Genomic DNA, 62,500 nt, shown 5'->3' with positions numbered 1-62,500 from the left:
ACAAATCAGTCTGGCATAATTATATTTTTCGGCTGCGAAGGTATTGACCCGGCTGGTTAGAGGTTTACAGTGCTTTTAAGGTAGGAAACATCCAAGATTTCGACAACGAAAAGTGTTTGAGAAGCCGGAGAAAGGCGATTGTGTCGTTTTCTACCGCTTGAGTTCGGAAACTTCACTGATTTTCCAGTTGGCGCCAAGGTCAAAATACGGCTTTCAAATCTATCGCTATTGCAATTTTCTCCTCAGACTTCGCTAATGTAAGAGCAAGTAAAATTCCTCAAGATCAATTGAAATTACTACTGAGTTTATTGGTGGCAAAACGAGGGGGCCGATGAGGTCGACCGAGAGCTGAAGATTTTTCGGTGATTCGCCGGTTGAATTCAAACTCACATTGATCATTTAACCACAAACTCAAGCTCGTATTATCTGGAAACTTCGCAGAGACGTTTTAGGCATTGTTATGTAATTATTGTTTTGTTAAAATCAGTGTTTTGGGATGTGTAATGCTATTTCCCCGCAAATATTAACTTCGCATAAATTATATTTGAATTTACGTCACAGACACAACTTATCGCTCACGCGTCCAGCCGTCTCTTCTCAGGGAGGATACCCGAACTCGAGTGAGCGGCGGACATCGAGCCTAACTTTATGCGTGCTACTAGCAGACGGGTGGACCAGCAGCTGGCTGCCTGGAGTCCAGACCAAAGGCTGCTGATCCATCATTGGTAGTATTCGAGTACACTAAGCCTGAGTGGCCCATGCTAGCACCACTAGGATGTCCTTGGCCTGGTCGGCCTCTATCTTACCCAAACATTTGGGAATTAGAATTACTGTGGAGCGATTCCTGCTCCCGAGACTGCAAGAAACATTAGTTGCACAGATAATGTCCCAGCCACTAGCACTCGCATCAGTTTGAAAAATATAAGCCACTAGTGGATGATAAATGTAACGAAACGCCTGAAGGACATTCTCAACCCACATTAGCCTGCAGTGCAGGCGGATTTTGGCGGGGGCGAGTGGATATATATTTCCATCGGATGTTCAGGCCGCCATCTTGAAATAGAAAAACAGTGGAGAGTTAGGGCGAGGTAAAAAGTTTACCAAGCGTGGGTCCTTCCCCGCCCCCCACCCCCTCCGACACTTTGTCATTCTCGCCCCAATTCTCCCAGTCTGCAGCGAATCCAAAATGGCGGCAAGACACTCGAAAGATCGAAAGATGAAAACCACCAAAACCGCCTGCACTGCAGGCTAAACCCACATTTGTGCCATAGCTGAGCAAAATAAAGAAACGAGGGCATCATAATTCCCTGTATTATGGGCCACGGCTAGAAATTTATGCCGTTTTAAATAACGGTAATGTAATTTCCCAAACTGGACCCCTGGTAGTGATAGACAATACCTTTCTGATAACCTGAACAAAAAGCGAATAGTAAACTTCTTCTCACTGAGAGCTTCTAAACACAAGAGTTTCAGCTTCCCTTTCTTTTTATCGGATAGTTACACCCTCATCAAGTCAGAATCTAGAGTGAGAACCAAGAAAGTGATTCCCCTTGGAATTGTGAGGGTCAAAACAGTTTTAATGATAATTGAACTGACTCTCACATAGCGTGAAAGCAACCAAGAACATCCTTTCCCTGCAATATAAAACCAACTAGCTATGCCTAAGGACCGCCAGGGGATGTTTCATAACCTTGGTGAAGATTCCCGGGGAACAGAAGTCAAATTCGTGAGTAAGGACTTAAATTCATAGAGCTCCTATTTAAAGGAAAGTGAAGGAATTCCTGTGCTTTAAGGCGACGAGACAAGCATAATAGGCAAGTTTTAAAACTTAAGACAGCCAAATAAGCTCCCCAAGGGGTAAGCAAAATAAGGACTGCGTTGACTGCATCCAACTTAAAATGCCGAAAGCTAACAGCTGCATTGTAGTTCTCAAAATGAAACATCAGTCTGTGCGAACCATCCACCCGATTTGGTAAAATCGGCCAAACATTCCCCGACTTCAAGCAGTGATCTCGGATGACACAAAGTTCCTCCAGCTTGAGAAAACGTCCTGGACATAACAAACTGCTGATGAACATTGAAAATGCGTTTGCTCAGAAGGATTATATGTAAATTCTATGTGACAACGTTCTACATAGTCCAAGATTTCTGGATCTGAGGTGACCTTCAGCCACTCAGAAAAACAATTTTCAGTCTGTCCCACCATTAAGGTACCTGGTTGCTTAACACACTGTGGACTTCTTCATCTGGACATACGTATCAAAATTGTTGGTTGCCTCGGGAAAGGATCTTGGCCTGTCTAGCTGGACCACATTCCGGAAAGGTTGGACAGATGGGGAAGTAACATTACCCCACTGGGTGCCACGACCTCGGAAGCACCTACCCCTCAGAAAACTGCCTCAAGCAGAATAAGGGTTAAACCTTGGTCTGCCTTGAGGATGCATACTTGCAAACCCCCTTATTAATAATGAACATTATTTAAGTGACAAATTCTTAGCACCAGGGAACTAACTGAGGACACTGTGCATAGTAATAAACTCATACTAACTGAAAACAAACGTAGCAGTAGTTCTTGAAATTCTGGTATTACTGTAACTCTCTCAACAGTTTCTCCGCCAAATAGAAACTCATCAGCATGGCTAGAAGAACTGATGAACCCCAGGCAAATTCATTGTAAAATGGACTCTCATGGCATCCCTAAACCTCTGATTCAACTCATAGTTAGCAGTCATAGCCAAAGCCAGGCCACCTTAGCATGAAGTTAAAAATTCCTTCGGGGCTTGAGTCTAAAGCAACGAATCTGCAACTTCCGATTGGCTATAAAGGGAGGCTAACAATGTGACTTGTGTGATTCAAAAATTTAACACAATAAGCTTAACCAGGGATTTTATTCCAGATACTACATTCGCACATTGGTATGAATTCCTTGCCATTCTTTGGTGTGCAGTGGCATTTCATTATTGTCACACTTTGTTCCTGGTGGATTACCTGCAGACATAATTTTATCGCAATCTCTGACATCATTTCCAATGACTTTAGGACCTTTGACAGCAGTGACAAGAAACAACTGGCTGCTGCGGTACCGCACTTCTGTGCCCTGAGAGTCTAATTGCTTGATAAGGGTACCTCCTTCTCTCGATTATCACGATTAACTTCGTAAGCCTAACAGGCATAACTAGTATCAAATTAATAGGCAGCGTCAGTCGACAAAACTGCCGTTAAGATCTTTAACACCGGCCAAAAAGCGGTTGGATTCACTAAAGCCTGGTCAACAATCCTAGAGGATAGCAGACCACTCTGGCTGGTCTTTTGGCTTTTAAGTGCCCACAATGGAGTCACTTGCCTCGAACATGATCTAATAGAAGCTAAAAGCAGGCTACTGCAGGCTCTGCTAACGTAAATGCGCTGTTTGATAGGCTTTGCCAGACATTTTCTCATTAAGCACTGATTTGGATACCACAGCTCTCACTGCTCAGCTACCAAGGTTTGCCTCATGGCGAGCAGATCCCAGGTCTGCTCTTATGGATCCCTCAGGAGGTCACAGCCAAATGAATATTATTATACACTTCCTCCTATTGAGGATTGCAGACCGCTCTTTGGCTGGCCTTCAGGCTGTAAAGCGCTTCGACCAGATAACACCATGAATGGTGAATGCCTTAACAACGTTACTCTAGGTGAACTTGCGATAAATGTGACTATAAAATAGATGACTTCTCCTTTGAAATGTACCGTGCACTGGAATTCGTACGGTTCAAACTGGCAAACAGGCGCCACGTGGTACTAACGCGAATGCTTACACGAGGTCATTCTAGGTGAATTTTCCATAAACGTGACTATTACATAGTCCACTTCACCTTTGAAATTTATCGTACAACGGAATTCGTACGGTTAAAGCTGGCTAACAGACGCCACGTGGTACTAACGCGAATGCCTACACGAGGTCATTCTAGGTGAATTTTCCATAAACGTGACTATTACATAGTTCACTTCACCTTTCATTCGTATTGTACAAACTCAAGTAAAAGAACTTCCGTCCAACGACAAAATGGCGATGTCAGAGGAGGCCTCAAAAGCGAAAATACCACAACTGGAGGCGAAGAGTTTCCAAAATGGCGGACACACGTGTTCACCAATTCGGTGTCAAAGAACGCCATAACAAGGTCATTCTAGACTAAATAGAAACAAGTAACTCGTACAAAAGTCGATTCACCTCCAGCAAAGAAAACTAAAGGGAAAAAGGAAAAAACACTCACCTGAGACAGCGGAAAAAAAGCAAAATTTTTGACAGAACACGAAGCGATTAAAAACACGTCTACTCCCTTCAAGCAGTTACAGTTCAATGATTGTGACGTCACTCCCGGCAGACTGGGTTAGTTCTTCATGCCAGTACCGGAGGTCACGGTTTATGAGATAGAATTCCAGCTCATACTTGTGTATTTTGTTACCATTATTGTGAAGCGCCGCTGGATCTTTGTGAATCGTTACGCTATATAAGCTATGTATTATTATTATATTGCAGTTGGTAAACGTATGGATTCTAAAATAGAACCACATAGGGCGCGCAGTGTAACCTATGCGATCTGAGGGAACTATAAAAAGAAAACTACTGAATTAAAAAAATAATTAAATTAGCGATAAAATATAAAATAATCTTACGAACAATCTAAAGCTCTCTAATATTAATACTATATTAGGTGCGGTTACACCAGACCTCTTGCCCATGGGGAACCTTGGGGTTACAGCTTGGGTTGGGTTTACCCTGGGTTATGATCGACTCCCCATTTGCGGTTACACACTTGTAAATTGCCCAAGGGGAAGGTAAGCGTTGACCTGTTTTGGTGGGAAACTTACCTTTAAGATAAGACAAGATGAGATTTATTAGTTTTTCCACTAAATGGTTTTTGAAAAACTAATTACAATACAAAATACATTAAAATTAAGGATCTACAAAAAAAAAGTAAACATCGAAGATCTGAATGTAAACATCGAAGATCTACATCTGAACGACAAACTTTTCTTTGGCTTTAATTATTTTCGGTAATTGTCACGTCGGCGCTTCTCTTAAACTGTCCACCTCAATTAAGTTCAGCGATTCATCGCTTCATTTTAAGAAGACAACAAAGACGTCGACTTCAGTTACGCTTTCTCTAGTCCTTGCAACTCTCCAATTTATAATTTAGACGTCAACTTGCTGCTGGCCAGAAAAGGCGTGCTTGGGTATTTCCAAGTCCGCAGTTGTTTACACAGTTCATCACAGCATGTATTTTCCTGGCGTTCGGCAATCTTGTGATTGGTTGAGCCGCTTTGGGGTTTTGTTAACCATAAGACTTACATCTGGAACTGTCATGGGCAATTTATTTGTTCTTTTTGACGTATCCATGGAAATTTCCCACAGGAAATTTTCCTTTGGGCAGATCGGTTACACATAAAAAATTGCTTCCCCATGGGAAAAAGCCACTTACCCAAGGGCAAAATGGCTAGTGTAACCGCAGCTATTGAGCTCCTATACTATTCCCACGGGGAAAGTCAATTGGCGGTAGCTTTGAAAGTTCTCACTATGTTGAGAGAACTCGAGATGGTAGCCTTCTGCATCCGTCTCAAAACGTCATAGCCCCTATTGCCAAAGAGCTTCCTCATTGTCAGGTTTACATCCCTTGACCACCCCCCCAGCACGTCAGTGATGATGTTACATTGTTCAACGTCATAGCTAGGGTATTGTTTCTTTAGTTCAAATCGCAGTGGCCCGTACTTGACAGTCTTCTCCTCCGACTTCTTTTCTCGATGCTCCATCCACGGACAGAACATCTCCACAGCCCACACCTTCTTATTCTTGTGGTCCACAAATCGAGCGTCCACTCTGTTAGCTTTGACAATGGTGTGTTCCGCATAAGCTGGAACATTCCAAAATGCTAATTCCTCAGATGACTCATAGACTGGTTTGGGTACTGCACTCGAGTACCAGGGAGGGACTGAATCAATTAGCCTCAGATCCCTAGTCATCTCGAAGAAGAGAACTTTCAGTGCTGTGTTGTGTCTTTCTACATATTTAGACTGGGCCAGAGCAGAGCACCCTGCTAGCACATGCACAATAGTTTCAGGAGCTTTTCCACACAGTCTACACGTGATGTCATCCTGTACTGCACCTGTTTTGTGGACTGTGTACACCTTAGTGGGCGTAAGCTGCTCGTACAATTCCATTACCCCAGCGATGGTATGGGTAGGAGCACAGGTCCAATCACGCAACCACGCAAAGCATCCACTCTGATTTAACTCACTGTCCTGCCACCTAGCCTGTAAGAACCGTCCATGCCACTTCTCCTCTTTGATCTTCTCTTTCAGCTTCTCCATATCTGCCTTATTGAAGTGTTCTTTCACCTTTGGCCCTTTAATCTCCGTCTCAGGATCGCTCACATACCGACACGACGGTTGAGGTTACTCCAGAGACAGGCTCATACCCAGTTCCTCAGCAAAAGTATGCGCTTCCTTCATCGGCGAAGTGTGTCCCTTTTCTACCACCCTCTCTTCGAACTGTTGCACTGTTCTCATGGAGGGGTCCATGTTCTGACATAGCTTCATTGCCGCCTTCACCTTGGTCAACTTGCATTCGCGCTCAACCGAGCGCAAGCCACGCCCTCCTTTCTCTCTTTCCAAATACATTATCGCCGTCGAGCTTAAGGGATGCTTCCCACCGTTTTCACAGATGATCTTTCTAGCTTCTCTGTCGATAACTCGCAATTCTGTGATTGGCCAGTGTTGAGTCCACATCAGATATATTAGGACTGGCATTGCTGGCTCTTACTCGGTTAATATCTGACAGAGGACTAGACCATATCACCGATAACCTTCTCAGATACACCTTGGCTGCGCACTCAAGGGCCAGCTTTTCATCTTGTGTCACTGTTTCTTGAATTCCTAAGAACTTATAACTGGTCCCTGGCTTGAGGCTCTCAACCACTGATGACTGGTCCAGCTTCATCTCCACCGCATCTTGCACTTGGTTGCCCCTCTTGACATGGAGAACATTGCATTTCTTGGGGTTCCAATGTAAGCCCATATCATGCATAGCGCTGCCAGCAGACCTCAAAACTCTGTTCAGCTTCAGACGATGCGAACACCTTAAGATCGTCTATATATAACAGGTGGGTTACCTTTGTTCCTATAGGCTTCGAAAGCCTATATTCCTCGGTGGCACCTTGTAGCCAGGCTACTGGGTTTAGGCACAAGGTAAAGACGCGCAGACAGAGGGCGTCGCCTTGAGGTAACCCCTTGATAAACCGGATAAAACGGGAGGGGAGATCTCAGGTCCCTGCTTCGTGACAGCAACAATCTTGGTATTCCAGTTAGCAGTGAGATGAATAATCGTTCCACATAACCACTTAGGAAAGCGATGAATCCTCATGACTTTAGCCAACCAGGTATAGTCACCGAATCATAGGCCTTCCTAACATCTACCCAGGCCATTCTAAGGTTTCTCTTACCCCTGTGGCAGTCAAGAGTCACCATTCTGTCTATCAATAGATTGTCTGTCGTGCCGCTACAGCCAACTCTGGCGCCTCTCTGTTGTCCCTCCATTAGATTGAATTCTTTCAGGTGACTATCCACAGGGCTTTGCAGGCAGGATGTAAACCACTTGCACGTTATAGGCCGCTGACTTTCACTGAAGAAATCTCCTGGTTTCGGTAGGAGGCTTGTTTTCCCTCGGTGAACCATCCAGGGTACTCCTCTTCACTCTCAGAGATCGCCAAGATAGCCCGCGTGACTCCGTCATGAAGCGCATGCGCACGCTTCCACCAATAGTTTACGAGCTTGTCGGGCCCTGGGGCGCTCCAGTTTCTCTTCTTGAGGAGAATCTTAACACCCTGTGATCTCTCAAACTGCCAGGGCTCCTCAGAGGGAGGTGGCACTCTCCTGGCGATAGCATCCTCCATTTCGTGTAACCATGCCGCATCCTCGTTCCCAGACCCTCGCGTCTCCCATAGCTCTCTCCAAAACGAGCTTGCGTCCTCAATATCTTCAAACATTTCCCCCTCTCTGGAACCAATGCTGGAGATATTCTGGTACCTAGGGCGTGCCTCTTCCACATCACACAACAAATTAAACTCTGCATAAACCCGCCTTGCATCCTGAGTAAATTGGCGATTTAGAGATCTTGCCTCGCCCTGCTTTTTCCCCCTAATGTAACAAGCCTTCAGTTTACGCAACTGTGCCTTCTTCTCCATATAATTCACCAACTCTGAAGACGCGATCTTTTTACACTCTTCCAATAAGAGAGCCCGATTTTTCATTCCCTTCTTGGTGACTTTTTTTATTGCCCCTCAGTCGGTCCCACTCCGGCTTTGCGATGGATATTCTTTTCCGCAACTCAGTAGCTTTCTCTTCAAAATCCCTTCGAGACTTGTCACTGTGACCTTTTCTGCATCTAATAAGTCCCGACTGCTCCTTTTCCCAGCCCTTTATTAACAAAAAACGTGCTCACAGTCGAGTAGAGAACACAATTTGCAATCCACAGGTATCCAAACGGGTTTTCCACCGGCGAGATTATATTTAACCGCATCAACTCTTCCACGGTCTTGTTGATGTTTTCAAGATCATTCCCAGAAGGTTTCTCCTTTGTCCTGGTGTCAATCTGGCGACTTTTGTATTCATCCGGGTCTGAATTAACTGAAGCGAATAACTGCGTCGCCTTATCTAGCAACTTGCACGCCTCTTGTGATAAAGTGCTAACCGGTCCCGTGGGATTCACCTGACCTTGTTGTTGCACGGTATGCAAATATAGATCACCCTTCTCATTTGCATCTCGCTGTAACTGAAAATTATCACCAGTCTCAGCTTGTCCCGTTTCATTACTTTCCATATTTACTGTTCTTCGCCTGCCAACCCTATTGACAATGTTACTTGCAGCATTGCCTAAAGATTTTTCCAGGCGGGCAGCGTGATCGCGCAAGTTTTGGCTTGATAAATCAAGATGCTCGTAACCCATTTTATTCCATTGTTCCTTCATTTACCTGCATATAACCCGTTCTGCGTCCGTTCTCTGCTAGCGGCGGCTCGTTAGACTTCACCCGCAATTGAGCACTCTTCTTACAGCTTAACAACGCAACGTTCATTTCATCCGTCCACTTGATCCTTGGTCTATTCTGTGGCTGACCACCAGCCCCGTTCTGCTCCGTCATTTTGTCCGATACAATAACAACACAATGTTATAACTCAAATCCAAATAACTGAAGTACTCGCGCCCCTTCGCTAGGAGGCACCCAGAGTCTCACCATCCCAGGTTTGACTGTAAAAAAATACAAAGTAAAAATACTTTTCTGGATGTATATTGGCGCTCCAAGCTTGACTTGCTTTCGTGGTATCAGAACCTTTTAAGACAGCGCTAAAACATGTCTACACTACTCGCCACCATTCGAGTTATTATTATTATTATTGTTATTATTATTATTATTATTATTATTATTATTTTAACAATTGACATCATAAAATTCCGGCTCATACTTGTGTATCTTGTGGGTTTTCCCTCTAAGTTTCGGCTCGTGTAAAAATCTCTAACTTTTTTCCATTAATTCCTACGTAAGCATTGTACAAAAGACCTAAAACTTAAGCTACACACGTGAACACAATACACAAAAGATCTTACACTGTGAAATTTCGGCACTGGAACAACTCCGATGACATTACGTTTTAACCACTTTTGGTGAACTTTGATCCTTGAAAGAAAACTTGTGAAAACGTCTGGCGCAAAATGCACCGAGCAAAACTCACCGGGTGTTTTTTTTTTCAGTACTGGCACTCAGATTCTTCCTCGTCAAGTTTACGATGGAGATCCACTTTTGTCTTCTTTTGATAGCTTTTGGCCTGGAATCACCGTAAAACGGTATTTCATGGATCAAAAAATCATTTCCTTGGTCTTTCGTGTTGTTGCAGCCGGATACAACGCATCTACCAACCGTATTAAGCCTTCACATGAAAATATCTCAAAGGAATGACCAAGAGATACAAAGAGGCGTTCCCGAGATGTCGTCACAATCATCTTCAGTCCCCCTTCTGTACTCGCGCGGTTTTGTACCCCATCGGAAGTGAAATGCTGCGTCTCGTTTAATGGCTAAAGCTAAGGGAAGAAAAATCGAAATCGAAAAATTGTGTTTGTAGTTGTTATCAGGACAATGGGTACATTCAATGAAAAAAATAAGAAAAATCTGTCATGTACACGTTAAAAGCCAGCTTATTGTCTAGTGTTACTCCCAAAATCTTCAAGTGTTCTGAAACAGAGACGGGAGCGTCGTCGATTTGGAAGGCAAAGTCGTATTTTGAAGGACTAACGACAAGGGCTTGCGTCTTGTCCGGGTCTATTGTGAGATAGTTTAAATTAAACCAGTCCAATAAGGAACTAAGGCAACAAATTCTAAGATGGCTGCAGAGGTATCGGCAGTACACGTGGTGGTATCATCCGCGTATAATCCTAGCGATGCGTTTGCAGCAAAGTTATTTAAATCGTTCATAAAAAATATTAGACAGGAGAGGGGAAAGAAGAGAGCCCTGAGCAACACCAGTGTTGATGACCCTCCACTCAGAAAATGTTCCTTCGATCTTGACTCTTCGTTGTCGATCCTTGATGAAAGCGGTTGACAGGGCATGCACTGTCCATGAGCCCGTGGCAAACTGAGTCGAACGCTTAATGCAATCTTACTTCGTTGGTCAAGGCTAAGACGCCAATCCTCGGTCATTTTCAAAAGAGAAGAGCAACATGAGTGCCCTTTAAAGGAAGCCCAGCAGATTCAACGAAAGATGTGGTCGAATGTAGTCCTCTAATTGGGCATAAATAACTTTCTCGTATAATATAGCGATAGATGCAAGTACGGAGACAGCTGTGTAGTTTTTCTTACTCCTGGTTTAAACCAATATTTCGAAATGCACTGCCTTTCTTCGTCTTGGCATATCATAGTCATTGCTTGTAAAACCCTGATGGCTTCAAAATATACTCCTTCCCCATTCTGTTTTGTGTTGACCTTTATGGACCTTTGTAATGTAACAGCAGCGCGCGTCAGTAATTTGAACATCCTATCAACATGACCTTTAATTTGAATAATAGCCAAATCATGGGGAAAGAATGTATCGAATTTGAAGGCAAAATTAGGAATGATTTTTCAATAAAATTTTCTCACCTGAACTCTTTTGTAGTCCCCTTAGTCTTGTGTGGTTTCTAGATCGATTTCGATTTTGTGGAATTTCTGTTCCAACTGCTTCTCTCAGTCTGTTATAACGATACTCCGCGTTACGTCACCTATTGTCATTAATATACCAACCAGAGATATATTGGCTGTCGAAACAAAGATTCCTTTTTTTTTTGGTTGGCAAAATTAAAATATCAAAAGAATTGTTTATAAACAGTGAATATCGCTATATCTCAGGTGCCGATGTGGCATCTAGCTATCTCCTGTGCATTGCAAATGAGATGGGAAAGGGGCATGTTCCTCAATCGGAAAAAGTGCATGGAGCTCATTGTGAAGTTCCTGAAGAACCAGCTATATCCCATTAACAACCTCGTGTTAATGGTACGGCAATTAAGTGCGTTTCTAGTTACAAGATGCTGGGTGTGTACGTCAGTCACTACCTAGCTTGGGATACACATATCGACAAAAAAGTAGAAAAGGCCAACAAACGACCCCATGCGATTATGGGTTGTTAAAGAAATATGCAGTCAACTTTAAGATGTACTGTGAGCCCATTCTCGGCGTTCTTCCTACAGAATTTTAGAAACAAATGCACAAAATGCTGACGTGACCACACTGACCATAGCCTGCGAAAGGAGACGTATTTCCGGTGGTCGTTTCTCTCCCCCGAAAAGTAGCGTCTGCGAAACCGAGCTGGGGTCCGAATGTATACATCAACACCGCTTTGTAATTATAAAGGAGAAACTCAAATGCAACACAGGATTGAATTGTCTCTTCCAGAATCAGGAGATAAGGAGACCAAAGTACATCTAACCGTGGAGTATGCTAGTAAAACGATCCGATTATGCGGTACTCGGTAAAGCGCTTGTGCATGGTTCCCCTTAGAGAATTGCCAGGGCAGTGTTAAAGAATGAAAAATTGAAGAAATTTATTATTGAAAAGAATTGAATAATTTACGCTCAAGACCGCACACCCCCTTGGAATCCTTGGGAGAGCTTGAGAGAGTTTTTCTTGAAAAACACTCTTCATGACGGTGGTACATTTCGGGGGAGAGAAACGACCACCGGAAATACGTCTGCGTTCGCAGGCTACACCAACCACAACGAAGGAGGCAAATCGAACTTCAATAAGACTGTTACGGGACAGATTTTGTACACACAGCTTCGGCTTTTCAACTTCTTTATTCTTGCGTAGAAATTCAGCACTCTGCCGTTGCCGGCAGCTTACTCTCTCTTGTTCTCTCAAAAACGGGCGTTTATATATGCTCTTGCTTAGCTATGATTGGTCAGAGAGCTTGCAAGGTTACACAAACGTAATCCTAACATTTTCAACAACAGAGGCGGAAAAGGTTGTGGTAAATACTTGCGGTAGATACTTCAGCTTAGCTAAATTCGAGTTAATTAAATTGTTAGATAAACTGATGGCTACGGAAACCGAAGTTTCCGCGGTCCATTATGCTAACCCGTGCGGGCTAACCTCGGGAAAACTAACACTACAGATAATTACGTTAAGATAACTAACATGGTCGGTATTACAACTTTATACGAAAGAGCCGCTAAGACGGCCCTCGTGTTTCCAACAACATCGGCGGAAATTCGGTTGTCGCCTAAAGCATTTTCTCGTGGGAAAGTTACTTAAATTAACTGAGAGGGACGAGGCTGTTTTCGACACCTAATTTGGTTTGCACGTTTCACTTTCTTATCTAAGTTCTTAGCATCGTGCATAGCATACTTTGCATACAATAAAACGATCATGAAAATATTGCATTAAATGTTATAAAATATGCTTCAACACTATATATTTGCTTTGTTGTATTTGTGCCTTTTTCTAGCTATTTTAGGGGAACCCTTGTTTAACTTTTGTCCAAAATATTGTAAGGTTAATGTTGCATTGCATGTGAATTTGCTGGGTATCATAAGGTCTCTGCAATATATATCTATTATGTATTTCTAGTTTATGCTGTATGTTGGTTTCTCATATTTTCTGAGCCTTCTTCCTTGACTTTTTGCCGATAAAGGAGGACCAGCTTATTAAGAACATAAGCATAATTATAGAAAACATATTTGAGCTTAGATACTGTGTGATGCAATGCTAAATGATCAACAGATTCGAGCTCGTTGACTTGGGAATGAACCAAAATGCTCTTAAAATAAAGCAAGCTGGTATATATGTCGTTTAGAGTTTTTTCTCCAGTCGAACGAAATCCATAATCTACAGCGCGGTACGATTTCAAAAGGTTTGGGAAAAGAGTTTCTTTCTCCATCACGTCCATTTCGTGCAAGAATAGTTTCAAAGCCGCCCGCAGATTGCAAGTTGCGTGGTCATCGTAAAGAAACGCATTCGCTGTTTTATGTTCGGTGAATTCTTGGAAAGAGGCCGGTGAAAGAGATAAAGCTATTTCTTCGGCAGCGTAACCAAGATACTTTGCCTGGTTTATAAGAGGCCGCAATTGCATGCACAGTTCCCGAACGTTTTTCATGCTTTCAATACCTTCATCTAAACCTTCTTCAATATAATTACATCCCTCCGTGAGCTGGGTAACGAAGGATTTGACGATGAGGTAAAATGTTCTCAAATCCGTTTCTCTATTCAAATAAATTTCGTGGTGATCGGAGTCCGGCAATAACAACTTCACAGGTAAATCCATCAATATACTTGGAAATAGAACTGTTTGTTGCATTTGTTTAGCTGACTGGATAAAGTTCTCAAGCACAGTTACAAAGCACAAGTCTTGATAGGCACTGCAAGAGTTCTCTTGGTTTTTTTCATCAGATCTTACGTTCGTATCGCCATCCAGAAATTCGCGTCTACTGAATAAAATTTCCGTTAAATGAAAGTTGAATGCATCCATCTTGTAAGATTGTTAACTCTTTTGAAAGATGCGATCGTGCTCTGCAAGAAGAGCTACACCAAAATGGCACGTCTTTTGGTCAGTGAGCTGATACGGTTACCCGGAAGTTGCTAAAATTTGCATTTACTTGACATATCATCACGCACGACTGTCATCACGCCACATGACAAATGAACGGTCAATGCCATATTGAAGCATGAACGTTGTTCTTAAAAAGGAAACCTGTTACAATATGAACACGTTCGTAACCGGTAAAGTAAAGCTTCGCTTTCAATCTTTCAACAACGGTTGCTGTTGTTAAGCGCCTTTCCCCCACTATTGATTGCGGCCACATGTTAGAAAATGAAAAAAAATAATAATAAAATAAAGTGTTGTATTGTATTGTATTGCGTCATGTTCGACCTTAAAAGAGAACACAACCGAGCCGTAGTTTTTCAGTTAACGTATTTTAAATTTGATTTAATTTTGCTCAAAGAAAAAAAAGGGAAAAAGAATTTAATTGTCTTCGATATACCAAATTTCCTCACGTTTAACGCGTGCCTTGCCCCAGCCGATTTAAGATCGCGATGACTTCCACGAGCTTGCATGAGCATAGCACATGATACAGGAGGATGTGCGTGACCGCAGAAGGTGGTTCAATTGACCTGAATTCATGTCTCGTAGTATAGTTAAATAAATGAAATTATTTTATTTAAGAGTACTTAATAAGAAGCCTGCAAGAAAGGATGATCTGGTGATGTTTAAAAATATGTAATATTGGTCCTTCACCAAAAAGAGTCTTTTTAGCGTTCTGAACTTTCAATCCACTTGAAGTGCAAACCTCGTTCCCAAAAACTTTCCATTCTCTTTGGAGTGGGGCGCCCAGTGACTATAACCTATTCGAAACCTATTTTCTGTTTATCCGCATTCTTGAAGCTCACATAATCTAAGGTTCCTGTGGGAGAAAACGTGCACGAATGGCTAAAGTAGTATGTGACAGATGCGTGGATCAAATTTTTCAAAATGGCGACCTCCAGAAGTTTTCAATAAGGCAGACTGCCGGCAGGGTGATTGAACACTATAAGTGTAGGAGTATGGGGGGGTTTAATGAGGTGCATGCAAGTACTGAGTTTGGATATATAATGAGGTTGTACGAGAGAAAGTAAGAAAAATACACAGTGACAACCTCATTAAACTAAACCATGCCTGTGTAATGAACTCTGATGAATCTTAAGAATTGTCTGTTATTGCTTGAAAAAAGCTGTTGTCGACTCGAGCTTGCTAAACGACACTTTACGAGGGAATCTTTGCTGAGGTCATTGTTTACATTTTGCTTCATTACTGCGATTTTCATAATTCTGCAGGATCTTTCCTTCAAGTTCTAAGCGCCAAACTGCGTTTTGCTTCAATCAATCAAATTTCCGAACATAGCCGGGCAGATCGACTCCAACACCGGAATGTGAATTGGTTTTTTTGTTTAGTTCACAGTTCGAACACCATAATGATATGGTTTTGCAAATTCTTCCGTAAAAAGATTCGTACAGATTCCATCGCTTTCCATCCGCGTTGAGTGTACCGTGAGAACCAAAGATGCTGATTGGTGGGTTATGTCACGCATCAATTGATTTCGTCATCTGTGGTTGAAATCGGTAGTATGATTGATGGAAGCCAAAATGCAGTTTGGCCGTTGGCGCTTGAAGATGAATTCCGCAGAATTACGTTAAATCGCAGTAACACACGAGTTTGCTTTACAAATTGACTAGACTAAAGGTAAAAGAACTTCTAAAAATGAGTTAAATTTCCAATTTTAAAGCCTTTTAGCTTTCATAACGAGCCAGTTATTAGCTATCAAAAACTGATATAAATTTTTAATTGGGAAATCATACATTCTTTGTAAAACTTCGAACTTTTCAAAGGATCATCGCTCCGCACTGCTGCACTGACTTTCATTAACTCTATTTCGACACCAGTCCTACTCACTTGAGAATCAGGTGAGATGTATGTGCGAGTAGCTCCAGAGATCAGTTGCGTGTAATCTTAGAGTGGCCGGTCGCGAATTTGGTATGTCCCTGAATTAGCTAAACAGGTCGGACCGCGAACATCTAGTATCAATCGAGGACGATCTTTTAAAGGGTCACCATGTTGTACATGACATGACTTCTACGTCTACACTACAGGATCCCTTATTCACTATGATCCAGAATGTCAACAAGTCTATTGAGTTATGCCGAATTCTTTAATGGCAATGAATCAGTCAATCAAACGGCTTCATTCCACGGGTGGTCAACCTGAACCTACCCGGAGAAAACATAGTTCGAAAGATGATAAATTGAGTGTGTTGCACACTGTTCGGACGGAAGCATAGATTCGGACTCGCACTAAAAACACACACACACATTCAAAATGGCTGACAACAACAACCTCGTGTCTTTATTCTTCCCATGATTCCTTGCTACAGATTTGTTGCTGGGGGGAGGGGGGGGGGGGGGGGCTGAAAAAAAAGGTCGTCCTCGACATTAGACAGTTATCTAAGACTGGCTTCTGCGGTCATCAATACACAAGTCTTCTCTTTTTCATTCCTGAGGTCAAGTGGGAAGGGGTGAACAGGCCCTAACCACGAGCACAACAAAGCCACGAGTGCAGCCACTTAAGACTTGTATACACATACGGTTTGGGATACTGTTAAAGTTCAACAAGTCCAACTTTGTGTGCTGTCCTTTTTTTTTGTTTTTGTTTTGTTACAGTCCACTTAATAATAGAAAAAATTTCACAAACTTTGTGTTAGGATATTCCTCATCACATTAGCAAGGATACGAGCCAACGTATCCGTATGGCGAAGGATAAGTAACTGACCGAAAAGAGTTCACGCACACATTAGGAATTCCTCCAAGGGGTCCTGGTGCTGCTCCCGCATTGTGGCTAATTAAACACAGTCTGGTTGGTGATAGCTTGGAGTTCCAAAGCTGTCATAAGTTAGTAAGGTAGGTGGTCTGCGCTCCCCTATCAATCTCCCTTCACCTGGTCTGACTTTTGACTGCTCTGCTACAGATGGTTCAAGGACTGGATCTGTCGGTGGTTGTATCTGCAGGTCAGGTGCGTAGATAGTGGAGGCCGCCTCCTCATCAGTGCATGCCTGGTTGGTTGAAGGCTCCTTGGTTGAACAGGTACTGTCTGACAACACGCTTTCTGGCTCTACAGAAGTGAAGGTTAACATTCCTGCGGATTTTTCATCAGAACTGTCTTCTACATTGGAGGCCCCTGGCGACGCCAGATGTGGCTTGGCAGTTGGAAACTTCCGTTTTGATCTTTTGCGGGTGTCACCAGGCCTTGCTTCAAAAGAGTGATCATTGCATGACAGTAGAAGGTTACGATGAATCACGTGGTGTGGTGTCGCCCTCCACCCAATTCAGGCTTAATTTCATAAACTGGACTCTCTTCACCTTTCCGTTTCAGTTTCCCAGTAGGGCCTCAGCTTTCCAGGGCCACCTCTCTCACTTAAGTTCCGTACAAGGACTCGGTCGCCTAGCTGAAGTACTGGACTGTTAACTCTGCGGTCACACTACTCCAGATAGCCAAGAATTCTTAGTGGCTATTCCGTATGCTTTTTTCATTGCCTCTTGCCACTCTTTCACATAAGCTGAGTAACTTGAGAAGGCAGTGGGTATGGTACCAAATATGACATCAATTGGGTGTCTTGGGGATCGGCCAAATAATAGGAAAAATGGCAAATATCCTGTCGCTTCATGGCGAGTGCAATTGTAGGCATGAACCACCGTTTGGAGGTTGACCTTCCACTTGGACTTCTGGTGCTCAGGCAAAGGTCTTAGCATGGATAGCAGTGTTTGGTTCAGGCGTTCTGTCTTTCCGTTTCCTTGGGGATGATAAGGCGTTGTTCGAAATCGGACCATACCACAGCATTCCTCCAGCCGATGGAACAACTGATTTTCAAATTCACCTCCTTGATAATGCAAGGTTCTTGCCGGAAACTCGAAACGCTGTATAAAGTCATTATACAACTTGTTCGCTGCTGTTCGTGCAGACTTGTTGGTGGTCGCATAAGCTTGCGGTAAAATGGCAACTATAAGCAGGATATACTCGCCTCCCCCTTTGCTTTTTCAAGGTGTACAAAGTACAATGACACCAGTTCGAAGGGTGTGCTACTCTGTATAGTCTCCATTGGTGCTTTTGGCAAGATGTTTTGTCTCTTTTGTTTGATGTAACAACAAACATGCGTCACGTAATGTTCAATGTCTCTTTTCATCCGGGGCCAATAAAATCGTTCCCTGGCAAGGTGAAGGACCCTTTCTGTCCCTACGTGTCCCATTTCTTCATGTAACTCTTTGTAGACCATTCGATCAGACTTCTGCGGGAGGACAATCTGAAGATTAGGGCCACTTCTGCGCCGGAGGATTCCATCTTCTCCAACAACGAGTCTACTCCATTCACGTAAGAGGGACTGAACTTCAGGTGATGCCTAGCGCCTGTCTTGTGTTGCGAGTGGTTTGCCGGTTTCCTTATACCGAATCACTGCACTCATCACCTTGTATTTCCTCTGAGCCTCGTACAGTTCCTTAGGTGTGAGAGGTTGCACCCTCGTTTCATAATCCACATTCATAATGTGGCCCCGTTTCACTTGGCTGACGGGATAGCGATAGGAACCAAACTGAATCTCCTTTCTACCGGGCATTCAATGCTTCCACTGTGGCTTTAATCCAATGCGGTTCTACCTCTTCAGTACACATGTCTATGAACTGCTCCATGTGCATCCTAGAGAGAGCATCAGCATCCCGGTTGGCCATCCCTGGTCGGTACTTTATCGTGAAGTGGAAGTCAGCCAGCTCTGCTACCCAACGGTGTCCATTTGCATTTAATCTCGCCGTAGTTAAACATAGGACAACGGATTGTTATCTGTGTAGATCGTGAAGTGCGGGCATAATACAGGTAGTCCCGAAACTGTTCAGTTATGGCCCACTTAAGTGCCGGAAATTCCAGCTTACTGGAGTGAAGATGAAAGTTCCGCTCCGCTGCAGTTAGCGCACGAGATCCGTAAGCAATTACCCTTAGTTGACCGGTCTGCTTCTGGTAAAGTGCTGCCGTAAGGCCCTGTTCCAACGCATCCGTGTGAAGAATAAATGGCTGGGTGTATTGAGGGTAAGCCATCACCGGTGGGTTACTAATAGCACTGATAAGCTGATCGATTGCGGCTTGGTATTCACTGGTCCAGTTGACTCCCGAGATGATGCTTGTCCCTTATTTCTGACTGGTCTTGTATTTCTTCTCTGAGTTCGCCGTGGCGACTGTCCTCTCTTTTCGGGTTCTTTAAGGAGATCGTAAAGGGGCTTTGCAATCTTGGCGAAATCCCTAATGTACCTCCTGTAATAGCTTAATAGTCCTGTTAGTTTACGGACTTCACCCACAGCTTTTGGCATAGATTCTCTAAGATTCGTGACAGCTTTAGTATTCTCGGGATCAATACTGTGTCCAGACTGGTTTACAATTCGGCCTAGATAATGGACCTCTCGCTGGAACAGACTACACTTGCCTTGCTTCAATTTCACGCCATGTTTGCGCAGGCGTCTCAACACCATTCGCAGGTTTTCCACGTGTTCTTCAAACGTTCCACTATAAACTATGACATGGTCCAAGTAAGGAATGCAAATCTCGTCGGGGATACCTTCTAAACAATCTTCCATGAACCGATGAAAGCTTTCCAGCGAATTACTCAGCCCAAATGGGATTCGAGTCCATTCATACAGACCACAAGATGTAAAGAAAGCAGTCAGGTGTCTGCTCTTTCCCCAACAAAACCCTGATGATACGCCTTTTCCTGGTCTAACACTGATATTGGTATTGGGTGCCTATCTGGTACTGTCTTACGGTTCAGCTCCCTGTAATCCACGCACAGGCGTAACCCTCCATCTTTCTTCGTTACACACACCACGGGAGATGAATAATTTGACTGAGACTTAGTTATCCATCTCCGGTTGAGCAGATCTTCAATGTAGTGTTTAACTTCAGCATACAGGGGACAGGGAATTGAGCAATTTTCTGGACTGGCGTGGTGTCTGACAACTCCAAATTTAATTGAAGTCCTTCTATCTGTCCCATGTCATCATCATCTTGGGAGGATGACTCAGTCTCCTCCTCTAGCATGGTCATGCCAACTGGCGTTGACTTTCTGTCAGGTCACCTAACACCACGACCGGTGTTTTGAAGGACTTTCTTTCGTTACTAAATCCCCTGTTTACTTGAAGTTGGGGTACTGATGGGTTTCCAACTCATCTCTTAAATCATTATTCCAGTCCTGAAATCTTCCAATAACTCGGTGTCCGGCTCCGCGCTGCCCTTTAATTTGGCTTCGAGATGTTTGTTCCTCCATCAATCTGACAAGTCCTTTCCTGGTTTTATCTTTAATGTCACTGTCACAGCAGCCTTAAGTCTTAGCAATTACTCCCAGGTCCTCAACCTTTAGCTTGCAGAGATGACTCTGGATCTCCATTTGTATGTCTTCGATCTCCATCGCGTGTGTTGATTGCTTCGCAAGCGTGTCACGATTTCAGCTATTTCAAAAACTTGTTTCCTTGTCTCCCTGCTCCCGTCCTAATCGATTGCTTAAAGCGTTGTCTTATTTTCTTTCACAGGTCGCGGACAGGTCCCCAAATGTTGCACCCTGAGCGGACGGAAGCATGGATTCGGGCTCGCACTGAAAACACACACACGTCCTAAAATGGCGGACAACAACAACCTCGTGTCTTTATTCTTCCCATGATTCCTTAATACAGTTTTGTTCCGGGGATTGGGGGACGGGGGGTGGAGGGGGGTTACACCGTATTCACACCGGATGTTTCAGACCGGCCAAGATGGCAATGACTCGACGTGGAGTTACAGGCCCTTTGTGGCTCGAAAGCAGTCGATGACAATTCGACGGACAAATCCTGTGCACGTTGGAGCAAAGCAAAGACAGCAGTGACCCTTTGTTGTCAGAAATCGCACACGATTTTTGTAAATGAGGACGAATATGGCCCAGCTAAGCAGTTAGCGGATTTTTTAAATAACCTTTGGTCTAAGACGCTGTCTGACTCGTCGGACACTAAAGGACAAGTCTTCGAAATATTTGCGTCCGGTGAACTGTAAGACTCTCACAATACCGCGTGTTAATAGTGACATTGGAGATAAATGTAGCCATTAATATTATGCAGTGAAACAACAGGACCTCACAGATGCACTTGCCCTGGTTGGGCATGCACATATCGACTTGTCCCATCGCCCTAGGGAGTCGATTAAACCACAGTTAAACAAGGATTATGCACGGTTGTGTTCTTCGCACGTTCCTGTAACAACTCTACTATTCGGGAATGACCTGCAGACTCAGTTAAATAACATCAGAGCATCCAATAGAGTGAGATCTAATGCAGTCAGACGTCTTCAGAGAAGCAGCAAGGGACACACTTTACAAGTTACCCGAAAACGGATCGACGTAGCAAGCCTTTTTAAGCGAAAGGCCGCCAGTGAATATCAAAGCTTCCTCAAAAACCATTCACAGTCGACAACTGAAGCAAGGCAAAAAGCAGTGAGTTTTGCTGTCACGCTATCGCTTGATAATTTGGAGGTAAATAACTTTATATTGCTTGAGTCTATTTTAAAAACTACTTTGAGAAGAAGGTGAAAAGCTTCAAGGGTGCCCAACTGCCAGATTTTTACGCTAAATGGAGGCACATAACTTCTGACTCAGAGGTTCTAAATTGTGTTAAGGGCCAGTATATTGAGGTTTCTTCACTACTCATGTATAGTGGGAGTTGTAAGAGCAAAACGTTTTAATATTAGTGACTCGCTGGTAATGGAAGCTGAAATTTAAAAGTTGTTTGCCAGAGGTGTCATTGTGCCTACTCAACATGAACGTGGGGAATACATTTCGCCGATTTTGTGGCAAATAAGAAAGATGGATCTCACCGAATGATCTTTAATCTGAAAAACCTCAACCACCATGTAGAATATACACTCAGGTGGACAGCAACTAGGCTAATGACCCCAAATTGCCACATGGCATCCATTGATTGAAAGGATGCGTAATATTCAGTCCCCATTCCTGATGTGCATCAAGTTGTTCAAGTTTAGTTGTTTTCCCAATGAGTTGGCTTTTTGCCCAACAAAATTTACAAAATTGATGAAACCAGTTGTTGCCACCCTGCGAGAGCTTGGTCATATGTCGTCAGGTTACATAGATGACTTGTGGTTAATGGGTCCAGTCTGGGATGATTGTGGTTCATCCAGGCAAGTCTACCGTCATCCCATCCCATAAGCTGGTGTTTCTGGGCTTTATCTCTGACTCTATGTCGGTTTCCCTGACCAATGAAAAGGCTTTTAACCCTAAGCAGGCAGCTGTGGATCTGCTGCATTGCAAACGCCTTAGTATACGGGATGTAGCCAGAGTCCTATGGGCCTATGGCCCACTTCATTTTTGCTATCTAGAGTGGAACAAAACTGCGGCTCTTAAGTCTAGCAGCTGTCATGTTTTTGATGTGCTTATACATTGAAGCACGCGACAAGCTTCAGTGGTGGATTGACTCAATTGAGATCGCATACAACCCAATTAAACGAGGAGAAGTAGACATTAGTCTAACGTCTGATGCCTCTAAACAGGGATGGGGTGCTATAATTGGTGACTCCTCTACGGGGGACTGTGGACAGTCACTGAGTTGCAGGAGCATATTATTTTTATTTGAAATACTGGCTGTGTTCTTTGCCTTGACATCATTTAGTTCTTTGACTCGAGGCAAAAATGTTAAGGTCATGGTGGACAATACAACTACTCAGTCTACCATTTAGCAGATTGGCACCAGCCAATAAGCTTACTAAGGACATCTGGGATTGGTTTATTGAAAACAATATCGGGTTCACTGTGGCCCGTGTACCTGGGGGTGAGAATGTTGATGCAGTCAGAGAATCGCGCACGTTTAGGCGATCTACTGAATGGTGTTTAAAGAAAAACTCTTCTTTTGAATGCCTGTAATAAGCTGGGGGTAACACCAAATATTGATTTGCTTGCTTCTCGGATTAATTGTCAAATTAGACCTTATATGTCCCACCGTGCCGTGGATTACATTACGCGAAAAAAACTAAGTGATTTTGAGTCAATAATGTAATGCAAAACAAATCAAATAAATTAAGGAATGAGCCCCAACCTGGCTCCAAATTATTGCACAAGATTTTAAGGGGGCTGTCTAACTTCTGACGGTTTAGTAACAACAACCTAAGACTTTTGCAGACTAATTAATAACGTGACAAAAGTTTTTATATTAATGTGGATGACGTATGCAAATGAGGTCACATGACTTGTTAAGGCCACAAAACTCAAAATAAAAAACGGCAATAGTTTATGCCAAAATTGATTTCACTTCGCTACTATTATATTAGTCAAAATGGTAAAAGAAAACGAACTGTCTTGATATGTCTTGAGTTTTGGAAATATACGGCATTTTGTACTAGTGCCCAGTCCCCTATGGAAAGTAATTTCTTTCTTCGGAAATTTATTTAAAATTATCTTGAGATTTCCAACTGCAGAAATGATGTGCCCAACGGTGTTAACATCTTAAAGGTAAATCCAGCCACCAGAAAATGATAAAAAGTGTTGCCGTTTAGCTGAGAAGATTTCTGTGCTAAAAATAACTTTGACATGTCACGTGATAATATATCATACTGTATAACAGTTAAGGTTTCACATCTTATCGCTGCTAACGATGTGCCAAAGTTATTTCGTGTTGTATAAAATGGATCAATAGTTAGACCACCCCCTCACTTATTGTCATAAAATAGATCTGGGACCATGCCTAAATTCACCTGAGAAGTAAGGATGACAAATTAAAGCAAACAAAACGAACTAAAATTTACTCAAAACCACGCGAAATCCTACTAGAGATACATGCTCGATACATAGAAAAATGAACTGAATAGCTGAATTACAATTAACTTAGTGCTCTCTAACCTAGATAGTGGGAGTTCACTCCTGTGGCGAAGGCCCATCGACTCCTCTTAGCGATCATAAATCAATCAAAATAGTACGAACAGTACAAATTAAGATATATTTACGTACACTCTTAACCTAAAGAACTTAACCTAAATCAAATTACAAAGGGTACTCACATATCGGTCCCGCTTGAGCCAAAGGTTAAAAATCGTTGCCGGAAGGTACAAAAATCTTTAGGTCAAGCGAAATCATGTCAAAAACTACTTTCAGGGGAGGCTATCTTAGCATATATACGTGCGTGGGAACGCTGAAGAATCTGATTGCAAACCAATAAAAATCAAGTAAACAGTGTAACTAAGATCAACATGTAACCATAAACCGGATAAAACTAATCAAAATGAAACTATTGTGTAGTGTCCTTAACACTGGAGATAACTGAAGGACAGCGACTCCTTTTTGTTACCCAGCAATCCACAGAAAATGCACTCGCCTCACAGGAAGCTGGTTCTGATTCTGTGTCATTTATTCGGAGATACCTCAGCAGCAGAGGTCTTTCGCCGACATCTTGGAGGTCAGGCACTAGAAAGCAATATGTCTTGCACCTTACGAAAGAGAGATGCTACTGTAGTTCACGGGATGTTCATCTCATTTGTCCCTCTGTAGTGGAGGGAATCAAGATCATCAGTAGCAGAGCTTTATGATTCTGGAATCGGTTGCAGTGCCATTAATTCTGCAACGAGTGCCATCTCTTCCATTATTATACTTCCAAGTGATATTTCATGTGGTGCCCATCCTACGGTGTGTCGTTTTGTTAAGTGTGTGTTTGAGCTGAAACCTATCCTACCTAGATACCAGAACATCTGGTTCTAGATAGTAGAACATCTGGGATGTAAAAAATGTCCTGATGTATTTGTCAAGCCTTCATCCATGTCAAGATGCTCCTAGCATTATTTTCAGGACAGAGGTGTCAGACCCTGCATTTATTGTCCGTGGACTGCACGGTTTTGACAGTTGATTTGCAGCTTACAATTATTCGTCCGACACTAGTTTGTGCCCCCCGTTGTTTATTTGTCACCATATGTAAAGAGGACATCTGCACTTAGGAAGGGAGAGAATCAGCTTTCATGTGAGCTTTCAAAGCCACACAACCCTGTTTCCACCGACACAATAACACGATGGTTGAAAACAGTCCTTGCTAACTTTGGAATAGATACTTCAGTTTTTAAAGCTTATAGCACTAGAGCTGCATCAACATCTGCAGGTGCCATGTGCAAAGTTCCTTTGTCTACGATCATGGAAAATGCCAGGTGTTCTGACGCTCCAACCTTTGCAACGTTTTACAAGAAACCTATTGTTCCGGTAGGCAGAGCTTATGAACAGCTCTTACGGGAGAGTCTACACGTGCAGAACTGTTGAAATCAGTGACATCCCCGGAGAAAGAGAGGCGAAAACTGGACTTCCAATTTTTAAAGCAGTTTAGATTAAGAGGCTTAGGGTTCTCGTTTTTGTAACGTAAGTAAGAACGTAGAGGATACAGGAAGGATCGAAAGCCACCAATCCGTATCGGTTCCTGAGTTATACCTCATGAGTTTATGAAAAAAAATCATTATCTTTAGAATAATTTCTTTGAAAGCAGTATTTACCCGCAAAAAAGGTCCTCTGTAAACATTTACAAAAGTATTTAGTATCTCAGTATGATTGGGAAACCTCTTTCTCTTTTTTTGCTCGGTTTTAAAGATTTAATCCTACTGTAATAGACAAATTAGTTCTGTACGAGACAAAAACTCTCCATAGATTACGAATAGTCTAATGTTCAAGATATGTTTTCACGAAAATCAAGAATATCTTCCATACCAGGGACATCCAGTTCTTTCAATATCTCACTGTAGGAGGAATTAGGTTGTATTATTCTCATTGCTCGCTTTTGTAAATTTTCCAAGTCGTTCGACATATACTGTGGAAGAGCATGGTTGAAAACAGGACTAGCGTAGTCGGCGACTGGGCGGATACACGTTAAGTAGAAAAGTAGTGATTCCTTACATGGTAATTTGGCACGCTTGAGTTGTCGAAGAAAAAATATAGATGAGTTGCTATCTTTTTGCATATGCTCTCCACATGTAAGTTCCACTTTAAATCATTGGACGCAGTAAGACCAAGTAGTTTGGCAGACGAGACGACGTCAATAGCCTTTCCATTGATGATAATAGGGTCAGCTGGAAAACCTGCTCTGCAGAATGTTATCCTAACTTCTTTACACTTAGTTTCGTTTAGTTGGAATCCCTCGGCTTTTGTCTTCTCAATAAGTTCATCCATTTTCAGTTGTAAGGTACTGTTACCGTTCTTGTTTACCGATTCTGACAGTGTTGTGTCGTTCACGTACTTCCAAAGAACTGAGTTAGACACTGACAGGTCGTTTGATTATAATGAGGAAAAGCCATTTGGCGACCTTGGTCCCTTGGGGAAAACCGGCCGTGACGTCACCCCATTGGGAAAAACACATCATCGTTGATCTTTAAACTATGTTTCCTGGCAGTCAAAAAATCAGTAATCCAAGCCATGGCGCGTCTTGGGATGTTGTATGACATCATCTTGTAAAGAAGTACATGGTGGTTTATCAGGTCGAAAGATTTGCGGAAATCAAAAAGCATGACTCGTATAGCTGAACCGTGGCATCTATAGATTCTGACCAGGAGTGGATCATACTAATTAGGGCTTGTGTTATCTTGATCGCGGTATGGTACCAAATTGCTGTGGTTCAATCTCTTTGAGGACGGCAGGCTTCACATAGGCATTAACGAGGTGTTCTTCAGCAATTTTTGAGATGATCGGAGTCAAGGATATGGGCCTGAGGTGTTTCTTATGTCCTCAACCGGTCTTTGCTTAGGAACTGGTACAACATCAGCTCTTTTCCATGACGATGAAAGGCGACCCTCATGGGAGGAGGTATTAATAATCTGAACTAATATTAGGTATTAATCAGAAGTATTTGATCAAGCTCTGTATACGAAGCCAGTAGATATAGTATGGAAACATCCAGACCACTTTTCAGATATTGTCCTTCAAATGGGCGTCTTCCATACAGTATGTACACTTCTATCAATTATTGGGAAGTGATTTCAAGACACTGGTTTAAGGGAAATTGGCATTGAATCAGGAGTAATAGCTGAAGGTTCTGTGACAGGAGTTCTGGAGGGAAGTAAGTATAACCACGCTGTCAGGTTTCATAGGTTGATGTATTAAGCACTCCAAAGACTCATCTGCAAAGGATTTCAGACGTGAGTAGGAGAAACGTTTCCCGCGAAGAAACAGTTTATCCACGATGCCTTTTCCGGATTTAAACCATTGTAAGGCAACCTTTGCCAGAAGGAACAACAGAGGGTCTTGGATAGTCCACGTTTCACAGAGTTGATTATTCTGTCTAAAAAGTACCTGGATTATCTTCGGAATAGTAATGGAACCTGTCCAGTTTCTGGATGTCATACATTGATCTCGTGAAAATTCGTCTGAATATGGTGAAAGCATCAAGAAAGGGGATTGAGAGCTACATTTGTGTGCCATTGAACAAATGATACCATGGTGCTCTGCATATGATAACATAAATTATGCCCGTTATGTACCTGAATTCGAATACTTGTCTGAGATAACCCACCTCGAAGAGACACATCCAGACGCCTATGAATATGTGAAAACCGGAGGATTCTCGGTCCAGATTGGTGACCACAACCCCTTTGGTAGCGTTCCGGTTGATCAGACATGTGAAGAGACGGTCAATAATGACACGCAGACGGCAAGGGGGACTAAAGGCTTCAGTCTTAAAGCAGGGAGAGTTAGCAAGTATTATATAGTTGCTGAATATCGCATTATTTTTTGCAAGCAATCGGAAAGGTTGCCACAAAAAAGATTGAAGAAGATCAGCTGAACGCGAAAACTGTAGGTGAAAAGGCATACCAAGAATTCCGTGTGCAGCGCCTGGAAGAAAATCCGCCTGAAGTCAAATTCCACGATTCTTTGAAGTAATCAAGACTACAGACATTCTCTGAACTTAACAAGAAAGGGCAGCTCAAGAGCAAAACAGCGAAGGAGATCATGCTAAACGCTGACAGAGCTCTATTTGACCAGATGGTTATAATAGCAGAAAACAGACAGCTTCATATGAAAGATGTCCTTTGTCATCCAATGAGAGCTCTTCCTTGGGCGCTATCCTCAGTAGATAGGTCATGGCGGATGACCAGCAAGGCAGCACTGGCAAAGGAGCTGCAAAATAATGTACCTACTCCAGAAGAAATTCTACATCCATCTGCATGCGTCACAGATGTTATGGTTCTAGTGAAAAAGCTGAAAGGTGACCACAAGATGTTCTCAGATGTTGCTGACTCCTTGTTTGGAATGGTTCTAGACAAGGACGCATCCTCCAAGAGAATTGATGTTATCTATTAAGAGCTCAGAAAGACAACAAAGAGGGGCTGAATATGGAATTTAGAAATATTCAAGCCGACCACAAAGTGCAGCAGTAAACAAAGTTCCTTTTCAATCCACAGAATATGAGAGCCTTAACAGTACTCGCCGTCCAAAGAATGGAAACACGACAAGTATCAGAGAAGGTTGACAGATAAGGTCCTCTTTGTAACTTGTGAAGAAGAGTGCCACCAGATCTCATGAGAGGATTTCTTTACTGTTGAAGACCTTAACTCAACAAAAGAAGAAGCTGATACAAGGATTCTACGTCATCTCTCCCATGCATCGAGATCCGGTCACAGAACACTGATTGTGGCCTCAGAAGATACATGTCTTTATATTCTGTGTGTCATTTCAGCACTTAATTACATAGTCAATATTTGTCAAGTGCGGAACATAGACAAGAGTTCGATACATCAGCATCGCAAATATAGTGCAAGCCATAGGTCAAAATCTGTGCGGCAGTCTCCTTGGTATGCACGCTTATACTCATTGCGATACAGTGAGTGCTTTTGCTGCGCGGGGAAAGATGGGAGCACTTCGAATAGTCAAAAATCACAAATCGTTTCAGGAAATGTTTGACCTCTTGGGAGTGGAATGGGTACTCTCCGATCATTTATTTCAGAAGTTGCAGGATTTTACTTGTCAGGTGTACAGTTCTCGCCCAGGAACAAACAGTGTCAATGAGCTAAGATACAGAATGTTCTGTTCAAGGAGAGGCAACATTGGGTCTGACCATCTGCCACCTTGTGCTGATTGCCTGTATAAGCATGCATGCCCAGCAAACTATCAAACAGCAATCTGGAGACGAAGTCTTGAAAAACGCCCAGAAATTCCAAGACCCCTAAGACATGGCTGGACACAAGATGAGAACAAGCTAGGGATTGATTGGATGAGTGGCCAGCCAGCGCCTACAGCCGTTTTAGAGCTACTCCCTTGTTCATTCATCAGATCTTGTAAGCTCCCGGACTGTAGCTGCGTGTGCCTTTCGAATGGACTCCCATAGTGCGAAAACAGGCGAGAAGAAGCTGTCGTGGTAGATGTGGATGCTGAAGATGATGACACTGACGAGGACTAAAATGTCAAGTCCGAATATGTCTACTTTACATTTCTCTTAGCTGTCAACACGATAGATGAAGATGCGTGTGAAGATGCGTGTGTATTTAACTTGACAACAGTATAGCCGAAATACATAGATAACAAATGATCATTGTGAGTCGAATTATAATGTTTTGTATAGATGTCGACCCCACACATTCAAAGAGCTGGAGTTCACAGGAAATTATTATTTCAATTTGTCAGTGAAATGTCTACTGCAAAATGTGAGGTAGTTGGCAGCTGTAGTCTTTTTTTTTTTTTTTGATTTTGAGAGCAAGCTTTTTGGCAGTTTTAGATCTGTTGAAGCACTTTAGGGTAGAACAATGTCATGTTTGAAAATCCAAGATCGTGGATCCAAGTTGGCCGCCAAAAAGGTGATGTAGTACTGTCAGCAACAGGAACCTACAATAACAAGCTTGCTAAGTGGCTTGACGAAAAGCTAAAACCTTTGTCCGTCAACGACCAAACCATTAATGACATCTTCTCGTTTGCTGATGACCTTCAGGGGATGAAAATCGATAAACAGGACATTTTAGTGTCATATGATGTTTCCTCTCTTTTCACAAACGTACCTGTGGATGAAAAGATCAAAATCCTAGCGGAGAAAGCTTTCAAAGACGATTGGTTCAACAAAGAATACGACCTTAACATCACAAAAACTAACCTTATAGAGCTGTTAGAGATTGCTACGAAAAACCAGCTTTTCCAATTCGAAGGAAACTTGTATGAGCAGGTGGATGGGGTTGCCCTGGGTTCTCCCCTCGGACACTAATGGCAAATGCGTTTATGTGCCATATTGAAGAAAAACTGAAAAACCAAAACAAGATGCCTGCTTTCCATAAGCGATATGTCGACGACACTCTCAGAAAAATGCCCGATGTTTCATCTGCCTCTGAATTCTTGTTAACACTGAATGGAATACACCCCTCACTCAGCTTTACAATGGAACTCGAAGACAACAGCAAGCTTCCCTTTCTTGGCATGGTGATCATCAGAAATGGTCCACGACTAGAGACGAAGGTCTACGTGAAACCAACCGATACTGGGCTTTTATTACATTATCAAAGCCATGTTGACGTCAAGTATAAACATTTTCTACTGAAGACAATGTTAAACCGTGCTTTCAAATTCCTATCGAATTGGCAGTTTTTCCATCAAGAATGCGAACGTCTCAAGATGGCTTTTGCTCGCCTGCATTATCCTGAAACCCTCATAGAGAACACCATCAGAAATTTTATCGAAGTGAGACTTACTGAGAATATGTGTTCTAAACAGCAAGTATCCGATGAACAAGATGCCCCCATCAGAATTGTGCTACCGTTCAAAGACCAGAAATCGGGAAATGCGATCTTAGTCGAAAGATTAATGCCGTCGTCCAGCCTTTTTATGTAAGCAGAAAGATCAAAGAAAATTTCAAGCCGAAGGAACACAAACCTCCAATTGTAAACCAACAAAACGTTGTTTATTCTTACAAGTGTGGTCTGTGTGATACAGACTATGTCCGCTTCACGAGTCGACACCTACATCAACGTGTGGAGGAACATCAGCGATCAACAATGGCTACCACCTAAAGGACGAGCATGGAGGGGATCCGGATTCCATTGGAAACAACTTTGAGATTTTAAAAAAATGTCAGAGTGAACTTGACTGCTTGATTTTGAAATGTTTTTTATTCGCAAACTTAAACCAAATCTGAACAAACAGAGTGACTCGATACGCGCGAAGTTATTTACTTAGCGTTTCTTCATGCGGCAATTTTTTATTCTTCTGTGTGTGTGTATAGTTTCTATGTAAATATTTTAGAGTTTTGATCAGTATCTTATTAGCATTTTTGTAATCGGTTACATATATTTTAGCGCATTCAAAATTTTTACTGTTCAACTTGAAGATGGCCGTCGAACGGTCGGAACGTCGTTGTTTTTTAACGTTAACTTTTATAGTGAAATCCGTTTCAAAAAACTTGTTGATTCGAATTTTACAAATATTGTTCATAAATTATCTTTGAAAAATGCCTGGTTACCCCCAATTTTCTTGTTGGATTTCATTGACACTTGTCAAGATCTACCTTTCCTGCATAATCGTAAATCGGGGCAAAAATACCTTTAAATTAGTATGCACCATCCTTAAGGACGTTCGCGCCCATTGCTACTGCGCATTTTTCGCGCATGTTACGCATACGTCATGACGTCATGCATCGCAGACCACGAAGGTAAACACGATGCTGAAGGTGTAAACATTTTCCACAAGAATGGAACGTGAAAGCGTGTTGCATCATGGGATAGCTGTGGACTCAGGTCTTCTCAGAAATGTCACGCAATGACGTGACAGTGCGAATAGACAATCGCTTTGAGAACTTCGCAGCGATTTTACTCTCTTGAATACTCGGTGACCCCCATTTCTCTTTCCGTAGATCACTTCCTTTCCTGATTTTGTCCATATAAACAAAAAACAAAAAAATCTGTACGTGAGAAGTTACAAATATTTCGCCTTTTATGCTCTCGTGCGATCTTTGACTAATATGTTCCGTTTTCCAAGGTCTATTTCATCACAGAAAAAGACATCAGCTGCAAAAGTAAGTGATATTAGTTATGTTGAATTGAGTACGTTTGCCTGATCTAAATTTCACTAATTTTAAGCTAAGATCGGATTAAAGTAACGCAAGCTTCTAAAAGTGCACCTCATGATCTCGAAAAAGAACACGGTGACCCCCAATTTTTTTTTTTTTGCCTGTTTGGCAGCAGAAGATCATTTCCTGTGTGTGGCAAGTTTAAAAAACTCTGTACGTGGAAACATTTTGGGCGCGAACGTCCTTAAAGCTGAGTGTTTATTTTAATTTGCTTAGAGCTACTTTTTTCTCTGTATTGCAATTCTTGGCATATCTTTAGAAGCTCTCATTAGGGTACATGATGCCTGAAGGACCTATGACTAGAACAGAAACGAAAGGAGAGCAAATTAGAACGATAAGGACAAAACAGAATACCAGCAATAGGTCATACTTGTGCAAGAAGGTACTCCACAAATTCATTCCTTGGGCACTAAACCGTTTGTTATTTTCAAAAAGTGGTTTAATCGGTTTTTCTTTTGTTCAGGAATGAAAATCGAATTTTTACTGTCAACTGGAATGAAATAACAATTATCTGTACTCTTTTGGACATGAACTAGAAAACGTTGATTTGTTTGTTTGTTTTGCTCTAAAATGCGAGCGAACAAGTGCTTTTTAATCCGTTTGCCCAATTGGTTTTCGATGTGCATCGACAGTGACAAGAAAATTTTGTCCTGATGTTATAAACACAGGGGCACCCAACGACCAATTTGTTGTAAAATGTATTATTATACCCCAGTTAATGAAAATAAATGTTATTAAGGCATTTTCAGGTGTTTTTCAGTGTTGCTGGGAAAAAATTATCTGTTCCTTTTTCCCAGCAAGACACACAAGAAATTTCCCAGCCAGCTAGATAAAATTGGTTGGTTTCCCAGCCAGCTGATCAAATTTATTTCCCAGCCAGGAATTAAATTAATTAATTAATTAATTACTTAATTAACATATTAATATATATATATATATAAATGAAAGGAATACTACTACTACTACTACTACTACTACTACTAATAATGATGATGATGATTACAATAACAATACCTATATTGATAATGATAATGGAACGATAATGTGAAACACACATCTGTAGTTCTTGTGTTAGTATGATACTCTCTCTACATGTACTGCTGTCTCGAGCAGTTTGAATTTTAGGAGCCTTTTGTCACCCTGGAAAGCGAGCACAGAATTCATAATACCTAGCACCATTGTACACAAAAGCAATAAAATACTTGCTAGGATAAACCTGTATAATTTTGTCTACAATAAGGTAGAACAACTGGAACCTTGAAATAGCTCTTCATTTTACGTTTTTATTCATCTCTTCAGTTACACAATTGCTAATGTCCTATTCCTTGCTATTTCCATGGCAGCCTGAAAAATAATTAAAAAGGAAATAAATTAGAGACCAATATTAATTGAGTAGAGCCAGCAGTAATGCTGATTGAGTTTTCAGATCTAGCTATGGACTCACTAATCATTGTTATCACAGGGGACCCACACAAAGGGTGAATTTAGAAGCAATGTATGAGAATAGCAAAAAGTTCCATAATTATTATTGTACTATTCTGCAATAAATATTTACACAAGATGAGGATAAACTATCTGAAATGATCTTGTGCTGTTGTTATTATGGCTGAAAATGGCAAATTGTAGCAATTTTACCAGAGCAACACACGTCCTTGAAATCGCTAAATTTCTCACAAGCAGCCACAATAACGACACAGCAGAACATTTCGGATGAAGGTTTGTTTATTCTCATCTTATATGCAAATATTTATCCCAGAATTGTACAATAATATGGAACTTTTTGCTATTCTCATACATTGCTTCTAAATTCAATAATACCAAGGGTCAAACACATTATGTAGGCAACCTGTGATTGTTAGTATTTGTAAAAAGTAGACTCAAGCCCCTGTAATTCTTAGATGCAGAAACCTTACGCTTAAGTTGAAAAATGTTTATTTATCATGAATGTCTTTGCGGATTGGCAAAAAAAAACAGCTTGAGGTAATAAGATCTATTTGTCATCATGGTGCAGAGCAGTCAACATATTTAGCTATATATCTTTCCAGATCAACTGAAAAATTGAAAAAAAATTCCCTTGACTCGCCAAATATGACAGTCACATCTTGAGCTGGATGGATAACAAGATCAGTAAAATTTCTGCAGGCCATATAGGTCTAGCACTTAAACTGGCCAAATTGAATGGACTTTCTCCATGCCATAAATTATTTTAATAAAATTTAAAATGTTACCATGACTGAACAACTGTTGAGCATCTTCCTCCCAATGACACGGATTTGCAGCCATTCACATTAAAGGAGAATTGAAACTTAATAGACAACTGAATAGAGGGCCAAAAAGGAAACAAAGTTCTCAGTGCAAACCATGAATGCCCTAACTCAACCTGACGGAAGAAAGAGAGTCATAAGAATAAACAAACAAAGAATGCCCATCGTCACAAGCCTAACTCAACCTGAGGGAAGAGAGAGAGTCGTAAGAATGAACAAACAATGAATGCCCATCGTCACAAGCCTAACTCAACCTGACGGAAGAGAGATGGTCGTAAGAATGAACAAACAATGAATGGCCATCGTCACAAGCCTAACTCAACCTGACGGAAGAGAGATGGTCGTAAGAATGAACAAACAATGAATGGCCATCGTCACAAAAACAAGTCACAAGCCTAACTCAACCTGACGGAAGAGAGATGGTCGTAAGAATGAACAAACAATGAATGGCCATCGTCACAAGCCTAACTCAACCTGATGGAAGAGAGATGGTCGTAAGAATGAACAAACAATGAATGGCCATCGTCACAAGCCTAACTCAACCTGACGGAAGAGAGATGGTCGTAAGAATGAACAAACAATGAATGGCCATCGTCACAAGCCTAACTCAACCTGAGGGAAGAGAGAGAGTCGTAAGAATGAACAAACAAAGAATGCCCATCGTCACAAGACTAACTCAACCTGACGGAAGAGAGATGGTCGTAAGAATGAACAAACAATGAATGGCCATCGTCACAAGCCTAACTCAACCTGAGGGAAGAGAGAGAGTCGTAAGAATGAACAAACAAAGAATGCCCATCGTCACAAGCCTAACTCAACCTGACGGAAGAGAGATGGTCGTAAGAATAAACAAACAATGAATGCCCATCGTCACAAGCCTAACTCAATCTGACGGAAGAGAGATGGTCGTAAGAATGAACAAACAATGAATGGCCATCGTCACAAGCCTAACTCAACCTGACGGAAGAGAGATGGTCGTAAGAATGAACAAACAATGAATGGCCATCGTCACAAGCCTAACTCAACCTGAGGGAAGAGAGAGAGTCGTAAGAATGAACAAACAAAGAATGCCCATCGTCACAAGCCTAACTCAACCTGACAAAAGAGAGATGGTCGTAAGAATGAACAAACAATGAATGGCCATCGTCACAAGCCTAACTCAACCTGAGGGAAGAGAGAGAGTCGTAAGAATGAACAAACAATGAATGCCCATCGTCACAAGCCTAACTCAACCTGACGGAAGAGAGATGGTCGTAAGAATGAACAAACAATGAATGGCCATCGTCACAAGCCTAACTCAACCTGACGGAAGAGAGATGGTCGTAAGAATGAACAAACAATGAATGGCCATCGTCACAAGCCTAACTCAACCTGAGGGAAGAGAGAGAGTCGTAAGAATGAACAAACAAAGAATGCCCATCGTCACAAGACTAACTCAACCTGACGGAAGAGAGATGGTCGTAAGAATGAACAAACAATGAATGGCCATCGTCACAAGCCTAACTCAACCTGAGGGAAGAGAGAGAGTCGTAAGAATGAACAAACAAAGAATGCCCATCGTCACAAGCCTAACTCAACCTGACGGAAGAGAGATGGTCGTAAGAATGAACAAACAATGAATGGCCATCGTCACAAGCCTAACTCAACCTGATGGAAGAGAGATGGTCGTAAGAATGAACAAACAATGAATGGCCATCGTCACAAGCCTAACTCAACCTGATGGAAGAGAGAGGGTCGTAAGAATGAACAAACAATGAATGGCCATCGTCACAAGCCTAACTCAACCTGATGGAAGAGAGATGGTCGTAAGAATGAACAAACAATGAATGGCCATCGTCACAAGCCTAACTCAACCTGAGGGAAGAGAGAGAGTCGTAAGAATGAACAAACAAAGAATGCCCATCGTCACAAGCCTAACTCAACCTGAGGGAAGAGAGATGGTCGTAAGAATGAACAAACAATGAATGGCCATCGTCACAAGCCTAACTCAACCTGACGGAAGAGAGATGGTCGTAAGAATGAACAAACAATGAATGGCCATCGTCACAAGCCTAACTCAACCGGATGGATGAGAGATGGTCGTAAGAATGAACAAACAATGAATGGCCATCGTCACAAGCCTAACTCAACCTGATGGAAGAGAGATGGTCGTAAGAATGAACAAACAATGAATGGCCATCGTCACAAGCCTAACTCAACCTGATGGAAGAGAGATGGTCGTAAGAATGAACAAACAATGAATGCCCATCGTCACAAGCCTAACTCCACCTGATGGAAGATAGAGGGTCGTAAGAATGAACAAACAAAGAATGGCCATCGTCACAAGCCTAACTCAACCTGATGGAAGAGAGAGGGTCGTAAGAATGAACAAACAAAGAATGCCCATCTTCACAAGCTTAACTCAGTTTGGCTTTGTACAGAGACAAAGTATGACTAAAGATAATTTGTGATTGTTGAAAAGGAAAAGTAAACAATCTGCCAAGTAAAAAAGAATTAGTGCTGTTGGTCACAATAACAAATAATTGTTTTGTCAATGTATGTGTTGATGACAACAGTTATTGCTGACACAATCATACATTGTAAGAACAATAGACTAAGTATGTCTTAATTAAGCACTCTACCCAATACAAACAGCTGATCATCAGAAGCATTCTCACAATTAAAACCACAGTCTGACCAAAACCAACAAAGTTTTCTTAGTCAGAGAAAAAAAAACAATAATAAAAGCCTGCATATACGAACATATAGATATTTTTTGTCTGGCAAAATAGGGATGCTTGGATGCAGGCTTAAAGTGGCTTGTTGACAAGGTCCTAATTTGTATGTAGGAGATATAGGTACTGATTGCCAGAAAAATAAATATTTGCGATCTCAAAGTCAAACTCCTTGGATAAAGTGTTTATTGCAATTTAACTGTTACTCACATAATTATAGAACCTGCTTGATTTTAGTTAACTAAACAGGGTTTTGTATAATTATGCCAAATATCTGCCAACAGGTTCTTACAAAAGGATCTCTTCGCAGGAGTTCTCGAGAGTAATAAATCGTCTTTCTAACGAAATAAACTAAATTAAAATAAGTGCGAATTTTTCTTGATTTTTACCTTGTGTTTGAGGAAAGCACCTGGTTGATCCCGTGGCTGCCTACACGAATAAGAAAAATACGTACTGCTGTCAATTTTTTACAATTCGATCGTTGGCTCAATTCGCTTCAACTGTAAAAGATCATCACGCACTTGACTAATACAGATAACCGAAAAAAAGCATTAAAACAACTACATTAGGAAGTCTTATACCTTCGAAAACGCTAACACCAAACACATTGTACACCGTCGAAACTCTGGTCGACTGTGAATGAAAATACAAGTTAATACTGTTAAATTCACTCTGTTCATTTCAATTCAGTGTAGAAGAACATCACGAGAATCTCAGCATACAGATAAAATAACAATGGAAATTAATCTTACGTGTAAATGAGGAAAAAAGCACAATCCGTGTTCGTCGATCTGTGAAACCTCCGCGCGCTTTTAACAAACGACCGAAGAAAACCGACACATTTTTTTTCCGCAAGCGCAATCACTCTGACCAGCCGTCGTTTGTCGTTCTCAGTCTTCAGAGTTTCTACAGCCAGCTCGGGTTGACATGCTAGAAAAAGTCAGTAATTCCCAGGCAAAACCTCTATCAATGATAAATTTCCCAGCCAGCTCATCGGAACACCTGTATTTTTGCCAGCCAGCAAGATTCCTCTGGGGAACAGATAAAGTGAGGAACAGATCCGTTGGGTGCCCCTGTAAACACATAATTGCAACGAGTCCTCGTAAAATTAGGGGAAATTTCAATAGCTTGTGTTTTCAGAAGTTTGTTTAAAGCACCTACACGTTATTTAAGTGGATCTTGTTTGAAGTTCGTTCTGTCTTGGTTGCATTGCCGTAGTTTGCCGATTCTTGTACCAAGCCAACTTGGCGTGTTTCAATGAAGTACATCAAAATGTGAATGACCTCGTTTTCAGAGATAAAGTGGAATAAAGACATCAGTAAAACTCTTCTTTGACCTTGAACTGACAAAGTTTTTTTTATGGCTTCTAATTTTAGCGTGATTCCTATTCGCTGGCTATTGAAAGTTGACTTTGAAATAGCTTTTTTCCTTTTCCATTCGTTCGCTGAGGGTGTGCTTGTTTTCTTTTCAAACACATGCGGTTCACGAAAAATTCATTGTCAAACTGGTGAATTCCAAAGTAAATTTCACTTGAAAAACCGACATCGTAGTCATCACTTTGTTATTCATGCGATATCGGTTTTTAACGCAAAATTTACTGTGGAATTCACTAGTTACGCAATGAATTTTTCTATAGAAGAAAGCAAAGAAAGCAACCGGAAACATCAAAACGCGGACAATTCGAAACGTTTTAGCGGAGCTCCGCGCCCGCCAAAAGGCGCGCGCGCGCGGGGCACCATAGCTAAGAAAATATGGTAATACATCGATGTGAGAAAATTTGGTTTTATAGCCATGACGTCATGAACGTCCATACGTACGTATGTGCGTACGTCCGTCCGCCCCTCCATGTATGCCAATGTGACCAGTATCACGTAACCATATCACGGGCTCAAGTTTAAAGCTCATCGAGGAGGCAATACTCCAGTTTACATTATAGCTAGTTTACAGCATACATCTTTGATATTGGACATCAATGTTATGGTCAATTGACACCTGCCAAAACAAGGTATCCGCTGACCAGTATCACGTGTTCAGAAACTCGAATTTTTATTGTTAACTGGAATTAAATAATCATCTCTCCTCTTTTTGGAAGGAAATAATCGATCTCTTGCTGGTTTGTTTGGCCTTAAAATGCGAGCGAACAAGAATTTTTTTACTCCGCTTGCCTAACTGTTTTCAATGTGCCTCGACAGTGACAACCATTTTGCACTTATGTTCTAAACATGTAATCGCAATGAGTTCTCGTAAAAGTATAAGGAGAAATATCACCAGCTTGTCTTTTCAGAAGTTTGTTTAGAGCACGTACAAAGGTAATTTGCTGGAGATCTTGTTTAAAGTTTGTTCTTTCTAGCCGATTCTGGTTCTAAGCCAAGCTGGCGTGTTTCAATGAAATACATCGAATTGTAAATGATCTCGTTTTCAGAGATAAAGTGGAATAATTAAAGGTGCAAGGGGAAGCTCATGATGTTCTGTCAAAAGGAAGAAATTGATCACGAGCTACAATTGTAGGCAACCACAATGGTGCACTTGATTACTTTGCGTCAAGGTTCTTGTTTACATTGAATGAAATAGAGAGAAGAATGTCAATCGTTCTTCGCTTGCAGAGTTAAACAACTTACTTTTCTGGCAAGAAACTTACGTCTTTCGTTTTTCAATTTTCTTGTTCTATTAACTGAATATTTATATTCCATCTGTCGGGTCGGGAAGCCTTATTTGTCGGGTTATTGACCCGAGACCCGACTCTTAGGGACTGTGCAATAATTATCAGGAAGGGGGGGTCCTAAAATGAGCTTCACCAAAGGAAAAATTAGATAGGTCCCCCCCTCCAGCAGCGTCAAGATTAACTGTGACCCCCCCCTCGCGTTCTCTCAAAATTATGATGTGCCCGCCCCCCCCCCCCCCTCTCTAACCCGTACTTTTAGATATTGAAAAACTTGAGAACAGATACCAATATCTTTTATCCGACAACCCTGCTTGTGCAGGAAGGTTTCTCCGAGAGGATTACAAGCCAGCTCCCCGTGATGACAGCAACATCAGACGTTGCAAACAAGAGGCAAATGATATCCAGGACAAGCTTAATGCTGCCGTAACCAAGTTAGAAAAACACTGAAGACTGGCCTCAGCTGTTTACACAATTTTAATGCTGAACAACGTCATTCAATAAAGTCTCAAGTCGGTTTAAACGTTCTGCATCTTGTAGAAGACCTGGATAGGGTGATGGCTAAATATAAAGCGACATTTCCTATTGGTGCCAAATCTAAAGCATCCAAATCAAGAAAAAAGAAGGAACAGAAGAAAAAAAGGGAGAAGAAGAGGATTGCTGCCTCAGAAAGCCGTAGGACCCGAACCTGTATAATTTTTCGGTCTTTGGGAGGTGAACCCATTGATGACAACTATGAAACAGAAGTATGTGGCATTCCTCAGCTAGAAACTGTAGACATAGAAACCCTCTCGCTGTTTAAATCAAGAACAGACCTGGCATGTCTGCGGGACCTCTTAAATGCCAAATGTTTTATTGGCAAAGCTCACAACGTGGTTTGTGACTTCTGTGCATGAGCGATTGTTTCAATCTATCATATGTTGACATTCTAAATAAGTTAAAGCATGTGTTTATGTTGATGCAATATTTAGACATTATGGATAGTCAAAGGCGTAGCATCTGTCTATTTGGAAAATGTTTATTCATTCATTATCGAATTTGTGAAATTTAATTAAGACCCCCCCTCAACTTACTTGAGAAATCTAATATAGAGCCCCCCCCTCCTTTCCATTATTTTAACTTAAGGCCCCCCCTCTGGTTTTAGGGCCCCCCCCCTCCTGATAATTATTGCACAGTCCCTTACCTGGAACACTGTTGACCAACTCTTCTCTGAGGAACCTTTTCCGTGAATAATGAAGCACAACATAGACCACAAACCTTCTTTCCAAAAATTCTTCACTTTCACATTGCCACTTATTTTTTTTACCTGACGACTGCGCAGGCTTGAGTGCAAAATAAATGTAAACAGCTGGGCAACTGAGATACGACTTCAGGAAACACAGATGCATTCAAGACGTTAGATTCCTTCATTTTCTGTTAAACTCATCATGACAGAATTTGCCATTTAGTTTCAGTGTTGTACAAAGCATCACAAATAGTAAAATATTAAAAACAAACTTCACTTTGATCCGACGGCGAAAGATGGAATTGTTTGAAGATTCCAGATATTCATTTTTCACCGCTTGTGTTGTTTATCGAATTGACGTTCCATTCTTGAGCTCCATAAGGGTATATTTTGTTTAAGGATCCAATAAAACACGCGTTACATCGGCTTCGCCGCTATTGCATGCTTGTACTGGGTCCACCGGATAAAATCTACCGGAATCTACGTATTTCTACTCCCCCCTGAAACCTACCAAAGATACACGCAAAAGGCTCTAGGTACAAAGACAATACTTAGCAGGGGAGTGACAGGGAAGACCCTATTACGCAACTTTTCCGATTTCCGACTCAGGAAAAAAACGGAAAAATGCCCCTCAGTTTTCAACTGGATTGCCGTATGGCAACCCAGTAAATGGCGCGCCAAACATTTCACTTGGCGGAAAAAGGAAGTATGCAAAAATCCTTTTTGAATGCCTGTTGCTCTCAAATTTCGCACAAATCCAGACAGGAATGTTGCTCGTGAAGTGCAGTTTTTTGGAACAAGTTATGGCGATGGCAGCTGGTCGTGTTTCATCCTTCTCCGTTTTGGTTTTACTTTAACATGCGTTTTCTTTTGTTAGTCGATCGATGAAGCATTTAAACAACTTTCATTTTGGTTTCTGTTCCATTCTCAAGGCGTACAAGGTCTTAATGGACATCTACATCATTCAAGCAACCGGTGTTGGATGACCTTGATCCGCCATGGTGGATATTTGTGTTTGACAAGAAGGAATCGCTATTTCAGCTCACGAGTACCTTACTCGTGTAACTCAATAATCAGTTTTCAATGTTACTTGCCTTTGGTTACTTACTAGCGGTGACATTAATACAAACCCTGGTCCTGGCATTTCTTCGTCTATGACAATTCACAGTATAAGGCAACGCAATGAATCGCAAAATCCTTCTAACCTCGTGGGGATCAATTGTGAAGCTGACCACTATCCAAGATCATCGAGACGCAATTTGACCATAAGTTCGTTAAATGTTCGCTCCATAAGGAACAAATCTGCAATATGTGCTGAGTATCTTTATGACTGCAAAGCTGACTTGTTTGCCATCAATCAGACTTGGCTCTCGGTTAACGACTCTGCTGTTTGCAAGGAGATAACACCATCTGACTTCAAGTTATTTCAAAGCCCGCGAGGACGCGATCACAAAGGTGACGGTGCAGCCCTTTTGTTTTGATGGATTCCTTTGAACTGTCTGAGTATTTTGTCGCTGCTGGCTCTTCACGCGTCAGACGTGTTATCATCCATCTGCCACCATACTCTGCTGATCATCCTGTGACTGTAAATACTTTTATTGGCGAATTTTCTAACTAACTGGAATCAATTGTCATATCTAATGAACCTCTCTCTATCTACCTGGAGATTTTAATATCCATGTTGATGATCAATGATTCTGCTGCTCGTATCGTCGCCGATCTGCTGGATTCAAAGGCATTAAGTCAACATGTCCATGGTGCAACACATGAACTTGGCCATATTCTTGATCTAGTGATCACCAGAAAGTCTGATCACCTCATTTTCGGTGAACCCAGCCCTGATATTCTGTTTTCCGATCATTGAACTCTCCAATTTCAAATTCAAACACCTCGACCACCACTAAAATCACATGAAGTGTCTTTCAGGATGATGATTTCATGAATGATATCAGTTGTAGAGAGCTTTGTTCCAGTACAACAGATGACCCTGATCAGTTTCGTGTATTATTTGATAAGACTCTACGATAGGCTATTGGATCATCATGCGCCTGTAGAGCATAAGATTGTTACCATTCGTCCTCGTGTTCCGTGGATTAACGATGAAATTCTATCGTTTAAGCGACGTCGTAGGAAGGCAGAGAGAAAATGGAGGACTTGTTCCCTTGACCCCATTCCTACTGAGCTTTTTATTGAGTGTCTGTCTATCTTGACGTGCTCCTTCCTCCAATTACGAAATTAATTAACCTTTTGCGGGACCGGACTATTCTTCTGCTAATTGGAAGCGTACTTTGGTTACACCACTGTTAAAGAAGAAGGGTCTTAACCCCATCTTTAAGAACTATCACCCAGTGAGTAACTTTGCATATGCTTCAAAACTGGTGGAGACTGTGGTTGCTAAGCAGCTACAGCATTATTTATTCAGCAATGATCTCTTTCCAGTTTTACAATCAGCTTATTGCCCCAATCACAGCTCAGAAACTGCAGTTCTCAAAGTCACTAACGACATCCTCCTTAATCTGAACGATCAATGTGTTACTCTGCTTCTTCTCCTGGACTTAAGTGCGGCCTTCGGCACTGTTGATCACGACACTGCATCGACTTCAGTTCACACTTGGTATAAATCTCAGCAAATAGCCATCAATGAGACACTCTCCGAGGAATTCGGGTTGGAATGTGGCTTGCCTCACGGTTCCTGTTTGGGCCCTTTACTATTTATGCTGTATACGAGAAAACTCTTCCAGTTCATCAAACATCATTTTCCAACGGTTCATTGTTACGCCAATGATAAACATCTCATTCAGCCCAAGTGACAGGCTTCGCCAACTTAAGCTTACTGCTGGAAAGTTACTGGAAAGTTACATTACTGACATTTTCGCTTAGATGTTGCATAATAATCTTAATTAAAAGATGAAAAAACTGAATTTCTCATGATCGGTACTCCACAACAGCTTGAAAAAGTGGTCATTGCTCATAGTCGCGTGGGCAACACCGACATTTACCCTGTACCAGTTGCTAGGGACCTTGGCTCGTGATTTGATTCCAAACTTTCCATGATAAAACATATTAATACTAAAATTTGCGGCTCATTATTTCACTATTTGTACAACATACGACGGTTCCGGAAGTATAAAACCAAGAAATCAGCAGAGTCACTTATTCATGCTTTTATATCTACAATTGTAGTCGTCTTGACCATTGCAACAGTTTACTATATGGTTTACCAAACTGCTCATTGATTAAATTACAACAAGTGCCGAATGCATGCGCAAGATTTATATTTAGTGAAGGTAGATATTGTCACCGCTCCTTATCAAGTTGCATTTATTACCGATTCAGTCTCGAATTGTATTCAAGATTCTTCTCTTAACCATCAAGGTCTTGAATGGCACACCTCCCTCTTACCTGGAATCACTGATATATTTGAAGCTGAATCACGTTACAATCTTAGATGTTTTAGAGACACCCTCTTGCTTAAGCGTCCAACAAGCAATTGCAAAAAGGTTGATACACTGAATCGAAAATTCACCTCTTAAGCTTCTTCCTAAAGCCCCTCTTCAAGGGTTAAGAAAAGTTCCAATTGGCAAGTCGGGACAATCCATTAGCACTTGCAAAACGCACTTTTTGGAACGCAAATTTGTAAAAATAAACATTTTTGTGGCCGCTGTGTAATAACTGATGATTTGCGGTTCTGATACTCCGTGGTGTTTGTCTTTATTTCGCAAGTTCCGAAACTCAAATGTGTTCGTTAGATCATAACACATACACACACACTTCTCATGCGCATCCTCTCATTAACATAAGTGCATTTCATTACCTCCCTCTTTCTCTGAAAGGAGCATTTATCTGCACTAACGATCTTAAATTTATTAATTTCTTAACTCAACGTTAAACAGTTATTCAGGTATACAGTTCTTAATAGTTTGTGAAACCATATCTAGATGGTGGCTGCACGAGAGTTCCGTTTCTGGTGACGATCTGGGGCCTTGGCTGGGTGGATATGTCGTCTTCGTGGCTGGAAGTCTTGTCAAATGATGGGTCGAGTCTTGTTTGACGTCAGGGGAAATACTTGGGGCTTCTCTGATGTGACTACGGTTACGCCTTACGCCACTTCCTGATGCAGTGGTGATGTTGTATGAACGCCGTACTTCGTATATCTTCTCTCTGACTGTGGCAGGCATCCATTTGTGTGTTGCTAGGTGTTGAATTGTGATCTTCTCGTTTGGAAGTAGAGTTGGTAGCGCTTTACAGCCTCTATCATGGTACAATATCTGCTGTTCTTGTCTCTGTAGCAGTCTTCTTCTTCGCTTGAGTCCGCTCTTTGTACCTTCCTCCGCATATTGTCCTTTTAGAAGTTCGGCGGGTGAAGGGAGCCTGTTATCAATCGGCGTCGCTCTTAAACAGAGCAATGCAATGTTGGGGTCTGTCTTGGTTGCTTTTGCCTTGAGTAGCGTTTTCGCCGTTTTGCCTTGTGCCTCAATGAAGCCATTACGTCGAGCATAGTGGGGTAAGCTTGTAGTATGTTTAAAGTCGTACTGCTTTGCGAAGTCTTTGAATGCTTACGCATCGAGGTGTGGTCCGTTGTCTCAACGAACAACTCGAGGAACGCCATGCTCACTGAAGATCTGCTTCATAATGTCAATTACAGTTCTGCTGGTATTGTGTCCATTAGGAATCTTTCTCACAAAAGAGAACTAGGAATAGTAGTCAGCGATGAGTACGTATTCATCACCGTCACAGTAGAAGAGGTCGGCTGCAATCGTGTGCCATGGGCGCGGAGGAATCTAGGTAGGTAGGTAGGTAGGTATACTTTATTTAAATCAAAGAAACACGCTAGCCCCAACAACACTCAGCTGGTTTCCATGGAGGTTTGAACTAGTAATACAAGATTAATAATATCGTAGATCTAAAATTATAAAATTTCAACTATTGCAAACTAAGTACATGATTAATAATATGGTAAGTCTAAAAATACGAAAATTTAACTATTAATACACTACTTACAAAGATATTGTAAACCAAGTACAAGATCAACACATGTCACTGAACGAAAAAATGGATTTACTCGAGTTTGCGAATTGAGCAAATATGTGGCAAATTTAGGGCTCTAAATTTGCTTTAACTTTGGTTTGACAGGTAAAGCTTGCGCAAACTTGAATGTTTGTTTTGTAGGAATTTGTGTGCAAATGTTAAGGAAATGTAATTATTTCCTTGGCATTTGCACAGATTTGCTCAAATTTGCTTCACCCCAAAGATAGCGGTTTGACCTCAACCGCAAATGCAAGCAAATATGTCGCAAAACCAATAGTTTGCATTATCGTTTCAACTGATTTTCAAAGGATCAAAATACGTACATTTGCATTTTATGTACTCTCTTTTGCAATGGGAGCAAAAAGGAATGAATGGCCGGAATATGACTTTGTAGTAAATTTGCAAATTTCCTTGCTATAAATATTTAAATTTACCTGGGAGCAAATATGGTGATTTACAGCATCTTCGTTTTGTTGTCATAGGCATTGTGCATATGATATTTGTTACACATTTTACTGCTGTGGCAAACTTTCAATTTTTACATAACCGTTGCATTATTGAACGAAAACTGCACAGGTATTCGGAAGCTTTTGAGTTTCATCAGCGGCAACGTCCTACAACGAAACCAACGAATGGTAAACAAAGGGTGCTTACCATTTAGCCAAATAATCCGGATGGAATGATCGTTGCATAAAGGTAAGCGATTTTCCGAATTTAATGACCAACTGGTTGAGAATGGCGCTTACCATTTACTACACAGCATTCTATCCCGCATATTTTACTCGATCTTTTCAGAAGTGGCCTGGAAACGGACGGATTCTCGCAAATGGCAAGAGCATTTCGCGAATTCTGTTCCGAACGGAAAAAGAGGACTACCTCTGGAGGTTGTCCACAATTTTCGAAAAGATTTTCCGGAAAATTGCCTTTCCATTTGACCTCAAACCGAAATTTCCGGATTTTTTGGCTAAATGGTAAGCACCCAAAATGCTTTGGCCTTCTTCGTTCCCAGGATCTTTTCGGAGGGGCAATTGTCCGCCATTTTGAATCACCCCGCCGCAAAGACCCTGGAAACGAGGTTTTGTTACGATGAAAATTTGGTAATTCACGCGGGCGATGTGCTCTTTCCTCTTTTCGTTTTCGGACGACCAAGGTTTTATACGGCGATTCCTTGACATTTGTGCGGGTGAAAGGGCAGTAAGAATCGACGAAACCCGAAAGAAAGGGGAACGACCATTCAGGCCATAACGTCGGGAACGGTGAACCAGCCCTAGTAGTTTTACAGTAGTTCGCCACAAACACACACGCCAGTGTCATGAATGTTGAATGGTCGGTCTTTGGAATGTTCTATGCCTATTTCAAGTCCACGATTCCCACTAATTCCAAGGCGACCAGAGAAACCTAGCGAGAATAGACTTCGCTAGCTGCTTGACGTGACATGGAACCGTTGAATATCTAGACTCATGATCATACAGCTGTATGTACTGGATTCTGATCAGGGAGTTCAGAGACGGTGTTCGAGAAAGAGTTACGACCAACGCCAGCAGCATTAATCGATGAAAAATTCATGGCAGAAATAGAGGCCTTCCTTCCTAAAGCAAACGGAGTTCAACGAACGTTTGGAACAAAGGATGACCGAACAGCTACATGTGGATTTAAGCAAAAGAGCGGGAAGATTCAAGACTTATATTAAAGCGCCGAATAGCAAAAGATTGCCGATGGAGTCTCAGTAGGTCACCTCACTGATAATAACCTGAAAGTATATGCCTTAAATTTTGTATAGAATATCCTTTCTTTTTCATAACACGTTTGATTGCTGATTCATTGAATTGAGATTCGCATCATACATCCCTCCCTCTGCAAGGACAGTCTTTACTTTTGCAGACGTACTCCCTTAGTAATTTCACGTCACGTTATTAATTTCAGGCCATTTAAAACAATACCAATAATAAGGAAAGGGGTATGAATGATATGGATCTCTGCATCCCAGTGACAGCTGAAGTCTATTGTACCCGACCCCTTACTTGCCACTTAATTTTATATGCCTCGTTCTTCAAACAATACTGTTCCTAGAACACATTAGTGGCCTGGGTATGCTATTTAACAATTATTCCTCGAGCCCGAATGGGCTCTGAGTCAATAGCCAATGAGGCCGAAGGCCGAATGGCCTATTGACTCAGAGGCCGTGAGGGCGAGAGGAATAATTGTTTTAGTAAAATCCAACTAGTTGGTCAAAAAAATATAGAGACAAAACATCTTTCGCAAGTTAAAGCTAGACTTTAATTGTTGTTATGGTTTTCAAAGCCGGCGCTTTTTGCTACTACAGCTGTAGTGGGCTGTAACAAATAGCCTACTAGTAGCTCAACCAATCAGAATGCAGCATTGATAATAGACCGCTAGTTGGATTTTACTAAAGTTACATATATCTTTTCACAAGCGATGTGGTGTGCAGTGGCAAGGTTTGGTGGAATACAAATGAAGGGGCAATTTCTAAAGAAACTGTGGTGCTGCGTCGGTGGGGAAGTAGTATACAAAAATTTGGTTTTATCAACGGAGTTGATAATGTAAATTGGCCACCGTACAGAGATTCTAAAAGCTGAATCTAGAATCTCTGTACGGTGGCCAATTTACATTATCAACTCCGTTGATAAAACCAAATTTTTGTATACAAATTTCCTGACATGGTTGCCGTATGCCTTCACTGTTGTCTCATGTCCAAGCAATGTCACACGTTTAGTATCTGAAGCCTTTTGTACCAAGCTATTCACCAAACCTTGCCACTGCACACCACATTGCTTGTGCAAGGATATACTGTAACTATTTCATATGACATGATATAAAAAGGTATTTCACTTGTTACAGTGTACTTGTCACTTGTTTTTCCTATGGCATGGTATACCTTCACTGGTGTCTCATGACCAAACAATGTCACATGTTTAGTACCTAAGGCCTTTTATACCAAGCCATAAAAATAATTGTAACAAATCAGAATACAGGGAAGACAGTGAAATAATAACTGGATATGCAGCCTTATTCCACCAAACCTTGCTACTGCACACCACATTGCTTGTGCAAGGAGACATGTAACTATTTCCCATGACAATTGGTATACAAAGCTTCTCACATGTTATTTGTCACTTGTATTTTGTTTGCATGTACATGTACAGGTGTATGCAAGCCTTTACAAAAAAATCCAATTGTCTTGTTGGGTATTCTATGGGAAAGTACTCAATGCATTACTAGCATTTCTCATGGAAGATTATACAGCTACTATACATGTACATGTTGAGAGCTGGCTATCTGAATTATACTGTACCAACCATTTTGTGATAGAGTTGATATTGTCAATATTTTCAATTTCTCCCCATAAAACCTCAAATTTTATTTGATAAGTACTTAGTCTACATGTAGCTCATACGGTAACAACACAAAAAGGACATCCTAGAGAATTTTTATTAAAACTTTTGTTTTAATGAGCAGTTTTCTGTATGATTGCTCCACTGCTTTAATTGTATATGGTAAAACTCACAACATCATGCTTTTAGTGCTTTGTGGCCAGGAAACCACGAAAAAAGAGCAAATTATAGATGAAATACAAAAGTTGTTTTGAGTTGTAGCCATCAAACACTAATTCCATTTTAAAATCATGAGAAACTCGAGCTCAGTAACTATTATTGATTTTATTACATGCACACAATGGCCAATTTGGAAAGGTGGACACTTGTGGGAGGCTGTTACAGGCTTCCAGATAAGTTTGCAATTCCTTTAAAGCTTCATTATTCAGTTTCACTTACACCGGAGGATTGCTTATGAATGGCAGAGTGGTGTGTTACATCATTCATTGAAATGTACATGTAGCTTATGCGTTGATTGATTGATTGATTGACTGGTGTGAATATTTTCTAGGGCCTATCTCAACCACAAGCTGCAGTGCTGAAGGGAATTTCTTGAGGTGCAAGAAACAGACAGTCCACTGATTGTGAATTGTGATGCAATTGCAAATTATGTCTTTATGTCAATACTTGGGTAGAGTAGTGTCATTGTTATTCTGGATTCACTGTATTTAATTAGTCTTTTGACGTGAACTGTGGTCAAGTGAATTTTTTCACGCATCTGGTAATTATGGCAGAGTCAAATGTTCAGGGCAAAAATCAGTGATTACCTGTGCTAATATAGGAATCGTTTCTCAATACTTTTTGACCAAAATCAAGACAGGTTTCACAATCTTTTAAGTTTGAGAAAATTGTCAGTGATCTTTCAATACTAAATGCATCAAACAGAAACAGTAACATGACTTTAAGTGATATCTTTCTAATAGATGTATCTGCACGTGGCATCAATAATTGAAAGATGGGTGTAATATAAGTACCACTCAATTACATGCAGTTAATTTGTTATAGTGTACAATTCTGTTGTATTTTCCATCTGAACTGGCGGGTGGCGCGCCTCATATGGTTCAATGTAACTTGTAAAGTAGGTCTAACCATGCAGTTAATTTGTCATACAGTAGTACTTGTATACTAATTTGTAGTATTTTCCATCTGAACTGGCGGGTGGCACGCCTCATACAGTTCGATGTAATTTGTAAAGTAGGTCTAACCATGCAATTAATTTGCCATAATATAATAATTTGTAGTATTTTCCATCTGAACTGGCGGGTGGCGCGCCTCATACACTTCAATGTAATTTGTAAAGTAGGTCTAACCATGCAGTTAATTTGTCATAGTATACTAATTTCTAGTATTTTCCATCTGAACTAGCGGGTGGCGCGCCTCATACAGTTCGATGTAATTTGTAAAGTAGGTCTAACCATGCAGTTAATTTGTCATATTGCAGTACACTAATTTGTAGTATTTTCCATCTGAACTGGCGGGTGGCGCGCCTCATACAGTTCGATGTAATTTTTAAAGTAGGTCTAACCATGCAGTTAATTTGTCATAGTATACTAATTTGTAGTATTTTCCATCTGAACTGGCGGGTGGCGCGCCTCATACAGTTCGATGTAATTTTTAAAGTAGGTCTAACCATGCAGTTAATTTGTCATAGTACACTAATTTGTAGTATTTTCCATCTGAACTGGTGGGTGGCACGCCTCATACAGTTTGCTGTAATTTGTAAAGTAGGTCTAACCATGCAGTTAATTTGTCATACTGCAGTACACTAATTTGTAGTATTTTCCATCTGAACTGGCGGGTGACGCACCTCATACAGTTCAATGTAACTTTTAAAGTAGGTCTAACGATGCAGTTAATTTGTCATAGTATACTAACTTGTAGTATTTTCCATCTAAACTGGCGGGTGGCGCACCTCATACAGCTCGATGTAATTTGTAAAGTAGGTCTAACCATGCAGTTAATTTGTCATATTGTAGTACACTAATTAATTTTGTGGTATTTTCCATCTGAACTGGCGGGTGACGCACCTCATACAGTTCAATGTAACTTTTAAAGTAGGTCTAACGATGCAGTTAATTGATCATAGTATACTAATTTGTAGTATTTTCCATCTGAACTGGCGGGTGGCGCGCTTCATACAGTTCGATGTAATTTTTAAAGTAGGTTTAACCATACAGTTAATTTGTCATATTGCAGTACACTAATTTGTAGTATTTTCCATCTGAACTGGCGGGTGACGCACCTCATACAGTTCTGTAGGTTCGGGTCCAACCCTCGTTTAATAGATGTGAGAAGAGTCTGTAGCGATCGTCTAAAGGGGGCTGGAAAGCCATCATTAAAATAGCCAAATGGTCGTTGTTTGAAGTCTTCGTATGTTTTCAAGGGTTTGAATCCATCTTGCCAACCTCCATAACAGCAATGCAATTGTTGAGTGGGTGTTGTGAAATAGTCCTCAGGATCTTTGAACAGTTTGGTCAGAAATCACGCTTTCACTGGGGGTAGGAAACATGGTGACTATGATGAAAATTTGGATAGACCCAAACTTTTAAGGGTTTAATTTGTACCGCTCGGGTCTCGAACCGTTTCCAAAGATGCACACACACAAGTTTTCTCTTTTTCCACATTTGTTTAATTTATCGACCTTCAAAGACTACATAATTACTTTGTTCAAACTTGGCACGATTTAAACGATGCCAGTTCACATCGCGTTTAATTTGACGTTTTAACTAAAACCCAACACGATGATCGTTCTTGACATAGTCGCGTGGACTATCCATGTCCAAAAACGCATACAAAGTACTACCTTGACTCTTCTTAACCAAATACATGACAGCATAATGCCCAGAGCTCCAGCTATTGATGGCTAGAAGAGTCTGTCGATTCGTCACCAGGGTCTTCCAATGACAACTAATCCAACGTTCCAAAGGCTTGCTCTTAAGACGTTCTAAGAGTATCCCATAACTGTCCATGATTTCGCACACGTCTCCGTCGGTCCACAGGGCTACCTAATGCTTTCTCGGCTTGTTGTGAGGGTCTGTATTAACAATGTACCCTCGAGGATCGCTCTTAAGTGGAGGAGACGGAAGACGATCGCTGGCAAATACCCCCTCGAAGTAAGAAGACAAATGGGGGTCGTGGTGTGCCACATGGTCCAGTTGCTAGTTGGTTGTGGCTACAAATTCCATGTTTGGTATGGAACTCTCCGGTGGAAAACCTTTTCATACTCTATAAACGTTGCACAGCACAGCTCCTTGTGGAACAATCTCCAGCATATGTTCAAATTCGGCAAACATTACTTCATTTACGTTGTTCCACATGAACAATGTGCAGCACTCATCACCTCCCCAAATGTCGGGAGTCACCATGCTGGGTTGTCCTTTTCTCCATGCCTCACTGGCTTGCAGAAATCGAAAGTAGCCTTCCATGTCTTTTTGGGCATTGTTCGCATTAAACTCCAGGGTCTGATAGGGATACTCTTCACGATTCACCAACTGCTTGATGCTGAACAAACCAAACTTTTGGAAGGAAAAGGGGTTGTAGGTCACGCTGCCATTGCAGGAAGGGGTGCAGAAGCCCTACGATCAACCGATCGGGAATTCGGCCTTCAAAGAGATTTCCTTCATCAAATCCAGCTGATTGACTGGGTGAGAAAACACACGGATTTCTCTTCTCATCGTTGGATACCTAGCCACTTTTCGTTTCTCAGGATGGTGTCTGGCTTCTTCCAAGGTCTTGCACAAGGGAGCAGACAATTTCAGTTGGCACACGCGGAAGTTCATCTTGATGTCACCCTCATGCAAACGTCCTTCTAGACCTACACCATTCAGAGAGAAGGCCGAGGCATTGTAAAAAACCAAATCTTCAATTCCACACCACGTACAAAAGGTTTGCCCAAGTGGAAAATCTCAGAGTGAGGTTTGAAGATGACAGTTCTAAACACACCTCCATGATAATGAACTTGCTCGAGTTAGGAAAGTTGCAACACTACTTTCTTGCTAGTCGTGAGTGCATGTATAGTCGGCGTGCGGGGCCCAGCATCGGTGTTGTTGGCTGTCAGAGGTGTGGCAGAGTGCAATCCATTTTGGCCATCGCTGTGGCTAGGAAACCAACGCTGGAGTATCAGCAAACAGTTGGCTTCCTGTTGATCATAGTTGAGTAGGGGGCTCAAACAATTGAAACGCATATTGAATGACTTCTTCTGACTGCTGGCAAGGTGGGACTGTCGTCACCATCGTCGTGTTTGTTGATTGTGGTATTGTGGACGATTTCTCTTTCTCTTTTTATACAATTGAGGCTGAGGATGATTATGTTGAGGCATCTATCTTAATTAGACTGTTAAACTCACTACCATTGTACTTCATTTAATTTCTTTACCTACATCATTGTTGTCACCCGGTTTGTACTACTATGTACATTGCTATCTTGCAACATTCAATTTACTTTCCGACAGTCGAAGCTCTCGTAAGCGACCACCCAGGGAGAATGGGCTCACGTAAGTGACCAAAATTATTAACAATAGAGGATGGTCGCTTACGAGAGCTTTCAGCAAACGTCTCTGGAATTTGTGAATTCTTATCGATGGTAATGAAGATAACGGTCGGGAACGTCTTTGCTCTCATTTACATGTGCCAAAATATCCTTCCGAGCCTAAACAATCAAAGCCCTCGAAGAGCGAGCCTACCCAAAGCAGCTTATCGAGAGAACACTATCTGAGATCCATTTTTTTGGAAGATATTCGGCTCTTAAACAAAAGGCGAAAACAACTGAGAACTTTGTACCATTTGTCAAAACATACAACCCAACAGTAATAATAATACACTTTATTTAAAGAGGGTGGCACGGAATAGTTGAGGTAACTAATATAATTGTGCAGACTTAACTGATTAGAGTGTAACGTGGGAACTGAAGATGTAAAAGTCACGGCAATGAACATGAACGAGTATAAGGAAGGATTGCGTTTTTGCAAACGTTGGCCGTGCAGCATTATTATCTTGTTTTCGCGCATTGGATTTCCAATGGAACTTCCGTACTCCAGGAAGCTTGGTGATAACAAGTCTCCTCAAACTTCTAGGACCTTCCTAAGAATCCTTGCCGTGTTCAGAATAACACTTTTCTGAAGCTCGTCTATCTTGGTCTCTATACCAATATTCTCCAGACTCTTCTTTAAATCCTTTGGAACTGTTCCAAATGTTCCGATTACAATAGGAATTACCATTGCTTTCATTTTCCATAACTTCTTCAATTCTCTTGGTATTTCACTACCTTCTCGACTTCTTTCTCCTCAATACGGCTATCATATGGTATTGCAAAATCTATTATTTTGCAACATTTATTTCTCTTTTCAACAACAATCATGTCCGGTCTTCTTGCCTCTATCACGTGATCAGTCTGTATCGTAAAATCCCATAATATTTTACATCTCTCATTCTCTAGTACTGGCTCAGGTACATGTTCATACCACTTTTCATTGACAATGAAACCTTCCTCTTTACAAACTTCCCAATGGATCTTCTTACCCACGCAGTCATGTCTCCTTTTATATTCCTTTTGTGGTAATTTAGGGCATTCACTCACAATATGATTTATGCTTTCATCCACCTTTCTACACATTCGACATTTACTGTCCTCTTGAGTTTGTATATTCTAGTTTTCATCAGATTCGTTGCAAGCGCCTGTTCTTGTGCTGCCATAATGAGACTCTCAGTCTCCCTTTTTACACTTTCTTTAACCAAAACCAGGATTCATTCCCTAATATTTCTTCCGTCTGTCGTACAAATTGTCCGAGCATAACCTTTTCCCTCCACTGTTCCTTTCTTTTATTTTTCTTACGTATCTTATACTCCACCTCTGTTTCATTATTATGACCACCGCTGATCTTTCTAGCGGCCTTTATCAGTCTTTCATCACTATCATTGATATATCTCTCCAACCCCAAGGTAGCAGATTCTACACAGTCTTCAACACTAATCAGACCTCGTCCACCTTCTTCTCTCGGTATGTAGATACGATCGACATTACTCTTTGGATGGAGACCATAATGCATGGTAAGTAATTTTCTGGTCTTTCTATCTAGATCTTGTAACTCTGACTTTCTCCAGTCCAGGAATGCAGCAGAATATCTCAGGAGAGGAATAGCTCACGTGTTAATAGCTTTGACAAGGTTACCCCCATTAAGTTTCGTTTCTAAAATCTTCCATACCCTCCTTTTATATTCTTTGGTTACTGTTTCTTTCATCTCCTCATGCTTAATCCTGTCAGCTTGTACCTATCACCGTCTTTCAGTCTTTGTATGGTTTTGTAGTCCGGTAATTTTATACCTTCTGATTTAACAACTTTTCCTCTCTTCATTACTAATACAGCACACTTTTCTATTCCAAATTCCATCCCTATATCTTCACTGAACACCCGCACCGTTTGGATTAGGGAGTCCACCCCTTTTTCATTCATGGCGTAGAGCTTTAAATCGTCCATAAAAAGGAGATGGTTGATTTTCTCTCCATCATCAGAGAATTTGTATGTTGGCTCGGCTTTTCTTAAAATGGGATTATTATTATTATTATTATTATTATTATTATTATTATTATTATTATTATTGTTTTATTCATTTAAGCATTTCACACTTCAAAATACACAAAGCAGTTCCGTACGCAAATAGCCAACGCTACTAGAGGCGGGTGGCCTAAGGTAACAGCATTCATTTAAGTATTAACTAAATTACTGTTTACAACTTGATGTAAAATAAATAAATATATAAATAAATAAATAACTACTGTCGAAGCTCTCACTGCGACCACTCTCGTAAGCGAGCTCTAGTTAGGACCCCCATTGAAAAAACCTGTTTTAAATGTCACCTAAACTCTCTAATTAAAAGGTCTTATAAGCGACCGTTCCCGTAAGCGACCGCGACCACCTTTGGTATTAGGGACCTTAAGATGCCCTAGACGCACCCGCAGAGGACGTCAACCGGAAGTGAGATGTTCGATTCTCGGAATAATTAGCATAATCTCACATGGTCTTTGGCGCGTCGAGCCGAAGTCGCGACGGTGAAAACTGTAAGTTTGACCGCCTCGTGAAACGGTAAGTTGATCGCCCTCTCTTTATTGCAGAAATTGCCCTTTTTGGTCAGGATTGTCGATCCATTTTACTTTAAAAGACAAATGTAAGTGTTTTTGTGTTTTTTCTGTCAAGATTGACCGTTATACTTATGCTTTCAAGGGTTTTCCGGGTTTTCTATTGTGGTGGCAACTGAGACTGAAAGTGCAGAGTCTTTGACACAAAGCAATAAATGCAATCCACTCTACGATTTTCTTGTTTAGAAGGGAATAACTTTCTTGACTTAAGATCGCATTTCAAAATTGTATGTGTCCAAAAGAATACAAAATGATTTAAACAAAACTCTCGAAATAAACTGAAGCATATCTTTAAACAAGACGCCATGATTCATTTTCATTTGTTTTTTGTACCTGCAGTTTTGCGCGCGATGGAGTGGTCGGAGGGTCATAATCTCGCCTTAGTGCGGGAAGTCCTTATAAAAGAACCATATCGTTTTAAAGCAAGAACAACGGAAAGGGGAAAAGTGTGGCAACAGATTGCTGATAACCTGAACTGTGATCAGACCCTCAAGTTTCAAGTAACCAAGAAATCTGTAAGAGAACACCTGAAACTTTTGCTTGAGAAGTACAGGGCGAAAACGCAAACAGAACACAAAGCTAGTGGAGTGGAAGTTGAGGATACTGAGCTTGACAAGGCCCTCGAAGAAATCTACGAAAAGTGGGAGGCATCGGAGCAGGAGGATATCATCTTAGTAAACAACAAAAAACAGGCTGAAGAAGACAAGAAGTTAAGAGAAAGAATGCCAAATCAAGCTTGCGAAAAGCTAGGCGAAACAACAAGAAGAAAAGAAGACGCTGAAGGATCTGTTACACCTAAACCAAAAAGGGAGAGAAAAGGAGGGAACGACACTCTGGAATTTCTCAGAGAAAAAGCAAATGTGGATCTTCTCTTGAAAAAAGAAGAACAAAAGATCAAGAAAGAAGAGCAAGAGAGGCAGGCGAAGTTGTTTGAACATGTTCTAACCAACCAGCAGCAGCAACAGGAGCAACAGAATCAAATACTAAGTGTAATGCAGCAGCAGAACCAGGTGATGCTGGGGTTTATGAAAAAAGTCTTCGACATATAACTGGTACAAACATGATGTCGTTGTTTACATTTTGCTTTAGTCTTTTCAGTATATCACAAGTACCAGATTTGTTTTTATTCAACTAGAATAAGTATTTTGCAGTTCTTTGATCATTGAAGGAATCAATAATACAACGGTACAAGTTAGATGACTTTCATGGATGTTGTGGTTCAAACAGTCATCATTGATTTAATATTTGTTGGCATTTGTCTTAATTTGTATTGATTGTTATATGACTATGAATAAACAAAAGCATTTGGATAGCTTATTATTAAAGGAAGCTAATGTTCCTAACAAAACCTGTACTTTCAAGCAAAATATTCCTTCAAAGTAGGTGGGCTAAGATCAAAATACTTTGATGTGACATTACCATACAAACATCTAAGGGCATTTCTAAGAAGTGCACATACAATATAGGTTTTGCCAACACTACTCAATCCAATCTTTTGATTTTTCTTGAAATCAATGAATTTAAAGTAATTGACAATGTCCCCAAATAACCATTCCACACACTGCTCATAGAGGTCTTAAATGCATGCATCTGTGGTGTTAGGGCAACATTTCGGAAAGGTGCTTGAAGGTGGACTCTAACAGGATACACAGGGTCCCCATAGATACACATGCGTTGACCAGTGGGTGAAACTGCATATCGCTGTAGGTTGTCTAGCAATCTGGATTCTGCCAACATGCTAGCATCATGCTTCCTACCTTCTGAAATGGAACGAACAATTAAAGAAAATGTGATAAATATTTCAACAAGATTTCTAAACTTTATGAAAGCTTAAACGTTCTCTTTGAAGACCGCTAAATAAAAACAAATTAAAATTTGGAAGAATGGGCACCTGTTATAGTCAGTCATCAGTCTAAAACAATCACACAGTTTAACCCTTTTGGGATGGGGTGCAAACAAAACACACGCTGCTTACCTATGAGACCAAACATGTTTGCTATAATTCCATTTGGGAGAGCTAGTGACTGGTACTTAAGGCCATGTACCCTTTTATGCCCATTGTAGACTATCCTTTGATGTTTCCCTGGGCGTGCAATAGGCCTCACTGTCCCGTCTATAAACCCAAAACAATTGAGAAAAAGGAGCTCCTTGGTTCCGTACAGCATCTGCATAAGAATGGATCTAGAAGGCCATGATTCCATTGCAAGATTCTGTGACTGTGGATTTCGTAGATGAAGTCCAAGACTTTGTTGCTAATCATACTCAACACTGGGACTGGCCGACAGAAACGTGGGATCAAATCCGAGTATCGGCATGGATAAGACAAACGACGCAACAATATACAAAGTCCCTCAATGCCCTCACAAACGGAACCTTGATAGCACTTGAATGCATCTGGGATTTGTAATACATCTGCTAAGGCTAGTATATCACGATTCTTCACTCTGAAATCTGCTTCGCATTCTGAATCTTCCATGTCGTCCAACTCGAACTGAGCTCCGTATTTATCGCAAAAAAAACCCGGGGTTTTTAGAGAAACTAGAGTCATAAAGCAGAGCAAATTCTTCGTCTGATACAACATCATTTAGGTAGCAATCGAGCAAGACTTCGCGAGTTTTTTTTTAAGGACGCCATTAATTTATAACACGAACATTTGTTTAAACGCGTCAGACGAGGACTCAACGCCACCCGCTAAATCTTAATTTGTTTTTCCCGCCCTGGTAGCCGCGTCCTCGCTCCAGGCTTCCACCGTCAAAACCATCTTCTCTTGACCGCCGCGTCCAGGGTATCTTAAGGTCGCTATTACCCAACTGGACTTTAGCACCACCATAATAAACTGTGGTAAAAGTTTTGGTAAGAAGTTGTTTGAAGGTAAGTTCCTATAGTAATGTATGTGATGTATTATGTAAGCTCGCGTCACGTGCTTGCCAGGTGTGATTGCGTCAGCTTGTTTTGCTCTCTGAGTTGTTGTCGTGTAAATCGTTCATAAATAATTTTACTGGATTAGATTGCGGTTTCCATCCTTTTCAAATACGGAACGACACGCTACGTTACAGTGGCGACGAGGATAAACTGGAGAACGAACAGTCTTCATCGACGAACGAAGGATTACCGCCAAATCCAGCTGTTAAATCCACGAGATCATCTCAACCACAACGCGGGGAAACAGCACGTACGTCACATAGACCAGTACTCCGAGGAAGGAGGATCGGGGACACTAGAGAGGAATTTTCCGTGTCCATTTTTAGCTCGGAGGAGAGCCAAAAATGTGAGTCACGCAAGCCCAGACTTGCCGCACCCGCAGTAAAAGTCCCCGTTCGGATCGAAGATGTTGAATTTAACATGGAAGTCGATACTGGAGCAGTTGCCTCAATTGTGAATTACGAAGATTATGAGCAATATTTTAAACACTTGGTGTTACGACCTGTTGAAAGGTCATTCCATGCATACGCTGGCACACCGCTGAAGATCCTGGTTGATGAATGTTCGTCTGGACTGGAAAAACGTTTTTTCCATCTCATAACGCTGAGTCAAGATACAGATCTCCGCGTTGAAGATCTTAGGGAACAGTATGCTGAGGTTGGGAATGGTCCTACGTGTTACGGCAAAATTGCACCTAAAAGAAAGCGCCATGCCAGTGTTCAAACGGACTCCTCCAGTACCTTACGCCATTCGCTCCGCCGTTGAAGAGGAACCCTAACGGTTAGAACGGGAAGGGGTTCTCAAACATGTAGAGGTGAGCGACTGGGCAACACCCGTCGTTTGTGTTCCCAAAAGCGACGGGTCAGTGCGCATATGTGGTGATTATAAGGGCACAGTGAACCCCGCCATTCAGACGGAGACGTTTCCGATACCAACGATGGATCCGATCCAAGGCCGAGTATCTTCTTGGAAAAAATTTACCAAAATCGAACTTCGGAGTGTGTAACAGTAGTAGCTGTTATACCAGGAATCTTCATAGAGCAAGTGCTAGCAGGAAATGAAGGAACCTGCGTGGGGGGCGCCAATGATAGCGAGCAACTGAAGAATTTGGAAGCAGTTTTTAAGCAGTTTCAGAAGTACGGGTTACGTGTCAAATTACCAAAGTACGAGTTGTTGGCTCCTTCAGTGGTATACTTTGGGCTGCGCTTCTCTTAGAAAAGTCTTCAACCAATGGACGAAAAGGTCAGGGCCATTAAGGACGCACCCATTCCACAAAACGTATTTGAGTTACGCTCCTTCTCGGGAATGTTAGCGGCGCTGACAAGCTTTATCCCCAAGTTATCAACCCTCGCCCGCCCCCTTTACGAGCTTCTAGGCAACAAGCCGTGGAAGTGGGCGCCGAGCTGCGACAAGGCTTTCTGTGATGTTAAACGCGCGCTCACAACAGAAACTGTGTTAGCACGTTACAACCCAGGTCTCCCTATTGAGTTAGCGGTAGACGCGGGGCGCAGGGTCACGCAATGTCGGGCTCGTTGCGGCAAAAAAATTTCCTACTTTGTCTATTTCCTTCTAAAAGAATATTGTTACCATTGAGAATTTGTGTTTGTTCTTTAATCTGGGCCCGGTTGTTCGAAAGCTCATTCGCTTAATCCAGGATCAGCGTAAACGTTTGCTTCATGTTTTCAACTTTTTGGTGCAAGTTTGTTTTGCTTATTTTTGTCTTTTAAGATTGACTTCTTCTAATGTAAATGACCTGCCATGATCTACAATGACCTACAATGACCTAAAATGACCTACAAAGAGCTACAATGACCTACTACAACGACCTACAATGATCTACAATGACCTACAATTACCTACAACGACCTACAGTGATCTACAGCGACCTACAATGAGCTACAATGACCTACAATTACCTACAATGATCTACAAATGACCTACCATGAGGTACAATCAGCTAAAATTAGCTAATGAACTGTAACGAGCTAAAATAAAAAAAATAATTTGCAACTTTGAGGACACTGCAGCATGTTTGCAGTACAAAGGTTAAAAACATTCCACTGTGCGCTTTGAGCCAATCAAAACCTCGTTTGTGAGAAAGTTGATAATCTTCATCGTGTACTCTGAACCAAAGAAAACACCAAAGCCAAGTAAAGCTATGATCCCCACAGTTATGAACGCAATTTTGCAATTGCGTAAAGAAGCCTGAAAAATTCAGGACTTCAACGGGGTTTGAACCCGTGACCTCGCGATACCGGTGCGACGCAATTGCAAAAATTGCGTTCATAACTGCGAGGATCATAGCTTCACTTGATTTCATATACGAAGTTCATATACGATCCATTTCATATATCGTTTCATCGTTAAGGAAAACATTGTGGTAAGAATAACATTAGCCAATATAGATTTAGCCAAGCTTAAAAGCGGAGCTCCCTGGTTATTTATTCTTACTGCCTGTAGGGTTAGTGAAAATAAAAGGTTTCGAATTGTCCGCGTTTTGATGTTTCCGGTTGCTGCTTTAATAATTAAATCATTTTCTTTGTTTTCTTCTACAGATAAATTCATTGCCTAACTAGTGGATTCCACTAGTAAATTTTACGCTAAAAACAGATATCGCATGAATCAGAAAAACATGAATACGATAACGGTTTTTCGAGTGAAATTTACTTTGGAATTCACCAGTTTGACAATGAATTTTTCTTGAACCGCATGATTTTTAAAAGAAAACAAGCACACGCTAAGCGAGCGAATGGAAAAGGAAAAAAGCCATTTCAGAGTCAACTGTCAATAGCCAGCGAATAGGAATCACTCTAAAATTAGAAGTCATAAAAAAAGGTTTGTCAGTTCAAGGTCTCCCTAATTTTACTAGAACTCATTGCAATTGCGTGTTTATAACATAAAAGCAAAATTTTCTTGTCACTGTCGAGGCACATCGAAAACCAGTTGCGCAAACCGGTAAAAAAGCACTTGTTCGCTCGCATTTTAGAGATTAAACAACAACAACAACAACAACAACAAAACT

General features: G+C 41.4%; 2 protein-coding genes, 1 long non-coding RNA gene and 2 pseudogenes across 3 annotated transcripts; 2 read left to right on the top strand and 3 right to left on the bottom strand.

Moving 5' to 3' along the window:
* Window positions 1–12,333: 12,333 nt before the first annotated feature.
* On the bottom strand, window positions 12,334–14,105 carry LOC138016862 (uncharacterized). The gene has a single exon (XM_068864037.1). The coding sequence runs from the start codon at window positions 14,020–14,022 to the stop codon at window positions 13,126–13,128; it is 897 nt and encodes a 298-aa protein (XP_068720138.1). The 5' UTR covers window positions 14,023–14,105; the 3' UTR covers window positions 12,334–13,125.
* A 16,184-nt stretch (window positions 14,106–30,289) lies between these two features.
* On the top strand, window positions 30,290–31,214 carry LOC138017281 (uncharacterized; annotated as a pseudogene).
* Window positions 31,215–36,607: 5,393 nt separating this feature from the next.
* On the bottom strand, window positions 36,608–38,197 carry LOC138016865 (uncharacterized). Its single transcript, XR_011125889.1, has 3 exons — window positions 37,875–38,197; window positions 37,704–37,755; window positions 36,608–37,551 (listed from the first exon to the last, which is right to left on the bottom strand). It is a non-coding gene; the product is annotated as an uncharacterized lncRNA (long non-coding RNA).
* An 18,709-nt stretch (window positions 38,198–56,906) lies between these two features.
* Window positions 56,907–57,605, top strand: LOC138017280 (mRNA export factor GLE1-like). Its single transcript, XM_068864419.1, has one exon. It carries the CDS (start codon window positions 56,907–56,909, stop codon window positions 57,603–57,605), a length of 699 nt encoding a protein of 232 aa, XP_068720520.1.
* A 308-nt stretch (window positions 57,606–57,913) lies between these two features.
* On the bottom strand, window positions 57,914–59,171 carry LOC138016863 (uncharacterized; annotated as a pseudogene).
* Between the last annotated feature and the right edge of the window lie 3,329 nt (window positions 59,172–62,500).

Source organism: Montipora capricornis, chromosome 9 (genome assembly GCF_036669925.1).
Source record: "Montipora capricornis isolate CH-2021 chromosome 9, ASM3666992v2, whole genome shotgun sequence".
NCBI classification, from domain to species: domain Eukaryota; kingdom Metazoa; phylum Cnidaria; class Anthozoa; order Scleractinia; family Acroporidae; genus Montipora; species Montipora capricornis.
Note: the sequence above shows the minus strand (reverse complement) of the source record. Positions and strands in the feature narration are given on the sequence as shown.

Excerpts from the sequence above, each read along its gene's own strand:
- LOC138017280 (XM_068864419.1), top strand. The coding sequence starts at position 56,907 with ATGGAGTGGTCGGAGGGTCATAATCTCGCCTTAGTGCGGGAAGTCCTT.
- LOC138016862 (XM_068864037.1), bottom strand. The coding sequence starts at position 14,022 with ATGGATGCATTCAACTTTCATTTAACGGAAATTTTATTCAGTAGACGC.